This window comes from Crocodylus siamensis, chromosome 13 (genome assembly GCF_052110815.1).
Source record: "Crocodylus siamensis isolate JL-2025a chromosome 13, ASM5211081v1, whole genome shotgun sequence".
Taxonomy (NCBI): domain Eukaryota; kingdom Metazoa; phylum Chordata; order Crocodylia; family Crocodylidae; genus Crocodylus; species Crocodylus siamensis.
In genome coordinates this window covers 9534595-9603191 of record NC_143407.1, presented here as the reverse complement: position 1 = coordinate 9603191, position 68597 = coordinate 9534595, and the positions used below count along the sequence as shown (strand labels likewise).

The 68597-nt window shown below is 52.1% G+C and overlaps 3 protein-coding genes and 1 long non-coding RNA gene across 10 annotated transcripts in view; 3 read left to right on the top strand and 1 right to left on the bottom strand.

The window, feature by feature from the left end:
• Window positions 1-1060: 1060 nt before the first annotated feature.
• On the top strand, window positions 1061-6656 carry PIM1 (Pim-1 proto-oncogene, serine/threonine kinase). Its single transcript, XM_090026151.1, has 6 exons — window positions 1061-1356; window positions 1675-1781; window positions 1870-1920; window positions 2027-2393; window positions 4323-4499; window positions 5129-6656. Exons 1-6 carry the CDS (start codon window positions 1275-1277, stop codon window positions 5284-5286), a joined length of 942 nt encoding a protein of 313 aa, XP_089882277.1. The 5' UTR covers window positions 1061-1274; the 3' UTR covers window positions 5287-6656.
• A 5415-nt stretch (window positions 6657-12071) lies between these two features.
• LOC149853862 (transmembrane protein 217-like) lies at window positions 12072-30167 on the bottom strand. 6 transcript variants are annotated; one of them, XM_090025553.1, is made up of 5 exons: window positions 29352-30167; window positions 27791-28108; window positions 26167-26301; window positions 14321-14502; window positions 12072-12914 (listed from the first exon to the last, which is right to left on the bottom strand). In XM_090025553.1, exon 5 carries the CDS (start codon window positions 12784-12786, stop codon window positions 12214-12216), a length of 573 nt encoding a protein of 190 aa, XP_089881679.1. In that variant the 5' UTR covers window positions 12787-12914; window positions 14321-14502; window positions 26167-26301; window positions 27791-28108; window positions 29352-30167; the 3' UTR covers window positions 12072-12213. The 6 variants fall into 6 exon arrangements, 5 of the variants coding, with proteins under 5 accessions (XP_089881679.1, XP_089881677.1, XP_089881676.1 ...); XM_090025551.1 differs by lacking the exon at window positions 29352-30167 and adding an exon at window positions 28776-28898; XM_090025550.1 differs by lacking the exon at window positions 29352-30167 and adding an exon at window positions 28514-28764.
• On the top strand, window positions 28916-58047 carry TBC1D22B (TBC1 domain family member 22B). The gene is made up of 13 exons (XM_090025547.1): window positions 28916-29140; window positions 33329-33385; window positions 34466-34764; window positions 35937-36116; window positions 36545-36615; window positions 37503-37631; window positions 38103-38168; window positions 40468-40582; window positions 52379-52485; window positions 52961-53036; window positions 53616-53743; window positions 54027-54122; window positions 56004-58047. Exons 1-13 carry the CDS (start codon window positions 29085-29087, stop codon window positions 56130-56132), a joined length of 1509 nt encoding a protein of 502 aa, XP_089881673.1. The 5' UTR covers window positions 28916-29084; the 3' UTR covers window positions 56133-58047.
• A 4451-nt stretch (window positions 58048-62498) lies between these two features.
• The window catches only part of LOC149853860 (uncharacterized), a 13671-nt gene continuing 7572 nt past the window's right edge, over window positions 62499-68597 (top strand). The window contains exons 1-3 of one of the 2 annotated variants that reach the window (XR_016439009.1): window positions 62499-62677; window positions 66613-66748; window positions 67824-68597. The exon at window positions 67824-68597 is cut by the window's right edge and continues 7572 nt beyond it. This is a non-coding gene — a long non-coding RNA (uncharacterized LOC149853860). Of the gene's footprint in view, window positions 62678-66609; window positions 66749-67823 lie in introns of both variants that reach the window. The other variant, XR_016439008.1, reaches the window with a different exon arrangement.

Genomic DNA, 68597 nt, shown 5'->3' with positions numbered 1-68597 from the left:
TCGGGTTTCTGCAGTGTTTGCTTTGCAAGCACTGCTGGGAAGTGTTTGCTTGATTTAAAAACAGTTGTTCCTGTTGGGACTTGTTTAAAGTCAAAATATTGCGGAAACGTTTTGGCTGGCCTTGGCTTTTGCAGCAGCTCGTTCGTGCAAAATGCGTGCGTGGAGGCCCAATCTGAGATGACATTTGCCCATTAAAGGCTGCTTCTCTACCTGGATACGTACCAAAGAGTGCGTATCACAACCCTCGACCCTGAACGTAAACTGGGACAATAAACACCCAATTGCTTTTTAGGAGCGATTTGAAAAAAGACGCGCCTGCGGGGCTGCAAAAACGAGGTGGAGATGTCGGACGCTGCTTTGGAGAAGTCAGCCGAGTGGGCTCCGTGCCGTTTAGCAGATCTTATTTACGCGCACACGCGTATGGTGACAGAGGGTGGCCATCGCAGAGGACGGTCCGGTTTTCTGCTACTGTCCTCTATTGATATGAAACACAATGCCTTTATTTCTCTTCAAGAGACTAAGAGAGGACGTAAAGGTGTCCGGTTTTGTATCAATAGAGGACAACCAGACTGTCCTGTGATGGCCACCCTAGGCACACCTTGCGATCGGGCCACAGAACAGGCAGTGCGGCCTGCACCCGGGATTGTGTCCCGAGGCCCCAAGGGATGCAGGGGAGGAGGCACTGTGCAGAGACAGAGGGGACAACACCCCTGCCCCCAGGACCCTCCCAGGTCCTTGGGATAAAGGGGGTGCAGTGCGGGCTTGGCCCTTAAAACAAAGGGGGCTTGTTCCTTAAAATCGAGGGGGTGCAGTGAGGGCTTGGCCCTTTAAAACGACGGGGGTGCAGCACAGGCCCACGGAGCACGTGCTGAGGCACGGGGCTTCCCCGCCGCCCCTCTCTTGGCGCCTTTTTCTTCCCGCTACGTCTGGAGCCCGCCCTCCCCATTCTGACGGGCGGGGAAAGCCACGCGCCGCCCCTGATTGGCTGCGGCGCCCCCGCCGCCAGGCCCCGCCCCACGGCTGTCCCGGCCCCGCCCCCCGCGCTCCACTTCCCCAGTTACTACAGGCGGCCAGAGCGGGCGCCGGCGCCACACGGGAGCCCGGCACCGCGCGGAGCAGCCGCCGCCGCCGCCGCTCCGCCCCGCCTCGGTCCCGCCCCGCCGCCGCCGCCCCGCCTCGGTCCCGAGCCGAGCCCAACCGACCCGCTGGCGCCCGGCGCGGTTCGGGCGGTGCCGGTGCCGGTGCCGGTGCCGGAGCAGGGCGACAGCGCGGGGATGCTGCTGTCCAAGATCAATTCCCTGGCGCACCTCTGCTCCGCGCCGCCCGGCGACCTGCACCCGGCCAAGCTGCCGCCAGGTGAGCCCGCTCGCCGCCGGGCCTCGTCCGGATCCGCTCCGGTTTGGCCTCGGGGCCGTGCAGCGAGGTGTAGGGGGGAGGGCGTCCGGATCGGATCCGGGGGAATCATGCCAATCAAATCTGGATTGGATCCGGGGGGCGAAGGTAATCCGGATTGGGTCCCAGGGGGTCGGTAGGGTGCATGGGGGGGCGTTAATGCGGATTGGATCCGGGGGGGTAATGCAGATGGGGTCTCGGGGGGTTCAGTCGGGTGTATGGGGTTGATCCGGATGGGCAAGGTCCGGCTGGCGCTGACCCTGCTTGTGCCCTGGCCCGCAGGGAAGGAGAAGGAGCCTCTGGAGAAGCTGTACCAGGTGGGCTCGCTGCTGGGCAGCGGAGGTTTTGGCTCCGTCTACTCGGGCACCCGCCTGTCCGACAGCGCCCCGGTGAGTGCTCCCCGCCTGCGCCCCCCTCCGCGCCTCCCGCTTGCCCCCGGCCGGCTCTGTCTGACGCGTGGCTGTGTTTGGGTTGCAGGTTGCCATCAAGCACGTGGCCCGGGACCGCATCTCGGACTGGGGAGAGCTGGTAAGTGGGGGAGACAAGGGCGCCCAGCACCCCGGTGCGGCCTGGCACGGCGCCGGCCGCCGAGCCCTCCCGCCCGTGCTGACGAGCTCTCTGCTCTCTGTGCTAGCCCGGCGGCACCCGCGTGCCCATGGAAATCCTGCTGCTGAAGAAGGTGGGCTCCGGCTTCCGCGGCGTGATCCGGCTCCTGGACTGGTTCGAGAGGCCGGACAGCTTCGTCTTGGTGCTGGAGCGGCCCGACCCCGTGCAGGATCTGTTCGACTTCATCACGGAGCGGGGGGCCCTGGCCGAGGAGCTGGCCCGCAGCTTCTTCCGCCAGGTCCTGGAGGCCGTCCGGCACTGTCACAGCTGCGGGGTCCTGCACCGGGATATCAAGGACGAGAATATCCTCATTGACCTGAACAGCGGAGAACTGAAGCTGATCGATTTTGGGTCTGGAGCCTTGCTCAAGGACACAGTGTACACTGATTTCGACGGTGAGCCACTCTTTCCATCCCCCTCATGTTTTACCTGCGTAGAGAGGAAGCTGGGGAAATTCCTCTTAGAAATGTGTTGTTCCCTCCCCCTGCCTAGTCAGTAATTTCCCAGCCGGGGAATGAGCTCGCTCTCTCCGTGCTGGCATGGTTATCGGCTAAATCTATTTTGCTGGAAGCGTCGCCTCTCCGAGACCTCTCGGGCTCGTCTCCCTGCCCTGTCCCCACATAACATTTCTCGCTAGGGTGTTATGCCAGACATCGGTGGCAGCTGCCTGTCACAGGGGCTGCGTCTCCTTGGGCAACATGGCAGAGATCAGGCTGAACTCGCTGGCAGGCTGCTGCCTCTGTGAGCCCTGAGGATGGAGAAAGTTGAAGTCTGGGACTCGGTTTGATCCTGATGGACCCGTTTCCCACCCCCCACCCCTGGGTCCATCTCTCCTGTGGCGTAGGTTGGGGAAAGATTGAGTGAAAGCCTGTCTGCCGATTCAGAGCTTAACCTCATCTGGCAGCTAGAAAGCGAGGGAGAGGATATTGTTTTTCCTCTCCCAGGCTTGAGAGAGAGAGAAAGGGCTCTCGTGCTGTTTCCTTCCAGTGATGGATGGCCTTCAATATGGGGAGGGGGGCCACGAGGAGAAGGAAGCTGCCGCCTCCGCCATCTCGCTAAATTATTCATTTTGCTGGAAAGTTGCTTTTTGTCGGGGATGAATGTTGTGAAATTGGAGCTGAGGGAGATCTGCTTACAGCCAGCTCCCTTTCTGCCGCAGAAAGGCACCCAGGCCTTTGCCCTATTCGTATCGGGGGGGGGGGGGGAAGCGTGGCTTATGGGGAAAAGCATTTGACCTTTGAGCTTGGGCTCGGGCTTGCCTGGTGGGTGACGTAGGAAATTATTCCCCCATGTATTCCGGCTTCTTTGCGGAGGGCGGTTGATCTGCAAAACCCCCGCGTGTTGCCTGGGGTTTGTTTTGCTTCTGCCTCTTCAAATGGCTTGGCCTGCGCTGCATTTTTTGTTTTTAATGTAACGGTTAATGACCAGGGCTGGGTTCTTCCTCCCGCGGAATTTCTCGAGCTGGTGATGCCCCCTGGCGGGGCACCGGGGATCTTTTTACAACCGAAAGTTTGTAAACAAGAGTCACATGGCCAGAAACCAGACTAGCAGCTCTGACCTCAGTCTCCTCTTCCTGCCAGAAGGGAAGAGATCAGATGCAACAAAAGGCGAAGGGTGTAAGCCTCTGCAGCAGCAAAGCAGGCTGGAACTCGAGCCCAGCTCTGATTATCACATGCACGACTATGCAAACTGCTCGCCTGCCCAGGCGAAACTGCTCCCTTGATGTTGAACAACAAACGTTACTTCATCACTTAGGAGTGGGCTGGCCTCACGTGTGGCTGACTGTATTCCCTTTTTTGGGATAGGCTGCAATAAAGTCTGGCAGGCCTCCTCCGCTCTGGGATGTAAATGATGTTGCCATGTTTGTCCAGCAGAGCCTTTTATGGAGAACTGATTAAAAGGTTGCCTGGATCCCTTTTTTGATGCAGTAGATGAGGTCTCAGCCCTTGGATGCTGGGTGACTGGACTGAAGCATTGGCAGTCTGGCTTCAGGAGAGGCAGTTAAAGGTCTCAAGTTCATTAAAGCTGGAAACCGTGCTTAGTGCTTGTGTTTTGTTTGGTCCTGCTTCGCTTCAGGGCCATGTTCCTAAGCACAGCCCTGTAGTCACCAGGAGCTTTGCACTGTCAAACTGCCTGTACTGAAGCTTCACACTTGAGTTATTGCAACCTAAAGCCTGGAGTTTCAGCTACCTGACTTGCTCTCTTGAAGCCACATGCATGCCATTGATCAATTCATTTGGCTTTTGATCATTCCTGTTTTGTTCTGATCCCTAGGCTTAAACTGAACACTTTCCTTATGGCGAGTTTTTGCTCTTGTCTTGCAGGCACAAGAGTGTACAGCCCCCCAGAATGGATTCGCTACCACAGGTACCACGGCAGATCAGCTGCAGTTTGGTCACTGGGCATCCTGCTTTATGACATGGTCTGTGGGGACATCCCTTTTGAACACGATGAGGAGATTGTGAGGGGCCAGGTTTACTTCCGGCAAAGGATTTCACCAGGTGAGTTCTCCCCACTGTGCTAGGGGAGGGAAGCCAGCTGCTTACCCTGCATGCAGCAGTCACTCAGGGATAATCTGTGATGCCATAAATGTGCATCCCTTCATGCCTTCAGGGAGCCTGTGCAGAAGTATTGATTCCCCACAGAGTGCTGGGAGCCTTGCTGCTTTCTCAGCTTTGGACAGCTGCTTCAGTGTCATAATTCACTTAAGCCTCTCTAGCACTCAACTTTCTTACCACTTGCTGGCCCAATTAATGTGGCTATGGGCAGTGGACTGCTCAGCAGGCTTTCAGAAAGCATACGTAGCCCAAAGATGCTGAATTGAATCACTCTGTATCTTAATACATTCCCCAGGGGAGGATGTGCTGATTTTTTGTTATATAAGACCAAAGAGTATAAATGTCAGGGGTAGGTGGGTGCTAATAGACTTGCATGTAGCCATGTCTGTTATCTGAGTCTCCACTATGGTAGCAGGTAGGTAAGAGCAGCTTAAACCAGGCCTGGGTATTCTGTCCTATGAAGTAAGAGGGCAGATCCCAAAGCAGAGGTAAACAGGGAGGCTTGGAGAGTTTACAGATGCTAGTGAGTAGTGGCCACCTGCTGACAGCTTGCTTGGATTTTCTTTCCCCAGAGTGCCAGCATCTTATTAAATGGTGTTTGGCCTTGAGACCCTCAGACAGGCCATCTTTCGAAGACATTCTAAACCATTCGTGGATGCAGGGGGTCCATTTGCCACAGAAGACTGCGGAGATCCACCTGCACAGCCTCATTCAGGAGTCAAGCAAATAGCAGCTCCTGTCATCCGGCAAGTGGGAAAAGCAAAACTCTCACCTATGACTGTATCGCTGAGTGGGGATCTTTGCAAGGGAACATCGAGATCTCATTCCGGAGTTACGTTAACTGGAGAATCTTCTGAGGACCTGGGACTACTTGTCCCTCCCTGGGGTACTGGACTCAAATTGTTAGGTCCTATGTCACCTGATTTCTTGCCAGTAAACTTTTTTTTCCTTTTTTTTTTTTTTTTTTTTTTTTTTTTTGATGTCTTATGGGCACATTGTCTGAGTGTGCCTGGCCTGCTGAATCCTGGAATCTGAACTGGGAGAGGACCTGAGAGTTAGCAAAAGAGTTTCAACTGGGGAGACTGACTGACTGGGGAGGGAAGGTACTGATTTGAATAGATGTCTTTTGTCACCGTATTCTGAGTGCCTTCAGTTGCAATCTGGGCTGTGCTGGAGGAAATACTTGAAATCTTCCTACACTGCTGCTCCTGAGTTTAGTTTAGTTCCTTTTTATTTCCTTTTCTTTCTTTTTTTTTTTTTTTTTTTAAGAATGGATCAGAAGAGGCTGGGGGGACAAAACAACTCTTCCCTCCCCCCCAGCTAGTTACTTCCTCAGTGTGCTGTCTAGAGTGGTCTTTCTTCCTTGGCTCTCTGCTTATTGTGTCTCAAAAGCCGAGGCATCCTCACAAATGCACAAACAATGCAACCCAACCAAGTTGTAAATGTGTACAGAATTTTACAGGAGCAAAATGTGGTGTACAGAGGAGTGTAGCGTAGAATGGGGGCGCTTTTACGTTGTGTTTTTCGTTTTGTTTTGTTTTGTTTTTAATTTATTTTCATGTGTAGGGTTTTCTTTTCTTGTTCTTTTGGGGATTTTTTTTTATGGCAGTGTCCTAACCTATAGGATAACTTTATTTATTTATTTATGAATCATGTGGGTCCCCAGCCCACACCTCGCGCTAACAGCTGCTGATCTGGTTTCCAGTTGGATCTCCTTCCTTATTCCTCCCTGGCCGGCGTAGGTGGCCTGCCTGGGGAATGCTCTGTTCAGTGTCTTGCCTCTGTGTGGAGCGGCCCACCGCTTCGCAGCCATCTGTAAATAGTTCCGGCTACAGGTGTTCCTTCCACGTGTGTATTCAATTTTTAAATGAGTTTTCACGGGTATTCGTTTAGGGTCTGGGGTTGTTGTGTGCGCATGTGTATATAGCACTGTTCTAGCTGAGCTGTTGGGGAAAGTACCCTGGACTTCAACACTGTCAAGCCTGTATATGTTATCAGTGTGTAGTCAGCTGGTTTTTGTTAATAGTTAATATTGTACAGGGGAATTCAGAAATCCTATTTTTTTTATACATGCAGTTTTAAATAAAACAAGTTACTTGATCTAACTGGAGGCCTTGCTTCTTTGGAGTGAAATATCGCTGACGGCTTCACAACGCACTAAACAAGAGCACGCTGAGCTTGGGAGGTTCTTGCTACGTGAGATCGACCACAAGAGCACTCGCAAAGTGAATGTCTCGCTCAAAACAGGAGATGAGTAGCTGCAGCCAGAGAGGGCAGCCCAGCCTCCGGGTTTGGATTTGGCTTTTCTCAAGCCTGACTTCTGTAGTTGCTTCGGTTTCAAAGGAGCCAGCTGTATTGCCCACATCCAGAGGGTTTGGTTCTGGCTGTTCCCAGATGCTTGCTTGGATGTGGGTGGGTGGGTGAGGCATGCATTGTTTCACCCTTGCTCCACACCAGAGGCACAATGCCTGCATGTAATTGGGAATGTGCGTGAGAGCAAAGCAGGTAAACAACGCTTAAATGGTGGTGAAATGCATTGCACACAACCCACTGGCTGTTAACACCCTGTTGGGGAACCAAGTAACACCCGCCCTGTGTCTCCACCTGTAATACCTCATCATATGTTCATTTTGGGAAATGCTGATTAGTGTTGGCTCATAAATCTGACTAATCCAAAAGGCTACACCGTCTTCAGACACTAATTGGAGCACAGGTACAGGGGCATTTGCGCTCTAGTGTTGGAAGAGCTCCACTGTCTTCCATCCTTCACGCTATAGTTTGACCATACTACGGGGTTTTCTTTTATTCTTCCATTGTTAAATGGAAGCTTCCCTCAGCACCAGCGGTAGGCGAGTTCCTCGACATGAATCGTAGCTTTGTTCAGCACTGACATACCAGCAACTTTGTGCATGCCCCAACCAGAGATCCTGTCCCTCCAAATGGGTTCTTTGCCAGCCAGTGCATGGTTCTTTAGCATCTTTGACTCATTTTAAAACCCTTCTTCCCTTATTTATCGTGGAGCTGGGGTCTCTTCTGCCCATCTCATGCTGCCATTTGCAGTGAAACACTAGTAGGTCCTTAGGCTGCGTGCATTTCATGCCCCATCACCTCTTCCTTTTGGTAATCAGTGTCCAAGATCTGCTAGAAGTACTGTGTCTGGGCTGAGAGGTTTCAGGGAAGGCAGAAACCTGAGAGCATCTGAACCATCACTACTTCCATGCACCTGCCTGTGTGCTAGTGCTGTCTTCAGGGGGGTGTTACTGGAATTGGTCCATTATTTGCAAAGCTCTTTCTCGCTTGGAAGACACTTCAAAGGCAGAGTTATGGGGAGTGAGCTCCAACAAGGGAAAATGATGAGTCATCAGACAGATACTCAGCTGAGGTGGTTGAGTCAGGGATGCTCCTGCCTTGAGCATGGGGCTGGACGAGATAACTTTGTGAGGTCCCTTTCCTTTTCCTATGATGCCATGAACCATGCATCTTGCAAGGGTTCTTTTTAGCTTCCTGATGAACAGTGCAACCCATCCACCCCATCTTTCAGTTCTAGAAATCTTAGATGCTTGCTCTCGAGGGAGTGTGGGGAGGTGTAGAGCACTAAGAAATGGCTTGCTCTGCTGTGTGGGTTGTGTGTGTATTGGGGGGGGTGGAGGGGTTCCCCTTTCTCTTCCTCTTCCCTTTCCCTTTCCCCTTGCTTCTTATCCTCCTGGCAAGAGGCTTTTATGACTTTACTGTTTCTTTTCCTACCTGAGTTTCACCCTGTACATCTTGCTGTTGAGATTTGGTCTTGAGCAAAGGATCAGAGCCATGAGCTCTTTGCACAGCACATCTCTAAAAACCTGCCAACTAGTGCTCTGCCAAAGCATTTTACTTTCTCACTTCACTGCCAGCCCAAACTTTAATTCAGGAGTTCATCGCCAGCAAGGTACCTATCACCCCATAAGAACTGGCACTGCCCTGAGACTTGGACAGTAGGGCAGGTGAGTGTTATTCCTGCTCTGTTGGCTATATGCTGTGTGACCTGAGCTAGCTAGCTTCATCCATGTCTCGCTTTCTTCATCTATGAAACGCCCTCTTTAAAGGGTGTCTAAAGCTCTCTGAGGTTATTAACCCAGGTTACTTTCCAGGTACATCTCTGCCTTCTTGCTCGGCGGCAGCACTGAATGAAGAAATTTGGATCCAAATGTTTTCAAGGCTTGGGGTTATTTTGATATGTGGTTAGTTTTTTTCTCTCTCTTGGCTGTGTCTTCTCACCGGATGGTCTGTAAACCTCTTTGTGCTAAACCGAAACCCCCTTTGTAGCTTTGAGAAGAAAGGCTATGACCCCTTGCATTGACATATTCTTTCACAGCTGCTGAAAGGGAGCTGTGTTCGGTTGCAATATCACAGCACGCTGCCCCGTACTTTCAGGCTGATGGGCCCACCCTTCCAGTAAACGCTCAACTGCTGCTCCACTTCTTAGAAACCTCACCACAAAAGGACAAGTCAGACCAGAGCACAGGGCCTGATGGGCTGATAGTCACTTTTAGCTTCCTGCAGTAGCTTATTGGCCTAGAAGCCTGCTGGGCTAGATCACTATGGGGAAAAGGGGTGGTTGAGTCATGCTATAGTTGCATTTCACAGAATACCAAGGAGAGCATGGAGTCCAGTTGTGTCCTTGCTCGGATCAACATAACTCCTGCTGACTGCAGGAGTGAGATCAAGACATGGCTTAGCTTCAGACAAGTGTCCACATGTATATGCAGACACCGTGCATGTGCACTTACGCGTCAGAGCAGACTGGGGGACAGTAGCATCCTTGGGCTAGTGTTAATCCATCCAGTTTGGGCACCCATAGCTGCAAAGAGACAGGAACACAGCCTAGCAACCAGGAGATGTACCCCGGCCCCATGAAGGCCTTGTAGTCCGATTCGCTGTCTTCACTGCTGTTGATGCCTGAGCTAGCTGGAATACAACTAACAAGTGGCCAGATCATGCTATACCCACATCTTTGTTTTGCTCGGCAGACCTACTCAATGGGGCTTTAACAGGTGTTTTCCTGAACTAAAGGATGGGAATATGCCCCAGGATCAGCTTGAGGCAGACATGCCCCTGATCAGCACAGAGTCCTTTCAGCCAAGGCACAGACACGTTCAGCAGGTCCATAGGCTGAGCTCTGCTCAGCATGTCAGCCTTGCATGGAGAGCCAGGCAAACTTCCCGAAGTCCTATCCCAGCATATCCTGGGACAGGGTCTCTGGAATTGGGGCTCTATATAGAGTCATAGAAGATGAGGATTGGAAGGGACCTCAGGAGGTCACATCTAGTCTAACCCCTTGCTCCAAGCAGGATCATCCCGAACTAGAGCATCCCAGCCAAGGCTTTGTCTAGTTGAGTCTTAAAAGTCCCCAAGAATGGAGATCCTACCACTTCTCTGGGTAGCCTGTTCCAGTGTTTTACTACCCTCCTATTGAGTTTTTTTCCTAATATTAACCTAAACTTCCCCTGATGCAACTTGAGCCCATTGCTGCTTGTTCTGTCATCTGCCACCGCTGAGAATAGTCCAGCTCCATCCTCTTTCGACCCTCCTTCAGGTACTTAAAGGCTCCTATCAAATCCCGTCTCAGTCTTCCCGTCTCCAAACTAAATAAACCCAGTTCCTTCAGCCTTTTCTCAGATGTCGTGTGCCCCAGACCCCCAACCACTTTCATTGTCCTCTGCTGGACTCTCCCCAACTTGTCCACATCCTTTTGGGGGCCTAAAACAGCTTTTCCTCCTCTGCTCCAAAGTACTTGCTTAGGTGCCCAGTGGGGCTGCCCACAGCGCAGTACATGTACTGCTGATAAGCACCAGAGGATGCCATGTTCCCTCAGGAAGGGCGTTAATCAAGGTACGGTAGGCTGGGCTCACTCTTATGTTCTACAGAGCTCCAGCTCCCAGCTCTTCCCCACTGTGAATATATGTACGGTTTTCTAGGTAGCCATGAAAACCCCTTTGCAGGGGCCTGTGCCCTGTATATAGGCAATGCTGCAGTCAAGTCAGTTCTCTGGGACTGTATTTGTTGATTTTTGCATGGCAACTGCTGCCAAGATTTAGCCCACCTGGATGCTGGGGCGTGTGGTGGACAACATACATCAGAAAGTCTACGGGGCTGCCGTTCTAGTTGGAGAAAACGGTCCCAATGTCTCTTCAGTCGGAGGGTGGGCACAGGTGATTAGCACTGCCCTGACTGTGCTGGCGGAGGGGTCATCTGCTCGGGTACATCCCCTCATCCATCATACAGCTGCCCCCACCTATCCCTTAGTGGAAATCTTAAAAGGCAAAGGTAATGTTGTCAATCCCCTCTTGAGAGGGAATCCCAGGTATGGGGTGGGCCAAACCAGTGCCCACAGCTGTAATTTATATCTGCCAGCAGCAGCTTGCTAGGCTCAGTCCATCTGCCATCATCATGGGCACTGCCAAGCCACTGGCCACAGGTTTTGTGTCTCTGGAGTACAGCTTGCCTTTCCCAGAGGCCTTTCAGGGTTTCATGCCAACACTGCACATCACCTCCTTTGCAGGAAACGCAACCTTATTTTACCTCTACCATTTCCTGGCTCCCCCAGCCACACACGAAAAAAAAGAGCAGCAAGTATTTTTATTTTTTGAGCTTCTAGCTGCTAGAAATGTGCACTGTGGTTAGTTGTTTCCTTGACTATTTACCTGCTTTTTATTCTGTCTTTCTGCTTCCTGGTTTTCTCATTCTTCTTTCTTTTCTCTTCTAATAAGCCATGGAGCCCTTCATTTCTCCCTGGGAAAAAGGTTAACCCATCTACACAAAGTTGAGCCAGCAAAATGCTCCTCAGCAAGTGGTTCATTGGGTTCCTTGCATCTCATGGTGAGCAGCTGGGAGAACCAGCTCTCTCAGGAGGCTGGTTTGTGATCCTACGTCAGGAAGGATGGAATAACTGAACTGGACTCAGTGCCCAGATGGCTGGTGATGATGCATCAAAGTGCTCTCACACCCTCCCCAGACCAGGTGGTAAATCCTAAGGATTAGTGTTTGGGTTTCTACGGTTTTTTTCAGTACCATCAAGGTGTCATATATGAAGTGGAAATAACACAAAAGCTAGTTTCATTGGTGTATTTGGTTCCCCAGGTGGGTACAAGTGCTGTGAAGGGATCTGTTTTCATACTACTTTAGCCTCCAAGTCAGAAAACCTAACAATGTCAGTACTTTGCATTTATACCAGGCCTTTCATCTATCAGTCTCATTGTACTTACAGATGTATTATTATGATGGTGCCATGATATTTTGCAGCAAACTAACTATTGAAACCAGGCTTTTCATCAGTCAGTCCCCAAGACCCACATAAATATTGTGTAGGTCAATATTATCACCCCCATTTTAGAGATGGGAAAACCAAGGTACAGAGCAATGACATAGCTTGCTTGGGGGGAGTCTGTGGGAGATCTGAGAACAGGACAAAAGGACTCTTGGTTTCCAATGGGATGGGTGCCCAATGCAAAATGAAAGCCTAGAAAACACCATTTACACCAACGAAAAGATTTTCTATTTATTTTGGGACTCGAATTGGGAGCCAGAACAAGAGAAACATCACATTGAACAACGGGGAAAAAACCTCCAAAATGGCCTAATGTCTCCAGGCTCTTGCCAATGGAACCCAATCTCAGATTCTGGTTTACGGATGCTTCCGGATCTCGTTGCTCAACCTAAACCTGGGTGGTTCTGTCACACTTCTAGAGATGCGTCGGCCTCTAAACGATATGCGGTGCTGCATCTTGCTGTCCTTAATGATCAGGGCATACGTGACAACAAAGGAGAGCCAGAAGCAATCCATGATGAGTCTCATTGCCAGCCCAAACCACTCCAAAAAGCTTACAGAGAACAGAAGCTCCTTCGTGATCTTGTGTGTGAGAGGCACAAGAATGCAGTTGACCAGGTCATAAAAGATGATCCAGCCCACGTAGACAAACATCCCTCTGTGAAGCCGCTTGGTAACTGAGTAGATAAGGAGGATGCACACTGGATAAGTTATGATGGCCAGGGCAATAGCTGTGTAGTAGAAATATGGAATCATCAGTGCCCAGCCTACTATGACCACACTTTTTTTCATTTCACTTCTAGCTCGCTCTAGATGGCCAGTCTCAAAGATCAGGTACATGTTTGTCATTAGGATCATGTAGATGGCAGCTAGAGAGGTGCCTGTTCTGGGGGTCATGCCACAGAACCCACCATGGCACAAGAGGTTCATGGTGTCTGTCTTCTCCGTACGCACCTTCACAAGCAAAGCAAACTGACTGAACAGCTCGGAGTGAGAAGGCAGGCTGGGAGAGAAGGCGTTGGGGCTTGTATTAGGAATGAACTCCAGTGAGTGGAAACCTGCACTGGACAAGAGAAAGATTAGGCACAAGCATACTCGGGGTGGGCGTGAGAAATGTTAACAGGAGGCTACCAAAGGAATGTGACAACAATTAACTGCACCCTTAGTTTTAGATTATCATCAAAGTTCTTTACAGGGGAACAAAGCGGGAGAAGTAAGAGAGAGGGTGTGTAAATGTGTACAAGAAAGAGGTTTTTCTCATTTCACTGTAACTTGGCTATGTCCTTCATTAGCCTTTCCAATGAAGCCCGCATTCCCTAACTTCAGAGTGCAGTGAAAAGGTCCCTGGACAGGGAACGGCTGGCTGGCTCATGGGATACGTAGCTGAATTCCTTGGGCACTGGGTTGGGCCTGAAGGGAATTGTATCACTGCATAATCACTGTCTGAGAACCTGGAGAGGAGCCTTTACTGTGTGACTCTACATAAATAATGAATGCTACAAAGAAGCCGTGTCCATAGCAGAGCTGGTGGTGCTCTCAGTGTGCACTAAAGGGATGAGGCATTGGCTTCCACTCTCAGCTCTGCCACTGGTCTCCTGGCTGGCCTTGAAAACATTATTTGACTGCCCAGGCCATACAAAATAAGGTCCTGATTGTGACTCCCTTTATAAAACTCTTTGTGGACATCTATGGAGGAAAAGTGCTGGGATCATTTGCACGAACAGTCACCATAAGTGTCTGTTGCATCAGTTTTCTGCTCTGATAGAGACTGGATCTTTTATTTGCTGTGATGTAATCACTTGGCTTGAGACTCGGGCTTCAGGCTGATGGTCAGGCATCTTGGGAGAACCATACACTCACATACCATGTTTTAAAGTATTACAGACATAGGCAGGGCAAACCCTAGGGGGCTTGAGCACTGCACCTCTCATGGTACTCTGTGATCCAAAACTTCACCAAGGACCTGACATCCAGGAGCCCGGCCACCAGCATCAGCACTGGAGTTTCAAATTAGCTCAGTGTCCTGGTGACAGGGTAGGCAGAGCTCAGCCCTCAACCTTCCAAAATAAGAGCGGAGCTTTGAAAATCCAGCCCTGATTGCAGGTCCTTTCTGGAAAACTTGAACTTAAAATGCAACCAGCTCCTGCTGAAATCAGCTGGCCAAATCCTGACCCTTTACTTGCCATCAGCTTCAGTTCTGCTTGGATGGAGTTTGCAACCCTATGCTTCAAGCATTCCAACCCTGGGGAGAAACTTTTGAGATGGAGACAAAGGAGCTGGGCCCTGAGGGTGGATGAGGATGACAGGGATGGCCAGGGAGCCATCAGCCCCTTTGCTGGGGCTATAGAAGAGAACATCAGTTACAGCCCTTTGTATTTTGTCTCCATCCTTCATTCCCAAAAAGTGGTAGTATTTCCCTCCCTCCCTCACAGGTTTGCCAGAGATCACATCAATGCTAACTTACCTCCTTTTCCAGCAGGAAATGGCGTGACCTCCTGATGAGGGGGTCCCTCTGCAGTGTCCTAGCACCGGCTGGATAGGGCGCTGTATACGCAGCTGCTGAAGTGCTAAGGGAGATAGCACAGGGGATCCTCTCACTGTCTGGATGAACAAGTTAGTCCTCCAATGCTCTGCTTAGCCAGCACCCTAAGAAACAAAAACAGAACTGAGGAACTTCCCGCCTGGGTCAGATCCATGGTCCGTTTAGCCCAATCTCCTTCTCTGACAGCGCTCACACATGGGACAATCCAACACAGTTACAATCATCTGTGGTCAAACAGGGGCGTCTCACCCTGACTAGGCCAGAAACCAACTGGCGAACCAGAAAAAGGGGTTGCTTTGCCTTGCTAAAGGCTAGCACCTCAGACAAGGACCAGAGACAAGCTTTTCCTCTAGAGACAGGATACCACTGGCATCTCCCAGCCCTGTTCTAGTAAGTGAAATCCCCGTGAAGTGCTCCCATTTCTGATCCCATCTGAAAGGGAACTTATGGGCAACCTCAGACTCCGGGCTTGCAATGGGGTTGGATTCTATTTCACCTTTTCACTTACCAGTCTCTGTTCCCTAAAGATTTCAAGCGGCTGTCCGCAAACTCTTAAACAGGTTCAATGCTACCAAACCTGAGGCTTTCACTGAAAATCCCTCAGTGGTAGGGACATCGCTATTGTCAACTTTCATTATTTTATTGCTATCCTGACATAGGGTGCTTTTCTGAAAGCCTCAGCACCTGGAGACATGTGATTTGGTGAGACTCTCAGCTGTGTAAGCCATGTGCGGCTTCTAGTCCTCATTTTTGTCAAGAAAAGCTTGAAAAGGCTCTGGAATAAGAAAGCAAAGGAAAAGAGCCCCCATTTATTATTTAAATAAAAATCTTCTGACTGTTGACGTTTTGTGTATTGGAGACTGATGCATGATTTTTTAATTCTTGAGGTTGATGGTGCTATAACTTCCCTTGGACAGTGACTAGCACAGAAGAAATCATAGACTCATAGAAAATGAGGGTTGGAATGGACCGCAGGAAGTCACATCCAGTCCAACCCCCTGCTCAAAGCAGGACCAGCCCCAACTAGATCATCCCACCCAGGGCTTTGTCCAGCCGGCTCTTAAAAACCTCCAAGGATGGAGCTGCCACCATCTCTCTAGGTAACCTATTCCAGTGCTTTACTGCCCTCCTCGTGAGAAAATTCTTCCTAATACCTAACCTAAACTTCCCTTGCTGCAACTTGAGCCCGTCGCTCCTTGTACCATCGTCTGCCACTGCTGAGAACAGTCCAGCTCCATCCTCTTTCAAACTAGTGTTGTCGACTGTTTAAATCTATCCCAGGAGGTTTCTGGAACACCAACGTGCCCGTGACACACAACACAAATGTGCCCACATGCTAGCGCATATCAGTTATAGATTATGGTGCGTAGACTTGACATGAGGAAGGCCAACGCACATTACTATTACATTTTTTAAAACTACTGGCCTACTGTGCAAGTCAGATTCAACATTTAATATTTATTTGTAATGAATGCCTTCTCATTTATCTTTTGGGGACCTCTAAGCAATCTCCTGGAGATTTCTTTCTAATTCCTGCAGACTCCAGGGCAATCCTGGAGGGTTGGCAACCCTATTTTGAACCCCCCCTTCAGGTAGTTGAAGGTTGCTGTTAAATCCCTTCTCAGTCTCCTCTTCATTAGATTAAATAAGCCCAGTTCCCCAGCCCTTCCTCACAAATGTAACCATTAGCAGAGCCCAAGATCACTTAAAATCAAGAACACTTTAAACATCCCATTTGCTTTACACCACTGTTGTGTTTGCATCTCCTGCAGCTTGGACACTTCCACTTATCTTGCCATTTTCACTTCCTGTTTCTTAGCCGGCAGCTGCAATGTTTAGGTTGCAGATTCAAAGGGGAATAGGTGACGCCCACAAGATCACAGCTTTCATTGTAGCTTTGAAAAAAACAAGTGCTTGCTATTGAAAACTTGACACGATCAATTATTGGTTCCTCTCACAAACAATTTTATTTTATCAACAAACAAAATGTAGGGACTAGCCTAGGTTGCCTACGGGGATTACCTCCTCAAAGGGACTCAAATGAATGGCAATCTATTAGCAAATTAATTAATGCATGAATTAATTCATTGCCTGATAAAACCAAGTAGCCCCAGTCTGGACCAAATGCTTGCATGTGTGTGTATGTTTTTTTCTGTTGGGTAGATACTATTTTTATTACTTTTATTTATTCCTGTTTGCATTTACAGGAATGCCACCAAATGGGACTCCATTGTGTCAGGTGCTCTACATATATAAAAATAACAGCAGATAATCCCTACCCCAAAGAGCTCACAAACAAATGAGATAGAAAAAGCATGGGAGAAAGCAAGGCTACCATTATGCCATTTTATAGCTGAGGAACCAAAGACTTGCCCAGAGTCGTTGCTTTACAAAGATGCTCTCGACCTCAGGGAGGTTTGTGGGGCTGATATCATAAGAAAGATGGCCACTTTGTGGCATTGCCAACCTATAAAGCATAGTATATCATAAAGAGTACTGATTGGATCTGTATACCAGCATAGGAGATGGCTTCTTCAGGCTTTGAAAAGAGGATGTGGGAAACACTGCAGTAATGAGTAACGTTACAGTAGATTGCTTCCAACAAGAGGCTCTATAATAACATATTGGTGTGTGTCAAATGACATCTAGGAATTTAGATAACTTTACTTTCTGTAAGTACCTTGTGAGGGAGGAAGGTGCATCTGGAGGAAGGACCAGAGCCTGGCTCTCACTTTATGCTGAACAGTAACCAGGGAGTACTGGTTTGAGCCAAGGAGCACTCTTTTGCTCTGTTTGTACAGACCCTAGCACCATGTACCTAGCACCTGATCTAGCTCAATGGGGCTCTGAGCATGGTGCTACCTTAAATCGGATGATAAATAATAGCAAGAACAGAGTCCACATAAACAGGCCCCTGCGCACTCACACACATGGTCACAGTTCCCAGATGGTATCTTGTCAACACAGTGTCTTTCTAAATGCAAACCCTGCCCAGATGTGGCTTTCAGCCACGCTGGCCTGAGTCCAACATGACTGTACACACTTCACTGGAATCTCCATGTGCCGGCTGCTTCTTCCCCTCACACCCATTTTAGACCAGAGAGTTATACCCTCAGTCACTTGTGGTTTATACATTTGCATCACTGAGAACAGAATCTGACCTAACACCTATATGAGACGCACTGAGAAAAAGCCAGAAATTCCCCTAAATTTTAGAGGTGGGCGGGTTTTGTTTTGTTTTGCTTTTTTATATTTTTTTAAGCTAATCGTTCAGTCACTGCGGGGGGGGGGGACAGTTTGAGGGAATCAAAATGATCTGGGAATTGGGAACAAAATCAGCCAGGAGTTTGGACTGCAAAAAAAGACAAATGAAAAGAAAAAAAAAAAAGAAACCAAAAGAGACCAAACTTTTAATTTCAACATGCTCAAAGCAAAACACACGGATGTTGTGTTTTGAAGGCACGGTTTCATTTCAAAGGTCCGGGAGACTCTTCTTTTTAACCAGGGTTCAAGTACCCCCCAAACTGAAACAAACCTCATTTTGAGTGGAACAAAAGATTGCAGTTGACCTGAAGTGAAACTGTTCTGCCTTGCTTTCTCACCGTGATGAGAAACCTAACAAGTTCTCATTCTGATCAACACAGACCCACATGTTATACTTACTTTTCAGTTAAACCAGCAAACTGAAAAACACCTCTCTGTAGAGTGGTGCCAAACAGTTGTGCCTTCAGCCCTTGTGAGCATCCCCAGGGCAGAGTGCCCTAGTGCCAGCTTCTACTGGCCCTTTTATTCTGTTATGGCACGCAGAACCAAAGGCACTGGACCTACCAAAAACTCCATAGTGTTCACTCCCCGGCTCTTTGCTGACTGAAGGAAGGCCTGGGACAGATGCAAACAGCCTTGTGACCCTGGGAGGGTTTGGATCTAAGGCCTGGGTTACCTTTTAGTTGTTTTAGAGGGATTCTCCTCCCTTCTGTTCGGCTCTGCCCCAGCCAGCAGCCAGGTGCCGTGCCAATGAGCCCAATGAGCCTGGGCCCAAGAGGGATGTTCAGTCTCAATAACCCCTTTCGGTCTTTGGCTGAAGCACCCAACAGAATGGCCTGAGTTAATCAGTTGTGCTGCTTTGAGTGATTGGCTGCTGCAAACTGGGATCACGTTAGGAACAGGACCTGCCCTCTGACCATAGATCCTGGCTTGCTCTGCTGATTTGTGATTGTTAAGGGATATCCTACATGCAGCAAGAAAGATGGCACCCCCTTCCTCTGGATTGTTTCCCTCCTTGTTTCCTGCCCTCCATTATAGGTGTCACTAGGGCAAAGACTCCCATTTTGAGTGCTGAACCCCAAGTGGTTGAATATTAGCCCTGTGTGAGCTGGCTCAGGGCTGTGAATTTACCTGTTTGTGGTAAAACCAGGAGTTGGGCTAAATAAATTCTTAAAATGCTCAGTGTTTCTTTGCCTCCCACCTGATCTGGCAGGCTAGGTTTTAAAAACCAAGCACTATCTTCCTTGGGGGGAGGTGGCTGAGCTCTTCTGTTATCACATAATTTTTTTATAGTATTAAAATATATCTATATATGTTTAGGTATATATATACATCCTCTATCATAGACTTCCATTGCACCTTTTCTTATCCAACTACCTAATAAACCCACGAACCCATTACAATAACAGCACCCATTTCCCTGGGAGGGAAGGAATGGCTTGTAGACATTCCCATTCCCATGGGACGTTCCCATACACATTTCCACTTGGACTCAAGGAGGAAAGCCTCAGGGGCCTGTGAGCTGAAATGTAGGAAGCTGACATAAAATTCCCAAAGACAGGGATTGCTGCCTGTCTTCCTGTGCATGCAGCTCTGATGGGACAGAAAGGCCAGGCCACCTGTCCCTAGATAGTGGAGACTGTTCAGATGAACAGTTTTTCCACTGAACAGACTCTAAGTATGTAGAGCTGGTTTTCGAAGGTGTCCCTTGAGTGGAGGTGACTCAGTTCCTATCTGCATGTTAAGTAGACCTATATTGCGGAAGTGCGGAGCAACCGCTCCCTTGACATCAGAGGAACTTTCACATGCTCAGCACATCGGAAAACCCAGCTCCAAGCGTCATAGATCTGAAAGTGGCCCTAGGTAGGAGCTGCTTTAGCCAAGGTTGGGTTTAAACTCTACGCCTGCACTTTTCAGTCTTTGAGCTGGGAAGAGTGACACTGGCCTGGCTTCCCAGGGATCATGAACTTGGGAGGTTTCATTCATTCAGGTGTGTCGAGGGATAGAAAGTGCTATTGATATAGCCTGGCAGTGTCCCTCGCGTGGGGTGTCATGCCCAGTGAGTTTGTTAAACATGTGGGAGAGAGAGATGAGATCGAGGTGCAGATGCAGATTTTGACTCTGATAGGGTTTCAGCAGGCGGTGTTTGAAACGTGAGTCCTTCTCAGCCCATTATTAAGTGCAGGGCCATTTACAAATTCCAGCTGCAGAATTTCAGCCCTTCCAGCCATAGGGGTGCCAGTGTGTGACTCAGGCCCTTTTTGTGTAAGCCCTTGTATGATAATGATGGTAACCAGAGGACAAATATCCTCCATTGCACGGGGTTGCCAAAGGTGACGATGGTAGCTCCTAGGAACCCCAGGGCCCCACTTTGTACAGAAAAGAGTTGGCCTCAGCCCCAAGGAGCAAACAGTGACTCTGACTCAGCAAAACACTTAAGCATACGCCCAAGAACCGTGATGACTCAGGGGTTATAGATGCCTCATCAGCATGACTCATCATGTTTACAGAGAAAAACTTCAACAAGTAAAAATAAATGGAATTTTTAGCCCACCATAAAGAAGACCAAGGAGTGACTCAGGCACAGTGTATAAATGCTTTCATGGGGAGAAAATACTAGATAATGATGACCCCATTAATTCAGCAGGGAAAGGCATGACAAGAGCCTATAGCTGGAAGCAAAATGCAGGCACACTCAAGTTACAACTTAAGCATGTGTTTTTAACAGTGAGAGCGATGAATCCTAGAAAACACTACTGTGGGAAGTGAGGGATTCCTCATCACTTTGTATCCAGACTGGATGTCTTTGTGCATGATGTGCAAATATACTTTCTCCCTGCCTGTTAGCTCCTACACTAACTTTCGATTTTTTGCTTGGCTTTAAGTTTCCTTTCCTCTCCTTAGCCTTGACAGGAAGAGGGAAGTGATTCTTGCCTCTTCACTTTCATTCTTGATCAGAATTGAAAGCTGGCCTTTGTCTTCAGGCCACTTCTGCCCTGGGAAATATTCTCTGATGCCCATTGCCCACAGAGTGATTCATTCAGCTACAATGGAGGTGCTTGCTGCACAGGGCTTGGGACTGCCAAGCATCTATCAACAGCAGAATTGTACTGCCCTCTAGTGTCAGCCAAGCTGGCTGCCTCCATTACCCTTTACTAGTAAAGGTGAGATGTTCAAAAGACATCAGAAAGTTGAGTGCTTGGTCTTTGGAAATTTGGCCAGACCTGGGGGTCCTGGGCCCTAGACACAAAGGTTTGTAGAAACCTATAAAAAAGTCTCCTCCTTAAGCATTTCACTTGAATGTTAAACTGAAAGGCAGAGTCCCATTCTCCTTGGCCTGGCCCTCATTTTGCTGGGTGATTAGCAACCATGCATGGTGCAGACTCTAAGAGACTCAGACCTGTTCTAGGACAGGAGGAAGGAAGAAAGTAGTTGCAAACAATCATATGTTGCCCTTCTCAAGCATCTGACTTCTGACGGGCTCAAAGTGCAGCAGGCATTCTGGGAGAAAACTTCATGGTTATTCTGGGATATGGGGCCATAAAATTCTGCCTTCAAGCTTACTTTGGACATTCTACATGACTGGTTCAGGATACAAATGCCTGATCTACTCTGGCATATTTGTGTAGCCTGGAACAAATGTCTAGAAAGTGTCTAAATAGGCCTCTACAAAGGCCTTAAGTATCTTGATTACCTCGAAGTAAAAAACATGCATGTGGGCCAGCCCACTGAGAAAGGCTGTCAGAAAGAAACAGAGTGTTCAAATCTCTAGCACTTTGCTTCAGGATGCACCATCCCTCTCCACGTATTTGTGAAATAGCATACGAGAAATAAACCAAGCTCAAAAGAGACAGAGATGTTGGCCCTGAATTTGAGAGGTTCTGAGCCAGCGAAATGGGACCATAGCATTACGTCTTCAATCCCTGGGCTGGTTTTCAAAAGAACTCAGCCCCCACCCAGACACTTGGATGACCAAGGTTTTCAGGGAGGGGGGCTAAGGGTTCAGTATTTCCAAAGCTCCATCCACTTCATTTAAGTGGCTAAAGGGAGCAGGAAGATCTGTCCCTGGTTGTGAGTGATGAGTTCTTGAAAACAGGACACTCAGCATTTTTTCAAATCTGACTAGTAATGAGGCAAAGGACTAATTCAGCTGGCTTGTGCAACTGTGAATGTTGGTATTTTGTGTCTTCAAGAGCTTTGCTTTGTACTTTTGATGTCCTCTTGAGTGGCAAAGTATTTGCTAATGTGCTTTTAAGGTGTTGCTATTTATTTCAAGGAAGAAAATCCATACCCGAAACTAGTTATGTCCAAGAATAATGTGTCTTGACTAGCAACACTGGCCTGATCCAAAGCCCTGAGGTCCCACTGGAGAAGACCAGTGATCTGGTGGACTTAGCCTAGGACTTGGGAGTTGTAGAGTCAAGTCTCGACTCTGACACAGACTTCCTAGATGACCCCAGACAAATCACTTTCTGAGCTCCAAAATGACCACACTGCTCTACCTCACCAGGGGGGTGTGAGGTGCTCAGAGCTCAGAAATTACATTAATAGGAGCTTTCTAAATAATTGAATGAGTTGGTTGGGGGATACAGTGCAAGCACATGAAGAGAGTACATGCAAAGTGCTTCAGACCCCACCCTGATTTGAGACACTTCAGTTCCACGTGAACATACTGACTTTTCCCAGCTGAAGTGGCTCATAAGTGCCAGAGCCAATGCTGCTGAGACACTATGGCCACAGGGCCTGGTGAGCAAGCGTATTAACATGGGTCTCCTGAGGGTAGGCCCAGCACACTATTTCCAGCCAGCCGGACCAGGCTGTGGGGCAGGAGCAGGGCTCCATCCAGTAAAGCCCAGCCGGGATAAAGGACAACGTGTTAATTTGTTTTTAAGCTACAAAAGCTTTGTATTAAAACTTCAAAGGCTGGGTTCTGCACCTCTGGAACACAGTACACCAAGGAAGCTCAGTGAAAGAGACTACGTGCTGTGAGGGCATGCTACATGAGACCTGGCCCTGCCAGCAAGGGGTCACTTTGTCCCTTAGGAAGGAATGAGAATATCTGAGCCCCCTCTAGGCTTTACACTGTCCCTTTTCCAGCCCTCCTCTTGAAGCTGTCTCTCTGCACCTTGCGCTGAATAGTCTGGGAAGGTGTCTGCCCCTCTGGGAGCAAAGATCCAGGCCAGCATCCATCTCACTGAGGCAGAGCCTCTAGCTTGCTCCTTTCCTCCTGGCCCTATATACCTCCCACTCTCAACTGTCCAGGGGCCAGCTTCAAAGGGAGCACTGGAGAAAGACCTAGTTAATGCCTGATGTGTGGCGTGATGATTGGAGCCCTGTGCTAGAAACTTGGCGAGAGGCAGCTCCAAGCCCCTCCAGAGTGAGGTGGGGTCTCTTACTCCCTGGGCAAGTGGCCTAACCACTCATCTCAGAGGAAGGTGGGGAGGGTAACTAGCACAGCGCAAATGCTTGACTTTAGGAAAGCCAACTTTGATGTGCTCAGGGCAGTAGTCAGGGAGGCACTCAGAGCCCAGGGGGTAGCTAGAATGGGGGTCCAGGAAAGGTGGTCCTTCCTCAAGGAGGCTATCCTTGGGGTGCAGCAGGACGCAATTCCTCTGCGCAGGAAGGCGGGAAAAGGGTCCAAGAAAACTTCATGGCTGAGCGCGGATATCCAGGCTGGCCTGAGGGCAAAGAAAAAAGTGTACTGGCAGCGGAAGCAGGGAACAGAGACAAAGGAGGAGTACACCTCCCTGACCCAAGCTTGTAGGAATTTGGTAAGGAAGGCTAAAGCAGCACTGGAGCTTAGATTAGCTTCTGGGATTAAGGATAACAAAAGTCCTTCTTCAAGATATAGGTAGCAAGAAGTCTTGGGGTAACATTGGACCCCTATGGGGCAGGCCAGGGCAGCTGGTGACAGATGCGCGAGAGAAGGCAGAACTCTTTAACAAGTTCTTTCCCTCTGTGATACTGTTTGCTGACAATGGGGTGCTCTTGGGTAATAGCGTAGAGAGGCCCAGGAAGGATGCGAGTCCCCCCACTGTTAGTTCAGACCTAGTTAAGAATTACCTGGAGGGCTTAGATGTATCCAAGTTGGTGGGCCCAGATGACCTTCATCCATGGGTGCCGAGGGAATTGGCTGGTGTCATTGCGGAGCCATTGGCACAGCTGTTTGAGGGCTCCTAGTGCTTGGGCCAAGCCCCTGAGGACTGGAAAAGGGCCAATGTGGTCCCTATTTTCAAGAAGGGGAAGAAGGAAAAGCCTGGCAACTACAGGCCAGTCAGCCTCACTTCTATCCTGGGGAAGGTCTTTGAAAAAATTATCAAGGGCCACATTTGTGAGAGCCCTGCAGGGGAAGTGATGTTGAGGGGTAACCAACACGGGTTCGTGCCAGGCCAATCCTGCCTAACTAACCTGGTCTCTTTCTATGACCAAGTAACAAAAAGCTTAGATGTGAAGGAGGAAGTCGATGTCATCTTCTTGGACTTCCAGAAAGCTTTCGACACAGTGTCCTGCCCAATTCTGGTGGGCAAGCTGAGGGACTGCAGCACTGACGAATGCACAGTCATGTGGGTGGCAAACTGGCTCCAGGGGCACACCCAGAGGGTGGTGGTGGATGGGTCTATGTCGACCTGGGAGGGTGTGGGCAGCGGAGTCCCCCAGGGCTCGGTCCTTGGGCCGGTGCTGTTCAACATCTTCATTAGTGACCTGGACGATGGTGTGGCGAGCACCCTGTTCAAGTTCGCTGATGACACCAAGCTGTGGGGTAAAGTGAATACACCGGCAGGCAGGGACCGCATCCAGGCAGACCTGGATAGGTTGGAGAAGTGGGCGGATCTGAACAGGATGCGGTTCAACAAGAACAAGTGCAGGGTGCTGCACCTGGGGAGAGGGAACCAGCATTATGGTTATAGGTTAGGGGCTGAGCCTCTCGGCAGCACAGAGGCAGAGAGGGATCTTGGAGTCATGATTGACTCCAGGATGAATATGAGTCGCCAATGTGACAAAGCAATAGGCAAAGCCAGCTGCACCCTGTCATGCGTCAACAGGGGCATCGCTAACAGGTCCAGAGAGGTCTTGCTCCCCCTCTATGCGGCACTGGTCAGGCCACAGCTGGAGTACTGTGTCCAGTTCTGGGTGCCACACTTCAAGAGGGATGTGGAGAACCTGGAGAGGGTCCAGAGGAGGCCACTCGTATGGTTGGGGGCCTCCGTGGCCAGCCCTATGAGAAGAGGCTGAGGGACCTGAATCTCTTCAGTCTCTGCAAGAGGAGACTGAGTGTGGATCTTGTGGCTGCTTACAACCTTATCAGGAGCCAGTAGCAGGGACTCGGGGAAAGTCTGTTCACCAGGGCCCCCCTTGGAGTCACTAGGACCAATGGCCACAAGCTGAGGGAGGAGAGGTTTAGGTTAGATATTAGGAAGAACTACTTCACTGTAAGGGTGGCCAGAGCCTGGAATAGGCTCCCTAGAGAGGTGGTGCTCTCACCTTCCCTGGAAATCTTCAAGAGGGGTCTGGATAGGCTTATGACCCCTCCCACCCCCAGTGCTCATTCCTGTCCATGGCAGGGGGTCGGACTCAATGATCTGTCTAGGTCCCTTCCCACTCACTGATTCTATGATCTCCTGGGGCCCTCCTGCACCCAGTAGTCAGGGCTTTTGCCAGGTAGAATGTCATGATTTCTGCTTACCCAGCATATATGTGTATGTACTGATATAACTGTGTACCTGCCTAGACAATCAGTGTGTAGCCTACTGTGTACGGTCAGTAGCATGTGGGTGCTTGTGTGTCCCCAGTGTCTGGAAAGCAGGATCACAAATTATGCATCAGTGCCAAAAATGGCAGCTATGTGGCTAGAAAACTGTAAGGTGAAACAGGATTCTGCCCTAAACCCACAGATTTTCAAATACAAGTGCTTCAGACCTGGAATCCAAACCCACCCTTAAGCCCTGATCTTTTATATTCTGCAAGAGGGTTCTGTGTGCGATTTCAGAAAAGCAGATTACTCGCAGCTCTCGCCAAAACCATAGGAGCTGCAGCTTTTAGTGTCTCGCAGAACTCAGCTTGACCACTTAGGTGCTTATATATCATTTGGATGCTTAATGCTCAACACACAAGACTCCAGAAACATATGTGCTTAACTTTATGCACTGTAAATTGACTCTGTGACTTTGGTGGGAGCACTCAGACTGAATGGAGTCATTTTGTAGGGTGAGCACCTTAGTTTGAAAATAATAGCCCTGTTCACTACCAAATTTAATCAGGTTTAATATTAATATTAAATTAATCACATCCCATTCTCTCTGCTATTATTAAGCTCTGATATTCTTCTATTATTGTCATTATGGTAAGACTCACCAGATGGCACTGTTATACACAGTCTCATGTCATGAGTTCTTTTTACTGGTGTGTAAGCAGTGCAGTCTTGGGAAAAACATTCTGTTGTTAGATTTGTAGTGATATTTCTTTTTGGTGGTGCCATTGCTAACAGTAGTAGAATTTGCACTTACTCTTCCTAGAGTCGATGTTTATGCCAGAGTTGTCTTCAGGAAAGTGCGTTTTGATTTTCTTCAGATTCCTGAAGCAGTGGATTAGCTTGCATGGCATTCAGTCATCTTTGTACGGGGACAGTCATACACAGACACCTGTTGGAAAGTATTTGTTGAAAGAAACTTTAGTGGGACATTGCTCTTTTTCAAAAAGAAAAAGGTAGAGATCTCCAAGTGTCAGACACATTTCACTGAAACCATTTTTTAAAATAAGTTTGCTTTTTCTTTTTTCCACAAAAAAGACCAAACTATTCACAGGAAATTTCAGTGAAAAATAAAAAAAAACATAAACATTTTTCAAAACATTCCCAAAAACTGTTGACATGTTAGACTAGCTCCAGTACAGAGCATAAACCAAAAAAATCCCTGAATTTGCATCACTGATTTCTTTTTCACAATGAAACCAAACTGTAAGGCCTTACACTGGTTTATCATTCCACAGAGAGCCAATGGTATTCAGAAACATTTCTATTATGACTTAAAAGCCTCACCTGAGATCAGGACTTTGTGATGCCAGGGGCTGTACAAAGAGCAAGAAACACTCCCTACTGCAGAGAGTTTGTATTAAAACTAAATCAGACAAAGGGTTATAAAGAAAACTGAAGCAGAGATGGGTGAAGCAACATTTTTTACCAGGGAAACTGAGAGAACCAGGAATATCACCCACATGGGTGAATCTAAAATTTTAAAAAGGGGAGTGTAGGTGGTGAGGTGCATCATCACATTTAACCCAACAACACATTTTTTCTCCAGTTAAAGAGAAACTAGAAGCTTTATTAATATGACAGGGGCTAACACTATATTATTTGCTTTAAGACCCAAAAAACAAATACAACTCCTGGAATGTGCATTAATTTGCTAGAGTATATATAAAGTTTAAAACTCCAAGGGCTATCAGATCCCAGTATAAAGATTCACGTCTGTCCCGAATTGGAGGAAAATTCCCAGCAAAGTGTCTTGATGCCCATCCTGCTGGGGTCATCTGACCCCAGTGGCTTTTCCTGCCCAAGTGCAGGGGGTCTGGACCCGATGATCTGTAAGGTCTTTTCCAGCCCCTACCATCTATGACACTAGGCAAAAAAATAGTCACAGGATACTGTACTGTCAGTCCTGTAGTCGTTAGTTAAATGCATCTTTTTTTCAGATGCATTAAAAAAAAAATCTAGCCTTCTTGAGTGCCTTGACAATGCCTCCAATACTTCACTGTGATTCATTTTTCTACCTCCCATGTCAATATTACCTCACCTGAGTTCAGGTTTTTAGCTAGAGCTGAAAACAGGCTGCGGGGCTGTAAAATAGGAGAGACATTACCACAGATCCTGGTTTTCTCCGATTTAAGAAAATCCCCAATTTTCAGTTAAAAAAAGTAACCCACATGCACATTTTTCTTTGATTTTAATGAAACACCATCAATATATATATAGATGTCTGCACATATATATGTGTATGTGTGCATGTGTGCATGTGTGTGTGTAGTGGTGTTTTGTTTTAATCATGGAAAAATGTGGATTTGGGGTTACTGTTTTTTAACCAAAAATCTGGGATTTTTTTGAACTCAGAGAAACCCAGGGTCCCTGGACATTACCGGGAAGTTAGGCAGCTTGCAAAGGGAAGATGTTCTTCCTCAGGTGTGAAGATCGGGAGCGGGGCACAGCTGGCCAGCTTGCTGAGGAACCACGTCTGCCGTTCGGAAGCTCCTGCAGCTTTACCCCAGCAACATAGCTGGTGCAGTAACAGAGAAGGCCCTAAGAACCTGGTGTCATTTTGGGCCCAGCAGGGCTACAATGTCACTATTTCACTCCCATTCCCCGGGCGGGATAACAGACAGCAAAAGCGCAGAGGAAAGGATAGCTGCGTTGGTGGGACGTCAGGACCACTGAAAGGGACCAAGGGTTGTTCACACCTGCAGAGTGGAGAGAGATTAACAGGAATCTGGGAGAGGACAGAGGTCAAGGGGCTCTCTCAGGCCCCTCTCAACAGAAATACGTTGGTGGCTCCTGCCAGGCAACTGGTTTTAAACATTTGGGTGGAGCAGAAATCAAAGATGGGGGACACACAGCCCCCGATCATGTGCACATGCTGCTCCCCCAGCATTAGAAAGCTTAGGACAAGGCCCCACGTGCAGTGAGGCTCACATGGCAAGTTCATGGGCCAGCGCAGTGGATGTGCAAGGACACCCCACTGTGTCTGCCTGGGCCTCTGCCCCTCCAGGCTGGGGCTGAAGGGGTTAACTACAGGGAGCGCCCCCCGCCCCTTACCCACACAGAAATGACACCCTCTTCCCCTCAGCAGAAATGGTTTAACCCACTCCCTCTCAAACAGCATTTCACCCCTCTTGCTCGGGGCGAGTGGTTTGACCCATCCTCTCTCCAGGCAGGCCGTTTAACCGCAGCTCACTCCTCCCCGGCACAGATGGTTTAACCTACTTTCCCCCTGCACTTGGTTTAAACTCTGCCCACCCCTTCTTCCCAGGGCAGATGGTTCGACCCTTTGCCAGCTTGGTTTAAACTGCTTCTCTAGAAAGTTGGTTTCTTCCAGCCCACTTCAGGGATGGTTCGGCCCCCACACACCCCGTCCCCTCCTCTGTGAGAGTGGCTTCCTCCTTCCCTTCCCGCAGATGGTCTCTCCCGCCTGAAGCGGGAGGCTCCGCCCCCTCTCCCGTGCCCTCGCTTCACGTCCTTGCAGCATCGCGGCTCCGCATTGGCCCGGCGGGAGGTACCCTAGCCGCGCAGCCAATGGCCGCGCTCTGCCTTCCCGCACCCAAGATGGCGGCGCCGGGGTCGGGTCGTGGGGGCCCCGGAGGGAGGCGGTGAAGGGGCCTCGGCCCGCGGCTCCGGGACCTGCCGCCGCGCCGCTCCCGCCCGGGGCCCGGCCCCGCCATGGCCGCCGACAGCAGCAAGCAGTTTTGGAAGCGGAGCGCCAAGCTGCCGGGGAGGTGAGGCCTGAGTTGCCCCCGGGCCGGGCCGGGCTTCAAGGCCCCGAGGCGCTGCCTCCTCCCCGCCCGCGACCTTCCCGGGCCCTCGTGTAGCTGTGTCCCCTTGTGCCTCCCCCGCAGCCTTCAGCACCGCAGGCCTGGGCGCTCCTAGTCAGGCCCCGCAGCCCCTTGGCACCAGCACCGGGCCCGGGCCCGGCCCCTGCGCTCTCACCCCCGCCGCGTCCGGGGGCCGCGATTTCCACGGGGGTGACAAAGAGCGGCCTCGCGCTTGTCGCTCCGTGCCCCCATGACGCTGCCCTGCCGAGCGCTTCTCCTCCCTTTCCGACTTGGTGTCAAGAGATCAGCCGGCCCAGGGCCAGGCAAGCCCAAGCCCTGCACTCCCAACTTCCTGGGGGTTGAGGTTTGGGAGAAGTTGCTTGTCTTGCGCGCCGCCAGCCTGTCATGTCTGTTGTGGAAGATAGGGGTAGCTCTGTCTCTCGAGTCTTCTGCACGCTGATCCTTTCCCGGCCCTGTAGCGTGGTCTGGGTGCGATTGCTTTGGGGCGATCTCTAAAAAGGAGCTAGCACAGAGAAAGGGAAGTTTCTTTTACTCTTTGCTTACTTTTGGGATCTTCCCTTGCATGTTCACTACCTCCACTTTGATTTTCCTGAGAGGGAAGAGACGAGCCTTGAAGCTTTCCGTAGGCACCGGGTGCTTGTGGCGTGGTAGTTCGTTGTGACCGTACCCTTTCGGAGGCATCCTTATTCCCGTCTTAGACATGCGGGAGGGGACGAAGTTGTGGAAGGGAAGCGAGTTGCCTGCTGTCATCTGCTGGATGCAGGTGACAGAATCGAGCCACTCATTGCTTTTTCCTGTTACTAACAACACTTCCAGCTGGCGCTGTGGGAAGTCTGAGCCCAGCCGTGTCTTGCTGGATAGGAGAAACCTGGTTAGTTTCCTGCCCGGTGCTTTCTATCGAGTCCTGCTCTAAAGAGAGATGCTCAGCAGGACACCGCATTGCTTGCCCTCCATGCTTGGGGCCTTAATAATAAAAGTGGGTTATGCCACTCTGTGGGAGTAACGGTGGCTTGCTTTTTGAAATGTCATTGGCAGGCTTCTAGGATTTACTTTCTGCCGCTGCATTGACACTAAACAATTCATCTCTTTATATGCAGTAGAGCGGATGGACTGCAGCGGAGAACTGCTTTATGTTGATGTGAAAGAGACGCTGCCTCAAAGAGTTCTTGTATTTAAATTTCAGTAGGTGAAGGTGGAAGGAGGGAAGAGACAGATGGACAGTGACTGTTTCAGGGTCACCCAGTAGGTCATTGCCAGAGTTGGAGCAAAGCCTAGGTGTCTGCTTCTGGTCCAGTGTTCTCTTCACTGATCCAGTGTCATCCGTCAGTGGAGGACAATGACCAGGTGAAGGTGACTCAGTTCAAAAAGGGGAATTTCGCAGACTAGCTTCATTAGCCAAACTGAGCTCCATTTAAGAAATCAACGGTGTCAGAGGTGCCGAGAGATCAAGATTAGTGTATTCTATAATAAATGTCGGGGATTTTTAATGCTAGTCATCCCCAGAGCCACTCGTCCTCTTTCCGCCTTAGTTTGCCCACTTGCAGGAGTGAGGATTGGCTAGCCCAGCTTTGCATGCTGCTTTGGGATCCTCTGTTGAAAAACTTCTTAATATCAGGCTTTTCCTTCCCCTGATCAGACAGTGAGGATGAAGTTTTACTTTCAGACCCTCCTGTGTAAGCTGCTCAGCTCTCTCACAGTCTTGTTCAAGCTTTTGCTATTCATGGTTTCTGATATCTCTTGCTGGCTGGCTTTGGCAAGTCAGCCACATAAATGACTCATAAAGCTGGTTTTTACAGTTTTTTCTAATCATGTCCCCCCTGGTAGCTCTAACCACTACAAAGTTAGAAACAGTCACCTACACTTCCTTCAAAAAAAAAAAAAAAAAAAAAGTTTGCAGTAGGGCTCTAAGCAGTCAGGTTGTATTGTGAGAAGCCTGCAGACTTTTCAGCCACATCAACTTGTGCTTATTGATATGTTCATGACTTCCCGGGTGGGGGAGAAGCCAGCAAACACTTCATTTCTTTGCACAAGTGGAAGCTTGTGCGATTTCCAGTGTATCCTTAGAAGTTGCCCCACTGTAGCTTCCTTCCTGTGAGCATTGCTGGTTGTCTTTTGCTTTGTTCTCTCCATCAGCCTGTCTTTAGAAGGAAAGCTAGGGCGGGGGGTTATCCAGTGAAGTCAGTGGCAGAATATGCCTACCGCACAAGTTGTACGGGCACCCTCTGAAACTTGCTGTTGCAAGGAGTCTGCATCCAGTTCAGGAGCTGCCCTTTCAGAGAGGCTGAGAAATAGCAGACCAACACTAGAGGCTCTTTGAGTGGAATAAGATGATATGGGCTATATTGCCAGAGGTGCCTTGTGTGGCGGGATGATGCTGCCATAGTAGAGTGCACAGCTTTGGGCTCTTTTAAAGAACAAACTCTAGAAATCTGAGCCTTTTCCAATATCTTGAGTTAGGCCAGTCTGTCTTGGATGTTCAGGCCTGCCTTTCTGAGCATCTCTCACTGTCCAGGGGCACCAGAAAGGGGCTTCTTACTCCAAGGTTTAATCTTAAGAGCACTGGGTACCTAACAGATCTGGAGGTAGGATGCCTGAGTTAGGGACTAATGGTCTGTTCCCCAGAGGACTCTAGCATTTATCCCATTCTAGCAGCCTCCCATTAGGAGCAGAGGGATCCTCTGTCCTGTGAATCCAATTGTTGTATAAAGGAGTGGGATTATAAGACCATACAAACCCCACTTGGGCTTTGAGAGCAGCTCAACTGCCTACCCCGGGCAGCTCTAGCAGAAGTTGCCCTGGACTGTTTGCAATCTGTAGTACTAATTTTGTTTTACTCTTGATAATTGGCTTGTGGTTGGTGCCTACATGGCCACCTCCATTTAATAACTGTCCTAGTGCCTCTGTCTTAATTAGTCTGGAAAAAGTGCCAGCCCAGCCCATTGCCAGCCTTTTCAGAGTTCCAGGCTACAAACCAGGAGCTGCTGTGCAGCAAGCCACCCCTGGTGTGGCTTCCGCACTGCTGCCCTCGTATGAAGGGCCCGTTGTTGCAGCCTCTCCTGTGTTGCAGTTGCCACTTGCCTCTGCCTGTGATAGCTCTGCTGTTTCCTTGCATCTGTGGCATTGCTGCCAGCTGTGTCTGGGCTGCTGCCTCCCCTCAGCCAGATGTTTCCAATACTCACTGTGTCTTCCAGCTGCAGTCAAGCCATCCCCCACCCCTTCCCTCCTGTCTGGGATGGCTTGGTGCTGCTGGCTCTGTGTGGAGCCGAGGGGCTCTGCCCACAGCTGGTGGGAGTAGGGACAGTTGCATCAACCCGCGTGGACGTGTCCCTGTGTCAGCCAGCTCTGGATGGGCCCTGTTGTCCCTACAGTCCCATGCAAAGAGGGACGTGTGCAAAGGGACTGGGTTTGGTTTGGGCAGTCTCAGTCCTCCAGGAAGGCTTGGGCTTTTCAGGCTGTTGATACAGTGCTCATCACATAATGCATTAGCACTTACAGGCATCCTGGAAATACACCTTGTTATGCCACATCCCATCCTGTGAGTCATGGGAATGTCAGCCCCACTTGACAGGAAAAGAAACTGAGGCACCAAGGCAAAGTGACTCATCCTGGGAACACATAGCAAGTTGCTGCCTGAGCTGGGCTGGAGTTCCAGTTGGGTCTTCCAATGTGCCCTTTTGTTCCTGGTCATTGTCAGTTGGAGCTCAACATCGGCCCCTTACAACCAAGAGCTCCCCTGTGTCATGGTATAATAAAGCTTCTCTGAGCATCTTCCTCTAGGTACTTGAAAGCATAACAAAGGATGCTTCTCCTGCCTGACTGCTGTAGGGGAGTGCTTCTCTGGCTTATTCAGAGGGGAAATGGAGATGCAGCGTCACTCACCCAATGCGTCAGTGATGGCCTAGAAGAGAACCCTGGGACCAGGCTGAGCCCCTGCTCCCCTCGCCATAGCCAAGCCATGGAACTGTCAGGAGTTCAGTGCGTCAGGGCAGGGAGGGAAGGAGGTGATGTCTGAATCCCATTGAAGCTGCTTTCAACGTGCGTTTGGATTCCAAGAATGGCTTAGCAGCATGAGCTTGTCTGCATCTGAGGAATCTGTTCACAACACTTCTGTGGCTTTTGTTTTCCCTGCAGCATTCAGCCTGTCTACGGAGCCCAGCACCCGCCACTGGATCCCCGGCTCACTAAAAAGTAAGTGCCGGGCCTCACCACTCCCTCTTGGGCAGGCAGTGAGGTATCTATGCCTCTGGTTGCAAGGGTGTTTTCTACCCTGTCTTGCATGAAGTATCTTGGACCTTCATGTCCTTTGCAGTCTGGCAGCTTTGCCCCTCCGGTTTGCTAGACTGAATCTGCCTGTGTTGTTGATGAGCAAAGAGTGGTGTCGGCTGTTTGCTGGCCAGAGTGAAATGAGCTGGCAGCCACACTATAATTTTAGTGGCTGGACATCCACAGCTGTCAGCCCACTCATGAGCACCAACTTGGGCCAACTCAGCTGAAAATCTGTGAGGGGTACTTTGAATCATGGAGCCTGAACAGTAGGAGCAAGCAGTGTGTGGGGCACCAGCAATGTGGCATATGGAAAACACTTAGTCCCAGTGCTTTCAAGTCAGCACGACTTTTCCCCAGCCCTTAAAGGGAGATGTTATCTCCTTGCCTTGTCTCCTTATCATGTTGCACAGTGGTGCCTGGGCACACTCCGGCACCTGGACTTCAATTCCTGCAGCATGAAGATAAGGCAGACGCTCTGGCTGTGTCTGAAAACATACCCAGGCCCAGCTCTGACAACTAGGATTGCCACAGCCATGGGCAGAAGCACATACACACAAACCTGCTGTGCTCGCCTCTCCCTAGATTAAGTGCGGCTACTGATCTCCCTGGTCTGTGTGTCTGTGAGCCTGGCAGCCACTTTGTGCAGCCAGGAGTTATGGGAGTTTGTTCTCTTTGTATTGCTGGGCAGAAGAGCCAGACTCTCTGGCACCTCTCCTGCTGGTGCTCAGCTTTTACCAGCTCAGGCGAGAACTCTTGGGCAGCCTGCTTGTGGCGGGGGTGGGGTTCATAGGAGGATTAACGCATTCCTTAGCATAGGCTGAGGAAGAGGGCAGGAGGTCATGATACTCTAGGATAAAGAGGCTGGTGTGGTGCTGTATTGGGCAGCCCTTGGAAGAGAAAGAGGATGGAACTCTTGGGAGGAGCCATGTGGGACTGTGAGGGCTGGAAGAGGCCAGGCTTACCTTGTATCCTAGCGCTGATGTACTCTCCCCACGGCCCCAGCTTCATCAAGGACCGTTCCAAGGTCAACGCACTGCCCCTGAAGAGCAAGAAGGCCTCTAGCTTCCACGAGTTTGCCCGCAACACCAGCGATGCCTGGGACATTGGCGATGATGAAGACGAAGACTTCTCCTTCCAGACCCTGAACTCAAAAGTGGCCAAGGCCACAGCAGCCCAGGTCCTGGAGAACCACAGCAAGCTGCGGGTAAAGCCTGAGCGGACCCCATCTGCACTGAACGAGATGCCAACCAACTGTAAAGTCATCAAATCCAGCAGTGAAGCCCAGCTCTCTAGAACATCTGGTGAGTACCTCTTGCAAACATGCTTTCTTGAGTGGTTGTTGTTGAACTGAACCTCTCACTATTGCCCACATAGAGGCTTACAGAAGAATTGCCACTTTATGGACCTTGATTTGTCCCTACATTACTAGTCTCATGCCCCAAATCCAGGCCCAGCAGCTACCTCTCCACCAGCAACATTTAGCCTGGGGTTCTTTGGGGGACCACAGCCTGCTTATAGTCCTTTGCCTGTCAGCCTTGGGTCAGCATCCCCCAGGATTGTGAATCCATCCTTCCAGGCTGCTAAAGAAGCCCAGAAGGTCCTTTACAGCTCCAGGTTGGTTGCTCGGAAAGTAAGTTTATAGATCTCAGCAGCCAGCAGATGGCAACAGAGTCTGTGTAATGCCTGTTGTGTTCTGCAAGCCAAGGTGCCTGCTCCTTGGCACGAAGGAGGCCCAACGATGTAGGCTAAGTAACATTGGTTTTGCTGCAGTCCCCAAGTGCCCTCTTCTGCTGACACACAGTGGTCAGGTTCTGAGCAAATGGCAGCTTAGTGTGTTGAATGCAAAGGAGAGGAAAGAAGGAGAGCAAGAGGAAGGGGTTGAACAGGAGGAAACAATGAAAACAGCAGCAGGAAGCTGGCTGTGCTCCATCTTGGACCGTGGCTTTGAAGTCAGTCTGAGTTCCCATCCTGTGATGTCCCCAGGCTGTACGAGAGTTTCTGGTAGAAGGAAGTAGAAGGAATTAATGCTGCCAGGGTGAAGCGCTGATGTTGGTCATAGCTTCTATTTCTCAAGTGCATTAGGAGAAGGGGGAAGGCAAGCCCGGGAACAACGGAATGATGGGAGACTTCTGAGGGAGGTCTTATTGCTTGCCAGGGTGCACATAGGACCAGGGCTGACTCTGGACTATCCAGCTTCTTGAAGTATTAATGCAATCCCAAGGACTAGAGAAGGCACCCCGCCTTGGGCAAGCCTCTCCTTTGTTAGGGGGTTGGAGGGATCCCAAAACAGTGTGCACACACTAGCAGACAAACCCAGAAGTAGGGTTTTATCCCTCTGTAGGCAACAGGGGAGCCTGAGGCCCAGTTCAGGAACAGAACATAGATTCCCTGAGTCCCTGTCCTGTGCTTGACTTCTGCTGTGATGTTGCTCCCACCCTGCTGGCTCTTTGACTGTCATTTTGCCCTCTGACAGAGGACACCTGTGTGCGGAACCCACTCCACAAGCAGCAGTCTCTCCCACTCAGGCCCATTATCCCGCTTGTTGCCCGCATCTCTGACCAAAATGCCTCAGGGGCTCCTCCAATGACTGTGCGAGAGAAAACCCGTCTGGAGAAGTTCCGGCAGCTCCTGTCCAACCACAATACGGACCTGGGTGAGTGCAGGGGAAAGGGGTAGTTCAGGGAGGTTTGGGGTATATCATTGGGGTCCTGTGGCATCCATCAAATGTGAGCATGGAACAGCACCAGTGGGAGCTGGATGCGGTTGCTGCTGGGGGTACTAGGCTCTTCTGGGGATATTTGGTGCTAACTGAGCAGGGATCAGCTGGATTGGAGCCCCCTGCATCTGCTGCTAGTGATGTTGGGGACACAGGTTCTGGGCTGGCTGGGTCCAAGCCCCTGTGGCCCTACAGCGGATTGTGTGTGTGGCTAATGCCAAACCTTGCTGTGGACATGGTGTCTCTAGAGCCCACAGGAGCAGACTGGGGTTTCCTCTCCTTCTAGGTGTAGTCCTGACTAGCCGTGGACCTCACTCAGGACGTGCCTAGGGATCTAACCCACTGACACCACTGTCCGTTTGCAGATGAGCTGAGGAAGTGCAGCTGGCCCGGTGTGCCCAGGGAGGTCCGGCCTGTGACATGGCGGCTCCTGTCGGTAAGTACTAAGGCAAAGGCCTGCTGCAGCCTCATACAGACAACTGGACTAGCCCCTGGGACTACATGTGTGGGAGCATGTGTGACTGGGCTGGAGGTTCATAGATGTTAGGGTTGGAAGGGACCTCAGTAGTTCATCCAGCCTGACCTGCCCTGGGCAGAAAAGAGCTCTGGGGTCAGATGACCCCAGCTAGGTGCTTGTCCAGTCTTCTGTTGAAGATCCCCAAGGTAGAGGAGAGCACCACCAGAGGTGCTTGGCCCTGCCTTATGGCACGTGGTCAGTACAGAGAGTCTGTTCAGTTCTGTATTCCCCTACACAGTCTAGCCATCCCTGTGCTCCCTGAGAAGTCAAAGTTGCACATCCAGTTAGCAAGGGGGTTGGGGTTAGAACAGAGGTGTCTGAAATGCTATCCAGCAGGGCCTGACTGACTCCAATTGGACATTCAGACTGCTGGCTGCCAACTTGTCCCTTCTCCCCCTGTGCCAGGGATCAGGCATTAATAATCTGAGCTCTGAGACTGCCAGTGAGGTCATCGTCCCCAATGGTGGCAGCCACCACCCTGCACCCTGGCTAGTCAGCCTGCGCAGCTCACCCCTGTAGGTAATTGGTGTCTTGTGGCAGGTTTGAAGACCAGCTGGTGCTGAGCAGCTAGTCAACTCTGCACTGACCCAGGGCTGCAGCTGGCTGCTGGCGGATTGCCCCAGGTCAGGAAGGGGAAGAGACCAGGCAATCCTGTGTTAGCAGTGTTGAAGCCCTTGTGAGCTGCTCCTACCCCAGAGCTTTGTGCAGGCTGAAAGCACTGCCTGGCAAGCTTCACAGGCACTGGCCCAGCTGGGGCAGCAGCAAAGGGAAGGGGCCTTCCTGGACACACTGCCTTTCCCCTCCAGGGCTACCTCCCTGCCAACATGGAACGGCGGAAGCTGACTTTGCAACGTAAACGGGAGGAGTACTTTGGCTTCATTGAGCAGTATTACGATTCCCGGAATGAGGAGCATCATCAGGACACCTACCGGCAGGTATGGGCTCTCCTCCGGTGGCTAACCCCCCCCCGGGGTTCTTCTTTCATCTCCTTCTCATCTGTGTCCTGGCTTGTTGAGGGGGGCTGTTTTACCACCCCCACCACCAAGGGGAGGCCATGGAGTTCCTCACAGATCTCTCTAGCTGCCATGTTGTCTGATTTCCCCTCTACCTGAAGTCCATCCTCCCTTAAACAGCTCACCCCTGCACCAGTCACTAAGTCTAAAGGCATTTCACACTCCATCTGCTCCCACAGAATCAAGCACAGGGGCTGGAGGGTATTGCAGGGAATTTCCCAGCCTGGGTCCCAGTTAAAAATGTTTCCTGCTGAGCTCCTCGGCCTCCTTGCTGTTCCTCTCGGCCTGCAGAGAGAATCAGCTTTCCCCTCCACCAAGCAGCCCCACTGATCTGTGTAACAGCTGCTCCCTCTGACCCATGTGGCTGACATGCATAACCCGCTCTCCTTTCAGATCCACATCGACATTCCAAGGACCAACCCTCTCATTCCACTCTTCCAGCAGCCACTAGTCCAGGAGGTGAGGAGCTGATTCTTTCTAGCCTGCCTGTGGTGGGGCAGGCCAGTTCCTTCGGGTGACCATGGGCTTCCGCAGGAGATGCTCCTCTTCTTAACTAGGGCATCAGGGCCCTCTGGCTTCGGCGTGTCCTCCTTGGACCACCTGCTCCTTGCTGTGAGGATCATTCCAGCAGGTCTAATCCAGTTGCATTGATTTTTGGAACTTACTTCTAAGCAGGGTGGGGCTCCCTGCTGGCCAGTGGGTGGTCAAGGACAATCATCTTGCCTGGCTTTATGGAGACGGTTGTGTGGGTGAAACTCCTCTTCCTTTTCTACTGCATGGTTCTTAAGGTAACTGAACCAAACTCCATGAACATGCTTTGAGCATTGATTCCTTGTGAGGGGAAGGAATCTTGCAGAAGTTTTTGTTTTCTCCTGGGGGGAGCATTCAAGGTGGCAGTGATGTGATGGATGAGGTTTCCAACATTTCACATCACAACGGACCTGGATGGAACCACCTTGGACCTATGGAACCACCTTGTTAGAGATAGGGAGGCCAGCCCCAAAAGATGGGAGGGGGAACTGAGGCACAGAGATGGTAGTGACTTGCCCAAGGTCATGCAGCAAGTTAGCAAAGGGGCTGAGGTTAGAATGGGGGTGTCTAGGGCACTGTCCTGTAGGCCTTGATTTTGACTCCAGTTGCATGTTTGGGCTGCTGGTTGTTCACCAGTCCCTTCTTCCTTGTGGCAGGGAGTGGGTATGGGGCCTAACTCTGAGGAACAAGTCTACAACTGGACTGGGTCAGACTGAAAGAACTGCCAGCTACAAAGGCAGCAAAGCCCCCCTCATTCTGTCCATATGGACACCAGTGCCAGTCTGATGTTGGAGTAGGGTGGCAGAAGGGTGAGAACAGCTCCCTGGATCCCAGGGTATGAGTGTGAACCTTGCTGTAGCCTCATCCCAGAGGCCCCTGGTTAGCCCAACCATAAACACGGGCTGAGTCGTTTCTGGCCAAGGAGTTGAAAGGGGCTGGACATGATGCCAGCCACGTCCTGCCTTGTGTGCCTTAGCTGGAGACTAGCATGCCTGCCAGCCTGCGGGGCCATTTGGGGTCAGGCTGACTTTGAGCTTTGTTTTCTGCTTGTGATTGATTAAGCTGATGTAGTTTGCTTGTGACCTTCCCCATAGAGATAAGTCCTGACACATTCTACGACTTGGTAGCAACTACTTTCCTCAACCTTCCGGGCTTCTTTGTGCTGGGCGAGAGATCTGGCCAAGAGCTCTAGCTATAAAGAACATAGCTAATCATTTGCCAAAAGCAACTGTGGGTTGATTAGGAAGGGGAAGTTCCGTTTGACACCAAGCCAAGGCCCTGAAGCTAGAACAGGAGGCCTTATGATGGCACGTGGGAGCTGTCATGAGACTCATCTTCACTGTATGAATGGGAGGCTTTCTAGAATGGCCTGGATAGCCTAAAAGAAGGTAAAAACAGTCAGGGAAGAGTGTCCTTTCTTGGGCTAGAATACAATGCAGGGTTATGAGTCTCCTGGTTTCCGCAAGGAACAGGATACATTGGAGGAAGAACTCCAAGATGGGCTAAACTCCTTGCTAATACACTCTGTGTCTCTTCACACTGATCTCTTGAATCACATCACATCCTGCACACCTATGGCAGGGGGTGCGCTTCTGGAGCTCAGGGAGAAGGGAATATCTATGGAGGCAAAGAACAGTCGGGCATATAGCACATGCTGCAACCCTCTGGGAAACTTGCCCCACCATGAAAACGATTTCAGGAGGCCATTCAATGACTGCAGCTTGCTGTGGCAGAAAATAGAGGCCAGGGTACTGTGCCTAACATGACAGTTTAGCTGTTGGGTGCTGGCTTGGTTAGTGGCACTGTCACATCACTGCCATTAGCTAAATGTCTCAAGCACATGTGTACAGATAAGTTTCTGGGGTGACTGACTGCTTCCAGTGCAGTTGGCTCTGATAAGACACTGATAACTGCCTTTGACCACAGCCAGGGCTGCATCTAGGTCTTAGAAGATCAGGCTTCACATCGATTTAATTTTGAGCTTTGCCAAAAAAAACAAACCTTGTAATCCAGGGAGGTTTGGGCAGAGCTGATGAGGGATCTGTGGATCACATGCACCAAGGCATCTAGATGTTTCCTCCTGTTCAGCCCTGATCCTATCAGTGCTGCTTCTAGAAATGGCTCTGCTAAACCATAACTCCACCCGCAACTTATCTGATGTGCTGCTCTGCCTTTCATTTGGAGGTGGTTGATGTGAATATGTGGCTTTCCTTCATTCTTTCCCTAGATCTTCGAAAGAATCCTGTTCATCTGGGCCATTCGACACCCAGCCAGCGGCTACGTACAGGGAATAAATGACCTGGTCACTCCATTCTTTGTTGTGTTCCTCTCCGAATATGTTGGTAAGTGACGTCAAGTGCTTGGAACCTGCTACGGCCTTTCAAAGCAGCATGTGGCCATTTATAAGTTGCTGGTATTTTGCTGGAGAGGTTCTCCTCTGTGTGACTATCATATGAAACTAAATTTTGAATCTTCCTTAACCTCCCATCAGTTTTTATCTCCCCTTCTGGATTGGCTGTAGCCACGTAACATATGCAGGGCTCAGCAGAAGCAAAGGTGGATTTACATTTGAATGCACTTAATCTGGTTGTAGTTTTAAACAGAGCAGAGCCCTTCAGTCACTTAGCATTAGCAAAGCCTTGATGTATCAATTTTTTCTTGGTCTTATTGCTGGAAGTCTTGAGCTGGCACCCTTTCAGCTCCTGAGCTTTAAAGAGACCCTGTCCAAGTACAAATGCATTTCAATATGATCCCTGCCCTGTGCTCTCAATTGCAGACTCAGCTGGGTGTAGCTCAGATCTTTTAGAATGTGCATTGGTTTTCCACTCCTGCATTTTTATTTTTTATTTTTTTAAGGAATGTCCAGGGTGCAGTGCAGAGATCTGAGAGCTAGTACTTTACTAGAGTAAATGGCCTGGATGGAGCACTGCACTGACAGGGCTGTACTCACCCCCTGAAGTTCCCAGCCCTTCCCTCCTGACTTCATTGTGCTTTGGCTCACTCCATCTAAGCCTTTCTGGAGTTGAGCACCCATTTCCCAGCACCTTATCCTTTGAGGGATTGAGCTGTCTCCATTTCAACTTGTTGGGAGACAGGGGTGCTCAGGCCCTCAGAGGATTGAGTTCTCAATGTACAGGGCTGCGCAAAGCAGTGGCATGAAGCCCAGTGCACAAAATGTGCCTCCTACATGCCCCTAGTGAAACTCCTTTCCTCTGAGCCTCTGCAGAAGGAAGGAGCTTGTCCTGTGAGTGCCTGAGCAGATTTCATTTGAGCAGTAACAGCCTGCTCTCCTTCTCTCGAGGCATTACTGGTAGGAAAGGCCCTGAAGCCTTTGCTATAGCTCAGTGTCACCTCAGAGGCTGAGCTGGGTGTATTGGGCAAGTGCCTCACAAGTGCAGAAGTAGTCCAGGGTTTTCTGGGAGGCTGCACATGTTACCTGTGCAGATCAATGTGATCTCTGACGAGTGCAGCCCGGGATGCAAGGCCACCTGCATTGCATTTCCATATGTGGCTCTGGTGGTGGCTGTTCTGGACACTCTGATCTGACCTTCCATTTTGCAGTGACAGGCTCGTGGGGCTCAGATAACCAAAGCTCTTTCACTGCAAGCCAGATCTTCCTCCCAGAACTTGTTGGAGGAGAGTGTCCTCTGCCTGGAGAGCCATCCCCTCATGGAGTGTGGTCCATGCACAGAGCAGTTCTTAATGCATCAGCCTGTTGCCTCTTAAGCCTTGGGTTCAAATCTTCTTCAGATCACAAGTAAAATGTGCTTTAGTCTCTGGATAATCATCTGTGCTCAGGGTCTGGAGCAGATCCAGCCATTCTTGTTATGTGACTGTAGAGATGAACTTGCCCAGGGAGCGTGGACTTGGTCTGATGCCCAGCTCTGCTCAGCCTGTTGCTCTATAATGCTCCGTGCTCTCCTCTATAAGGAACATGAAGTTTACCCGCTTCATCGCCATATGATTGTTGGGTGGAGCCCTGGCTGTTTTCCTGCAGCATCTCTTCCTGGCAGGCACCAGAGCAGCTACCACTTGACTCATAAAAATGTTTGCTCTGTCACTGCCTGCCCACCAGCTATCCTGAGGGCCAAGCCCTGTGATTCTGAGATTAGCAGGGGCTGGGGTGGCACTTTGGCTCTCGCAACAAGGAGAGTGCAAAGGGGTTTGAATCTGATCCCTCATCTGTACAGTGTGTTAAAACAAAGACGTTCACACATGTTACACCGAGGCCTCGCCAGGCCAATGGCAGGGTTCAATGGAAGCAGGCCTTTTTGCAGGTAGTTCTTCCTTGTCGTCTTCAGTGTTTCACTGATGCCTGCTAACTAGGTGTTGATCCCTGTTAAGTACATGTTGCTGCCATAGGGAGTTGCCTGAATGCATGATAGGGAAGATGTTGCCTATAAGCAGTTATTACCTTTATCAGGTGTTGCAGCGAATGAACTTCAGCTATATGCACCAGAAGTCTGAGGTGAATGCAGCACATGCTCAAAGAGCCATCTGCCTGGAGATAGGACATCTGTACTTTGATAAAGACCATCAGGGCAGTGGTTCTCGACCTCATTAGATTCGGGGCCTCCTTGGAAAATCTCAACTCTTTGCTTTCATTCCTGTCTTGAGTACAGAAAAATATCAGTTATGTTGCAAAGAACTTGTAAAGCCCCGAGCGGGGCAAAACATTAGTGACGCTCTGGATTCCCACTTGAAATCATTGGGTTTATCTACTGAATCGTGTAGGTATTTGCACACCTTACAGGGCTAATACTGTGTGGCATCCTACAGAACACTGAAAAAGATCTCCCGGCACCCTGGGGTGCTCTGACACCCCAGTTAAGAATTACTGGTTTAAGGAGTCTGGCCACAGTTGGAGCATGCCTGCCCACTCTAGCTGTTAACCAGCTCAGGTGATAGTAGCAGTGCAGCCATTTCAACATGGGCTGCCAGTGGTCCAGGTTGAGCTCTTCCAGCCTGTGCTGAGTTCATGCTAACACAGCTTGCCTGATCCTGGTGCCTAAGCTTGTGCAGGTCAGCCTGCTCTTGCTGTCGTGCAAACCTAGCCCTAAGGCCTGCTGCCCTCCCTCCAGCATCAGGTGCTGCTGAAGGGAACATGCTCCATGGCCCAGCCTGACTCGGTGTTTGACTCACCCCAGAGTGGACACCCGGGGGAGGTGGGTGGTTAAGTTCCAATTGTTGGTTTCAGATAGTGTCCCCTACCCCTCTGGTGAGCACCAGGCCCATCTATGTAGGGGCCTTAAGGAAGGAGTAGCCTACCTGCTTGCCAGCCAGACAAGCGGAAGCTGAGATGGTTGAGCACTAGGGTTGCTGAGGGCCCCTGACCAGGGCATGCCACCCACAGAGGCAGCTGCAGTCGGGAACCTCTGCCCTTATGCAGACACAGACATACACTTGTGCAGGCACTTTGCTAAGCTACCTTTAGCACTGCTCTAATGACTGACCCTGAGGAAGGCCATGCAGCCCTGGTGATGGGAGTGTGATTGCTGTAGTTATTTATTGGAGGTGACTGCAAATTGTCTGGTGCAGGAGTGCATGGCACACAGCCTACCATGACCATCTCAGTGGCCTGCCACAATTCCTCATTCACTTGCATTACTACAGTAGAGTTCTCACTCCCCGGCAGCTCATTAATCTGCCTCCTGGTGTGGTTCAGCTTTCCTCTCAAATACCGAGGGATCATGTTTCATCCATGCAGAATCCATTTGTGGTGGCCCTCCACTGGAAAGCACCCTATCCACTGGGTTTCAGTTGTACCCCCCTGGATCAATGCAGGGTTGTACCTTGATCATACATTGCTTTGCCCAAGTTGATATTCAGTTAGGGGCTCCCATCACCTGTTCCTCAGCCAAACAGATCTCCATGGAGTTTCTTCTTAACTTTGTCCTACTGCTCCTGCCTTCTCTAGGATCTTCCCCTTGCTCAGCTCTTAAGTCTTGCACCCCAGGACAGTCCCCTGGTGTCTGGCTTTTGGAAGCAGTTCTGTCTGTCAAACCTGTCTGCACCTTTTGAGCAATATGCTGTCCAGGATAGTTCATGCCATGCCAGGAATACAGTGACTGTAGCCATATAGAGAGGTCCCATGCTCTGCTGTGGGAACATATGACTGGAAAGGACCTGGATCATTGAGGCCAGACTATCACAGGCAGCCAGGTCATAAATCCCCCTCAAACTTTCCAGGCTCCGTCTGAAGCCTAGGCATGTCCCTTGCTGCTACTCCTATCTGAGCAGCAAGGGCTTTGTCTTCAGGCCTGTTATGCAGCCTTAAAAAGCCATCTTGCTGCCACCTTCCATTGCAAGCCCCATCCCCCTCCGGGTCTGACTCCATGCTGTTCAGCTCCCCCTCCCATTATGGCAGAGCCTGGAAGAGCTGAGTCATCAGGGCCAAAGCCACTTCCAGGCAAAGTGTTTTGTGTGATGCAGGAGAGAGGCTGCCAGCCGGAGGCAGGAGTCGTGGAGCTGTTCACTACAATTAACTGTTCAGCACAAGCTGGAGCTGACACCACAGCCTCTCACTGTTTGATTTCCTGGTTTCTCCCTTGGCGTCACCTCCAATAGTAGATTAGCCTCAGCTGGCAAGGGCAGGATTACTTGTTAATTCATCTCATGCATGGGCGGCAGGTATTGGGAGCCAGGGTGGCAAACCGGCAGCAGCTTCCATACCGATTGATTAAAACCTCTCCCCTCAGCTGATCTGCTGGTTAGCGCATGTCTCTTCCCAATTGGCTTTTCTGTCAAAACTGATCAAGAACACAGCCAGGAGGTAAAGCAAGCAGCAGCCAGCACTGTCTTCCCAAGGGGCCTTGTCTGGCTTCAGGCCAGCTGGTAGGAAGAAGCATGTGCAAGGTTCTGGGTAGAGCTGGGCCTTGAGGCCAGTGGTGTGATATCAGTCACTCTAGGTGTCTCTACTCCCGTGATGGCTTTTGCTGTCAGAAATGTCCCTTCCACCAGCTCAGATCCAGCAATGCCCTTCTACTACTGTTGCTCACAGATGATCTGTGATTCGACTGCCGGAGGAGCTGTGCGAGATGCAGAAGTGAACTTGATCCAGGAGTAGGGTGACCTAGTGGCTCGAGTGAGGAGTCGGAATACCCAAGTTTCACTTCATGTCCCTTCAGTACCATGGAGAACTCCTGGTACCGGTCCTTGGTACAACGCTCCCACCCAGGTCAGTGCAGGAAGGGGATGGGCATCGGTAATGGTGACAGACTTGAAACCCTGTTTCAGATCAGCCAGTGAAACAAACTCTCGTGACACATCCTTGGCCTGTGTCTGCCCTTCTGGTTTATTCCAGGAAACCTAGTAATAACATTTAAGGCCTCCTGGAGATTCTGCCTTTACCTCAGGATTTGTGAGGAGTGAGTAGCCCTTTGGTGTAGGAGTCCCTGGGCCCGGAGCAACCAAGTACAACTATTGTAGCTGCGACTTGAATGCAGAGTCTGTCTGCTCTGGTTTGTCCAGTTCTGGCTGAGCAGGTGCCAGTGCCCAGCCTCTTCTGGCTGTTTGAGCTCCCAACTCTGTCTAGTTCCCAGCAATCTGGGTCTCTGTTGCAACACTTGCCATCCCAGGTAGCTCTGTGCCTTGTTGCCGATCTCAGGTGGCCCATGCTGATGAAACGGCCAGGCCACTGCCTCCAGACATACAGTGCACTGCCTGGCATGTCTTGAGATCCAGTGCCCACTTAAGGACCTTCCCACAGGTGAACAGGATGTGAGTGTCCCTGGGCTGTTGCTTTCATGACCTTTTAGCTTATAAATAGCAGCAACATGTGCACGGTTCTCCCAATACATTGGTACAACCTGGCAGTGTCATGCATGGAGCAGCAGGTAGCATCATCCCTGTGCCCTTGGTGGTAGGGATGGAGATGGTCCCCAGGGGAGGTCTGATGGGGAATGGACTTCCTGTCTCATGATTAGCTTTGATTTGGGAGACTGTATTCTCAGCAGAACAAACCCAAGACTTTTAATGAGAAACCCTTCCCCCATAGCCTGGCAAGTAGGGCACTCCCTAGGAATGTGAGACACCGGGGACATGACAGCTCTTTCTGCTCCTCCTACCCAGGAGCAGGGACTTGCCCTCTTGTCTCAGCCAGGTGCTGTTCTGGGCTAGGAGTGTCTCCATTATGGAGTTGAGGGATGAGATCCCATGTGACCTTCTTTGACCCCAGCCCCTTTCTCCCATTAGTTTGAGTTTTCCAGCCAGCCCCATCTGGTCAGAGTCACCAGGGCCCTATGCAGGGTCATTCCCTGGAGTTCACTCTCTACCTTCAGCTGTGAAGTGTTGTACTGCCCCTTCACCAGTACCTCTCTTTGGGCATAAAGGTCACTTGCATGCTTTACCATGGCCTCTGGGCACCAGAAAATGCCAAGGAGCTATGGGCCCTGCTGCCACTACTGTAGTTTCTAAACTTGCTGCTTGCTATAAGTCTGGGTGCCTACCAAGAGGGGCTGGCTAGGGTCAGGCTTGTTTGGTGCCATCTCCGCTTTGTGGTAGTGGGGGGGGGGGTGGGGAGAGGTTGAGGGAAAAGAATCTGTCTTGGTGCTTGGTGCTATAGCTCTGCATTGTGCTCCTTGCGCATCCCCATCCTGCCAGCTCTAAGCTCCCTGGCAGGTGGGCTGGAGCTGAGCCCTGAGGTCCCAGCCCGCCCCCATGCTGCCAAGCTGGTATGTCCGTTGCCAAGGTGTTCTGTATCAGTCTGCCGCACAAACGCAGCTGCCTTAGCGAGCTGGCAGGGTGCAGGCGCTCCTGGGCCAATGCCAGCCACAGATCCACGTGTGGAGCGGCTGCTGCTCCTGGCTGATCAGTGGCTTCAGCTGAAGAGTGCTGAGCTCTGCTAGTTTCAACTGGCACACGCTGGGTGGGGAGCGGGTGCGAGGCACCGAGGCTGCAGTAGCAGCAGCTGCGCAGGAACCCACAGGTGGAGCCGGGTGGCAGCTGGCAATCACGCTGGCATAGCAGATCCACTGGGCGATCCAGCAGAGGTGGGAATGGCTGCGGAGAATGCAGGCAGGTGTCTCTGCTCAAGGTCAAGAGGGCAGGCAGGGCAGGAGGCACAAGTGCAGCTAACCCATGGAGGATGTCGCTGGGCACAGCTCTTTGCCCTACAGATTTTACACATTGCTTCTTTGGGATGTGGGAGGACAGTGTCTGTTTACCAGTTTGGAGTGAACCAAGATGACTAATGCAAGGAGTAGGGGCTGTAGCACCAGCTGGGCCCTGCTGCTGTTCAACTGCCCCAAGAGCACTGATGAATCTCAGGCATTGGCTGTTGCACCAAACACCAATAGCCCCTTAGTTGCCATGTCCATCTGTGGGAAAGACCCAACATCCTGCAGCCAGCACTGGGATGTTGTATTCCATTTGTGGCAATGGTGGGGTTTGGATCTGTGCCCTTTTCTGCTTGCATAGAGCTAGCTTCAACCCTGCCTGCTCACAGGGTCCACCGATTCCTACTGTAGCATTTCTGCTTGTTTAATACCACCACGTGTGTGGCCCTTGGGTTGCAAAGTGAATCTGCTGGTCAGTATTGACTGTGTCTTTACCATGTCTTGAAAAGGAAGCCCTGCCTCTTGAGGTTGTGCCTTCTCCCTGCTCATCTCAATTAGCGGTATCCGGAGGCCCAGTTAGGGGTAAATTAAGACATTGATTATTTCACTGCTAATCATAGCAGATATCTTGGACTGTTGTGGGCAGAGCTTGGATAAACCCGGAGGAGCTGGGTGTGTCAGGTGGGCTGCTCAGTCAAAAGCCAGCCAATGCCAGGAGCCCTGGGCTAGTAATCCTGCCACTGTGAATGTGCCCACTGTGCTACAGGCCTGTAAACAAGGGGCAGATCTAACCCTCAAGTAAGCAGCTTGCCCCAGGCCACAACAGGTGTGAACAGCTCTTGCCATGGCAGGGGAAGGGGGGATCAGATAGAAGTAGCTTTGAGGGGAGCATGTGAAGGTGCAGATGCTTTGGAATGTCCCTGGCTACCCCGTCATGCCTCGTCCCCTGTGCCCTGGCTGTGCTGGCTTGGTTCCAGCCACCAGTCTTGCCTGGGGGAAAACTGGGATGCCCTACACAGCAGGGAGCCAGGCCTGTTTCCCCGCTGGTGGCTGTGCTCTGGAACAGGCTATGCTGCCGTAACAAGCGCCCCTCGGCCTGGGCTGGCACGGCTGCCGTGGAGTTGCTGGCTGGTATTCAGTTGCTGGCAGAGCCATATGCTGCCTGTCCAGGTTCTTTACACAGGGCCGTTGTCATGATGCTACAGAACAGCTGTTTGCACCAAGCGATGCGCACCAGAGAGAGCCTTTTCAACGCTTCCCTCTGCCAAGCCGCTTTTAGCTTGTGCCTGAGCTCTCAGTCTGGGGGCCGTGCATGCTGGAGGGGCGAGCTGGATGCTTGACAGAGGCTTTTCCCTTCCACAGCCCTTGCCCAGAGCTGGAGAGTGCACAACTGGGAGCTATGTAGGCTTCCTCTCCCCCCCAGCCCTTGCATTCGCCATCCTCACTCCTGTCCCATTCACGGGTTTTCCTGCTGCTGCCTCCTTTCTGCATGTTTTCGCCCTGACACTCACAGTTGCTAGGCTGTCTCCTTCACCTTGTCAGTCTGGTCTCTCCTGTGTCTAAGCTGCGCCATAAGTTCCCTCGGGCAGACCTCTCGGGCAGCTGGACTATAAAGCATCCATATTTTACAGAAACATTAAAAATACCAGCTTCCCTAGGGAGCAGTTGGGAGCTGTTTGAGAGGCAGATGCCCCCGGGATGGAACAGAGCAAGTGCTGGTGCGCAGGAGTGCCATCCAGGCCTAGTTTCAGATAGAAACAGATGGCTGTATCCAGCCACAGCTGCAGGGTGGAGCCAAAGGTGGCAGACTCCAGCTTTACGCATTGCCGTTCCTACAGTTCTCAAGTGGTGAGAAGTGTCCTGAGCTTATCAGTGGCTATCACCTATCAGGACCTGGCCGATAGCCACCATCTGCAAGTGGGTACCTTTCACCAGGCAGCTGCTGCCTCTTGTAGCCTCAGCCCAAGCCAGCTGGCACAATACCCTCCTCTCTGATTCACGAGCATCGTGTCTCTCCTCTGATGCATTGTAACCCTGAGCTGAGTGAGGGAAAGTTGCGTAGGAAAGAGGCTGGGCTTTAAAATATGCATGTCATTGTCTGTGGGTCTCTGAGCCTTTCAGAGCTTTGGATGCCCAAAGGAGTGATCCTGCTGCTTTTGACAATACCAGCCTCCATCCTGCTGTTCCTGGTGACTGGCAAAAACTAGTGGAGCATTAAACGCAGGTTGCTTGAGACCTTGGCTCCAGGGCAGGCTTCTCTTGGGGCAGGGGGAAGTCTGGGTGAGCCTGACCTGACTTCTGAAGGGAGTTTGTGGTGAGGTCCCCCTCCCTGAGGGCAGGGCATCCTCTGCTCTTGTAACCTAGCGGTGCCCAGGGCTCCAGCATTCAGACAACTCCCCAGTGCCAGAAGGGGTGGCCCGCCTGTTGTGCATGTTCTTACCTCCCTCCACCCAGGCTCATGGAGCATGAACCCTAGGGGGAGCTGAGTGCATCAGCCCTACTGGTTTGTACTGCAGGGTCCTCCAGACCCCATCGTGTTAGATGCTGGGCACTCAGACCAGCTGAGGTCACTGGTAGAGCACACAGGTCTCCTGGCAGAGGTTGGTGCCCCAGCTCCTGACTCCTACTGCTGCCACCTCCAGATGTTTCCACTAAAGCCACAAGGCACTGGAGGAGCCACCCTGTGTGTCTGGGCCATGCAGGGCCATGCACATCGGTCGGCATCCTGCTGTCCCGCCACGAACTCCTGTTTGACACACTTCTCCCAGCCTGTTGGAAGGGAGTGCTGCCTTTCACATGCCATGTGCCCTTCAGGGACTGAACTGACAGCAGCAGGCACCTGCTGAGCTCCTAATTAGCTGGATTTGAAAACTGAGTCTGCAAAAGCGTCCTGTCCTCCCGAGTCCCCCAGAAAACCTGCAGCTTCTCCTGTGTGAGGCAGCTCTGTCCCCTGGCACTCCAGTTTTGGGTCAGCCTAGCGAGGGGCAGTGGCTGTCTGAAGCTGAGCAGTTTCCCTGTGCGGAAGCACTGCCATCGGTACCTCAGCACCCTGAGTGAGGCTTTTGAGTTGTTTAAGAGCCGTTAATGCCTTCACAGCTCTGCCCAGACTCTCAAAGCCCTCCTGCTCCACCTGATTGTATGTTTTTGTAGGCTCCAGCTGCCAACTCAGCATAGCTCCCATCTCTTCCTACCAGGTAGCCACATTTGTAACTCCTGTCCCCATTCCCCTCCTGCTGCTCCCAGGAGGCTCGATGCTGCCTGTGTGCCAGGCTCTTGCAGTGGAGTGGCGGTGCCCATGTGGTAGAGCCCACGCAGGGAGCCACTGCACAGAAGCTAGTCCAGTGTGAATTCCCAGCCCCGCTTTCTACACACAATGGTCCCTGCTTTGCCAGGCCCTGGGGGGGAATGAAAAGCCTCATCTTCCTTCAGTTTCACTGGGACTCGGGTGCTTCTTTATTAGTTGTAGTGTGGTAGCATGGAAATCCCATAGCTATGGTTGCTTAGGCTAAGAGCTGTCTGAATTCAGAACAGTCCCAACTCCCACATTTCCTTTGAAAGGCCCAGCCTCTCAACCTGGTTTCCAAAGACACCTGCACTGGAAAGCCCAGAGAGATGCCAGCACCCACACCTCTGAAACTGGGGCCCACATCTGCCATAAGCCTTGGGGACAGGGTGGTGTGAACCTGCTCCCCCCCCAACTACAGTTGGGGATCCTGCAGCAGTGATGGGTGCCGTGACTTCCTCAGAGCTGTGCACAGGCCTTGGCTTTAACCACTAGACAAGTGGTTTTCAATGTGTGGTCCACAGAGCCCTGGGGGTGCACAGACTATGTCTAAAAGGTCTGCAAAAGATGACTATGATCAATGAAAAGTATGCGACTACCCACACTTACAATTCAAAAGGGTGTGGACCCCCATTTGAAATTTCCAAAGGGTTCCACAAATGAATAAAGATTGAAAACCACTGCAGCAGACCATACATCCCTCAATGCCTTTTATTCTAAAGCCTGCCCCAGATACTGCTGTAACGCTGCTGTCTCTGTGGTGAGGCGGAACAGGCAATAGCAGCAGGGAGGGCAGGGAAAAATCCTGGCTCCTGTGGTTGGGCTGCTGCTGAGAGTGGATCTGACATGAGCACAGAGCTGCTGAGTCCTTGGGCACATTCCAGCTAGGGCCATTTCCCTTAGTGTTTCCTCTCCTTCCTGCCCTGCAGTGCTGCTGCTTGCTGCTAAACAGCTGCTGGCCTCCACCTCCAAGCTGGCGCCTTGCTTTGGCCTGCAAGGCCACCTGGTAGGAAAGGCACTGTGAAGCTACCATGGCCCTTGCTCTGAGGAGGCAGAGGCTGCAGTTCTGCATAGCTCCCCCATCCCCTTCCTGATTTGTGCCTGTAAGGTTTGCTGCTTATTCACAACCCACAGCTGCCAAGCTTCTTGGAGCTGGAGCCCTCCACCCATCTCCACTTCATCACCCACTCCCGCAGAATTAGGTCAGCTGCACAGGAGCTGCTGCCTCAGCCTTGTTCTTTAATGGCCTGTTGCCACCTGTGCAGTGACTGTGTGCAGAGAGCCTTGTGCAGCCACCTGCTCTGCGCAGACAGGAAAATCAGCCCTTCAAGCTCTCTGTTGAAGACTGCGTGCCGGCAGGCTAGGATATCTCAGCTGCCTTTAACCGTCCTGGTGCTTTCAGCTTAGCAGCCAGCACAGGAGGAAGCAGTCTGAGGAAAACAGCTACAGGGAGCAGCTGGGGGAGGCCAGGCTCAGTCAGACTTGCAGGAAAGGAGAGTACTCCTGCAGCCTTCGCCTTGGCCTTGGGGCTGGCAGCATTCTCCTCAGATGGACTTTAGATGTGTTCTCAACCCACGGCTGTTGGGACGACTCTCCCAGCTTAATGCAGGAGTCATTAGGTGAGAATCTCTGGCCTCATCGTCTGTAGGACATTGAGCTGGTTCCTGCACGTGGTTCCTTGGTCCATGTCTCCACAAATCTGGACCCTAAGAGCAGTGGTGAACATACTACCTGTTCCTGTCCCTGCCTTCCCTTCTCGGGATGTACCCTAGGGATTCTCTTGGCATTTTGTTTTTCAGAGGAGGACGTGGAGAACTTTGATGTGACGAATCTGTCGCAGGATGTGTTACGCAGCATTGAGGCCGACAGCTTCTGGTGCATGAGCAAGCTGCTGGACGGGATACAGGCAGGTGCCCGGGGGCCGCTCCTAAAAGCAAAGTTTACCCTCCCCCTTCCTTCTCACCTGGTGCCAGCCCCAGCATCCTCTCTCTGCCAGGGAATAGCCATCCATCCCTCACTCGAGCCTTGCCTCCTCCTTGAGTAACGTTCTCAGCAACTGTCCTGTGTTGAGCTTCTGCAGTAACAGTCCCAGCATGCCTCTGATGTTGAGAACCCAGGTGATCAGCTCCAGGGCCTTCCAAGTCCAAATCCTGCTCTGCCACTGATGTACTCTTGTGGCCTTGTATGCATCACTTACTGGAGTCTCTTTCCCTCTCTGGGCCCCACATCTCATCCAGGTCTGGGGCATGGGAACTGCTCTCTTCTATCCCAGCAGCCCCTGGAGGAGGAGGAGGGGCGAGGGCCTCTCAGCTACGTTCCAAGCCACACAAGTGCTTTCTCTGTCCTTTCTGCTGCTACTGACACACAGTGTCATCCCGCAGGACAACTACACCTTTGCACAGCCAGGGATCCAGAAGAAGGTCAAAGCACTGGAGGAGCTGGTGAGCCGGATTGATGGTAGGTGGTGAGGAGATCTGAACAGGGGCAAGGTGGGGGCCACGTGGCTCTCGTCCATGACTCCCACAGCTGATGGTGGTGGTCTTGGGTCGTGGTGTGTGGCAGACCCTTTTGGGCAGGCATGGTTTGATGAAGAACAGGGATTGGCTAGTGGGGATGTGGAAGGGGAGAAGAATGGAGGTGGTATGCCAGGGGTTTTGGTTTCAGGGCTCATTTTGGAAGCATGGAAAGCCCCCCCACCCCCGGTAAGGGTGCCATAGTTGTCTTTGGGCAGAGTGTCCTGTAGTTGTGTGATAGGGCTGATGGTGGAGTTTGGGGAATAAGTCAGAGAAGCTCTTGTCTGGGACGGTTTGGATAGGGCTGATCCTGCCTTGGGTGGTGGGTTGGACTAAATGACCGCCTGAGGGCCCTGCCAGCCCTACTTTTCTATGAATGGGGGGTGGCTGGGGGTGGGGGAGGAGAAGGGGCATAGAAAGCACCTGGGAAGAGCGGGAGTGCGGTTTGAGCCAGGCAGCACCTTAGCCCAAGGGCACGGGCCCCACTGTGACCCCGAGGCGCCAATGGCATGTGCTGTTTCAGAGCAGGTACACAATCACTTTAGGAAGTACGAAGTCGAATACCTGCAGTTTGCCTTTCGCTGGATGAACAATCTGCTAATGAGGGAGCTCCCTCTGCGCTGTACCATCCGCCTCTGGGACACCTACCAGGTACGCCACACCAGTTGCCCACCCTCCCTTTGTTTACCTTAGTGTGGGCATCCAGCACAGCTGTGCCACAGGGACCTGGCATTTGCAGTCCAGTGCTGTTGTAGAAATGAGCGGCAGCAAAGTGATCAGTTCCCTCATGCATCTAAAGTACCTTGTGGTGAAGCATGTCCTGGAGTACCCTATGATGGGCTGGGGACAAAGGCAGGTGAATCAGACCCCATTGGCACTAGCTTCCCCCTGCCTCTGCATTAGGGACTGACCCGGAGCTTTGTGTCCTTTGCAGTCAGAGCCGGAAGGATTCTCCCATTTCCACCTGTACGTCTGCGCCGCCTTCTTGATCAAGTGGCGGAAGGAGATCCTGGATGAGGAGGACTTTCAGGTGAGTCCCTGCGGAGCCACACCACTGAATTTGGGGGGCATTGCCTCCCGAAGGTGAGTGGCATGTAAGGAGTTAACCCTAAGCAGTCAGTGGAGTCCTGTGTGGCTGCACATGTCTGGTGATCGTGCCCGAGCAAAACATCCTGGCATAAAAGCTGCACTCAGCTAAAACCTGCAGCTCCTCCAGGAGCCAGGTAGCAGGAGGCACTGATTGGTGGCAGGGAGCCCTAATGCCACACACTGCATAGACTCCTCGTCTGACCTTGCCAAGTCCCCGGCTCTCCCTCTGCTTCTGTTCCACCAAAAAAGTGAGGTCAGGAGTGTCCAGGTTTAGTAGGGCTTTGAGGATCAGTTGCTTTGTGTCTCAAGTGCTCTGAGACTGCTGATGTAAAGCTGGGGAGGGCAGGGTGCATTCCCAGGGGCGGCACAGATCAGTGCAGAAGTAATGGCTGCTGCAGGGTCTACATATGGCTGCTGAAATGAGAGCACCCAGCATAGCAGGGCATGGGGCACAGAGCTGGGTGGAGTGGGAGCAGGCATGTGATCCAGTCAGGCTCAGTCCCATGAGGGCATGTGTTCTGCATACAACGTGTAAAGAAGCAAGGCATGAGGGTTTGTCCCCAGGGCAGGTTCTTGGATGAAGGAAGATGACTAAATCATGCTCCTCAGCCCTCCTCTGTGCTGGCAGCAAGCGTGCTGCCTGATATAATTGTGTCCCTGTGCAAAGGTTGGCAAAACCTGGGTTGTGCAGATGCCGTCACAACCAGCTTCAGACCTGGTGTAAAGGTGCAAATTCGTTGACTTCAGCCAGGCAGCATGGTAGAGCGAGCAGGCCACTGAGCTGGTTCTAGGGCAGTGGTTCTCAGCATTTTCAGACCCAAGGCCCCCCTTGTTAGACATGAGGCCCCCTTGATGCACCCCTCTGAAATGCCAGGTCTTGCTTTTTACTTGTTTTTTGACTACAGAAAAACACTAGAGTAATTCTTCAGTTGTAAAAAACTCAGAAAGCCCACAGTAGGGCAGAATAGTTTTGACACTATGCATCACAGAATCATAAAAAATGAGGGTTGGAAGGGACCTCAGGAGGTCACATCTAATCTAACCCCCTGCTCAGAGCATGACCATCCCCAGCTAGATCATCCCAGTCAAGGCTTTGTCTAGCCGGGTTTTAAAAGCCTCCAAGGATGGAGCTTCCACCACCTTTCTGGATAACCTGTTCCAGTGTTTTACTACCCTCCTGGTGGGAAAGTTTTTTCCTAATATCTAACTTAAACATCCCCTCCTGTAACTTGTGACTATTGCTCCTTGTTCAGTCACCTGCCACCACTGAGAGCAGTCCAGCTCCATCTTCTTTGGAACCATCCTGCAGGGAGTTGAAGGCTGCTATTAAATCTCCTCTCAGTCTTCTCTTCTCCAGACTAAATAAGCCCAGTTCCCTCAGTCTTTCCTCATAAGTCATGTGCCTGAACCCCCAAACCTTTCTGTTGGGATTCCTGTTTGAAATCTCTGGGTTTATCTTGTGAATCATGACTCTACGCTTGTAGGGCACCCTGTGGCAACCTTGAAAGGATTCCATGGCACAGCCCCTTGGTTGAGGATCACTGCTTTAGGGGGAATGTAGGGATCTGGTCCCTGTTGTGTCCCTGATCTGCTTTGTGACTTTGGGCAAGTGGCTTCTCCTTGCTCTTCCTCAGTTTCCCCATCTGACCCCCCTGGTGAAGCACTGTGGAGGTAGTGGACAGGCGCTGCTCTGTCTGGCAGAGCTGGATTATTCAGTGCTGCTACACCTGGTTGTACAACCCTGAATCCAGACTGCACCTCAGATCCTGCAGCCACTGCCCTTGCAAAGACCAAGCCCCCATTCTTTTCTTCCTTGTTTCAGGGTCTTCTCATGTTATTACAAAACCTACCCACAATACATTGGGGCAACGAAGAGATCGGCCTCCTCCTCGCTGAAGCCTACAGACTCAAGTACATGTTTGCGGACGCCCCCAATCACTACCGCCGATAGGTGCCAGGACTCAGCCCCTCCCCCACACCCGGCCCCTTCTTCTGGCCCGATCTAATCACTGTGGCATTTTGTTGTGGAAGTCCTCAGACACTGGCCAGGAGCCACTGCTCACTGTACAAAGCTCCCATTGACTTGTCTTAACTCTCAGTGTGCCTGCCTGCCACTCCGTGCACGTGGATGTGCCACTCCAGCTACCATCAGTATTTCATACCGTGCCAGTGGCCTGAGTCTGGGGAAGAGCAGAAAAGGAGCCAGGAGGGGGCAGTTCCTGCAGCTTGAAGACTAAACTGAGCCGAGGACTGGAAGGCCCCAGGCCTGGTCCAGCTGTGACCGACTGTCTTAGCCTTGCTGACTTTTGTTAACCCACTCAAGCACAGACACACCCCATCCCTGTACGCAGCACTCCCCCAGCTGGGTCCATTCCCCCTTCAGATGCCGTTCAATCCAGCTCCCAGATGAAAATGCCTTACCAGAGACTCGCCCCGGCTGGAAGCCTTTTCAGGGGATGGCCACGCTGTAGGACGCAAGCAGCTCTCAGGGCCTTGCTTTGCTCCACGTGTCTGAAGAATTGCAGCACTTCAGGGGTTAACAAGAGACACACACTCCCTTCCCATGCAGCACGCCAACACGCGTGTGGCATGAGTACACGTTTGGGGGGAGGGGCGAATGGCTGACCCATCCGCGCGCAGTCCTGAATGACACGCGTCAATTCCTGTGAATAACCAGTCGAATCTGCTGTTGGCACAGCCCCTCCAGAGCAGGGGAGGGTGGAGGGGCTGTGCCACTGGAAACCCCCTTCCCATGACAACACTCCTCCTCCAAGGCGTTCTGTGTATATGGTGTTCTTGTGTATATGGGTATCAGATGTACAATATACGTCCTCTGTTTGTAGCAGATATGATTTTATATTTATAATGTGCGTCCCATGCGTGTAAAGCCAGCCTAGGTACGAGTACAGTAGGGCTCCGGGCTCCTCGGCATGACGGGTTTTGGAGCTGTAGGCACTTCTGCACTAGCACATTTGAAGAAATGAGGGTTTATTTCCTATCAGGAAAACTTGACTTAAAAATCTGTCTCGAGGCCCCCCAAGGTGCAAGAGGGGTTTCGAGGAGAGAGGGAGGAGCTTGCCGTGGCTGGAAGAACTCAGTACTCAGCCATGCTCTTTTCAGCCCGGCCTCCAGTGATCTCCGCCCAAGCGCTCCAGTGTGGCTCTGGCCACCTCTGCTGCCTTGGGTCATTACTGTACCATGCTGGAGGCCTCTTGTTTGGAGAGCAGCAAGCATCAGTCTGCTTCCCCCAGCTTTTCTCCCTCCCCTGCCCCACGGTGTTGTCCCATCAGGTCTTTAGGGACGTGAAGAGAAAGAGCCGTTCCCTCTTGCACGTTTCTGCACACTCCCGGGGAGAAGTGGGAACAGCGGTGGCCTCTCCCCAGACTCCCCACCCCTTTTCCTGACCCTAACCCCCCTCCTTGCCTCCATGTGCTTTTAAGGAAACCAGTTTTGAATGTTTTAAGGTAACACTTTAGTCCTGCCCGGAAACGGGATCCCCTCAGTGCCAAGCAATGTGGGGCACATTCCTCCCCACGGGTTGCTTCCTGCTGGCATGACCTTGGCTCGTCTCCTCAGGAGCCTCTGATAACTCTGTTTCTCAGAAAGAGGCAGTCCCAGGGGCTTCAAGTCAGATAAGCAGCCCCGGAGAGGCCGGAAGGTGTGGGCATGTGTGAGAGAGCCTTGTTGCCAATAAAACTCCAACCAGTGTCTCAAGAGTTGCTTTCCTAACCTGGAGTTGTTTTCTCAGGCATTTGGACTTGATTTTGTGTGCGTGTGTGTGTGTGTGCGTGCCTTTTGTTGTTTTCTGGGAGAGAGCGACCTGGTGGTCTTTAGTTTAACATGACTAATTAAAAAACCAACAATGAGCCTGCGTTCTGGGAGCTCTTTTGTTTGTCACGGTTGGTGGGGACCAAAGCAGGGCTGGTAAAGACCTGCCTTGAGCCAGCTGAGTGACCTTCGAGACTTACTGTGCTGCACCCCCCCATCCTCCCTGAAATGGAGGTGGTGACCTTGACCTCCCTGTCAAGCACTTTGCAGTCTCCCAAGCAGAAATGTTCACAAGGGCTCATGATTGCTTGTTACAACATTTTAACTAGAGGCAGTGCTGCTGTTTCTCTCTGAATTGGCATTCAGGCCCTCAGTTACCAGCCTTCATTTTAAAACCCCAGCTCTCTACCTGAGGTGCATTCTCATTGAATCCCAAATGGTTGGGTTTGATGCTGGAACTGCTGGTGGAGCTGCTACGGCCTGGCTTTCTGTGAAAGGTCAGACCAGGTCAGGTTGACTATCCCATCGGACCTCACAGCCGCAGGTGCAGAGTCCAGAAAACCCAAGTCTCTTGGAAATGAAAGGTTCTACATGTACGTGGTGCTGAGAAGCCAAATGTTCTCCTTGCTCAGACAAGTACATCAGGAGACACAGGAAAAGGCCAAGCTTCCCTCCGGGCCCTGCTAAAGCACTTCAGCTCTGATCTGAGAGCAGGGCAGTTTATCTTGGGATCACAGCAGAGTCCTATCAAACGCCCAGCCTCTGCAGAGAACACAGCGGGGAGGATGGCATGCAGGAGACACAACCCGTAGGACCAATTCACTGGGCTACCTAATGGCCACTGTCTACATTGCAGTAGTCCTAGAGGTTCCCTATGCTCAGCATGGTACACAGCTGTATTGAGAAGAGTTCGCTGTCTAAATACGTGACAGGTTGGGATGGGTGAGTGACATGCCGCAGCTCACATGGAGGGTCGGTGGCAGAGGTGTGAGTGGAGCCCAAAGGGACCTCCCAGGCCAGGCCCCGACTTCTAGCTCCTGCTTTCTCCTGTCAAGATGGTGGAAACTTTGGGCTGCCACTGACCTGCATGGGGACTGAACCACACCTTCAAAGGGGAAAGCTGTTGCCTTATTCCCAGTTCCCCTGGGAGATCCAGCCTGCCACTTCCAGCCTGCATGAAGGGTTCCTCTCTCGCTTGCCGCAGCTTGCTTGCTGTCACTCGGGGCCAGCAATGAATTCTGTGTACATAAGGTCAACCCTGTAGCAGGTTGACCTGTTGGACAGCCAGTGCCAGGCCTGCACCAGGTCAACCCCATGCATCTCTATGGGAGGTTGGCCTCTTGTCCAGACAGTCCCTCCCAGGCCTCATGTCCCACCTTGCATTTCTGTGGGGGGTAATCTATTGTCCGGGGAGCTGCAGGTATGTGACAGATTAATCAAGTGAATTCCTATGGAATGTCGATCTTGTCCAGGCAGTACTGCTGAGGCGCCAGGTCAACCCCATGCATACCTGTGGGAGGTGGCAGGGGTGGCCTGACCCCAGGGATTATTTAGGCAGCAGAATAAGGCTCCCAGGATGATGGGGGCAGCTAGCTGTTGGGCCACTTTGGCCCCAGGCACTGGTGACCATTGGAGTGGCAGGATCAGGCCTCTGGGGTGCTACCATGAGCATCACTTGAGGAAGGGGCAAAACAAGTGGGAAGCTGCAGACAGTTTACTTTTGGGCCACCAGGTCACCCCAATACATTGCTGTGGGAGGCTGACCTGTTGAGCAGTCCTGGCTGGGCACTGGGGTGCTGACAGATGTGCAGGGCCCTGCTCTAACTCATGGCACTTTACTTAAGCACCATCAGTTAGAGCACACCCCCAACCCTACAGACATTTGCCTGTTGGGTCAAGGGTCCAGGCTCAAACCTGCTTGCAGGGGTGGGGAGAGCCACCCTCTCCCCAGCACTGCCTCTGTCCCCCCAGTTCCAGGGCTGTCAGCAGGAAGGATGGGGGAAGGGCGAAGCCAGAAGCAGTGAGCTGCCAGCTGGGGTTTGCCCAGCCTGAACTGGAGGGGAGCAGGGGACTCCAATCCATCTGGGCCCCCCACCCCCCTCCAGCCCCTGGATAAATGAATCCTAGGGAACCCAAGTTCCCTAAGGTGCCCTAAAGATACCTCATTTGATGAGCGTTAATTTTTCATATCACCAGCTACTTTAGAAGTGCTTTGCAGCTGTGCACGTGTGTCACAGCACAACTGTAGGGTGCTTTCAGGAGGCTGATTGTGTGACAAATGTAATCTCTGTCTGTGCCCCCGGTCATCATCACCATGCATTTCTATGGGAGTTTGATCTGTTGTCTGAGTAGCCCCTGCTGGGCACCAGGTCACCCATCTGCCTTCCTATGGGAGGCTGACCTTGTGTCCGCAGTCTCACCCAGGCCTCAGGTCATCCACTTGCATTTCTGTGGCAGTTGTTCCTTTTGTCCAGCCAGTCCCAGGCATGCGCCAGGTCAACCCCATGCATTGCTATGAGAGGTTGACCTGTTGTCCAGGGAGCTGCGGGCAGGATAAGGGTTAATGTACCGCAGCAGTTTTCAACCTTTTTTCATTTGCAGACCCCTTTGGAAACTTCAAATGGAGGTGCAGACCCCTTTGAATTGCCAGTGTAGGTATTCACATACTTTGATTGTAGTCATTTTCATGGACCTCTTTGATATAGTCTGTAGACCCGTAGGGGTACATGGACCACAGGTTGAAAACCATTGATCTACTGTATTTCTACGGTAAGTGGACCTGTTGCCTGGGCAGTACTGCCAAGATTCATGCACTTCTATGGGAGCTGGCAGGAGCAGCTGGCTGTCCGGGTGGCTCGGGGCCTGGTGCCAGGGACCACTGGGGGAGTGGGATGAGGCTGTGGGAGGCTCTGGGGGGTGGCAGAGATAGCTGGATGCTTGGCCAGTTTGGCCCCAAGTGCTGGAGACTGCTGGGGTGGCAGGATCAGCTGCGCCCTGGATGCACACACCCCTTTGGATAAGGGATAAAGAGGGTAAAACCAATACCAGGAACCTCATTAGCAGCCACCTCTGTCACTTGAGAGGTCTCATTAGGCATCTTCAAAAGCTGCTCTCTTTGTCTCCGAGTACATAACCCCGCAGGCCCTGAGAGCCTGCATGGAGGACTGGACTAGCCCCAACTGGACTAGCCTTGTGCCATAGTAGAGCCTTGGGGTTCCTGTCCTGGGAGACCCCTGGGAGGAACCTGATTCAAACACAGGTCTGTCCTGCTCATACTCCTGTACAGGAGTTTGGTAAGAGGGCTCCCAGATGAAGCGAGTACCTTCCCCTTGTCATGCAGCCTGGGCAGGTCACCGCAGGTCATGGAAGCCTTCCCTCCGCACTCCCACCCCCCATTAATTACTGTTAAAATAAAAAGTTCACTGGAGTGGAACAAACATAATTACTTTTTGGGGAGCCTAATTATCTACGTTTATTGCCAGTGCTTTGTTGTAATTGATTGCTAATGGCTTGCTTCGCTCCCGCGTTATCTAATTAATGCCCCTGCAGAAGACCGGATCCCAGGCTTCTCCAGAGTCCCACTGGCCCAGCGCAGCTCAGCCTCTGCTTGTCCCGATGGGCCCTCTGTGAGCTCCAAGCTGCCTCGTCTTCCAGCTCCTGGCTCTGCTGTGCAGATCCCTCTGTGGCTGCTTGATGTGCTTCCCTGGGACCGCTGGCTCAGAGCCCACCTCCCACATCTGGTTGCATCCTCTCTGTAGCCCCCGCTAACTGCTCTGACTTCTGGTGTGCTCTGGCCTGCTACTTCCAGTGGCAAAGCAACCTGGAGGAGAGCTGCTACCTCACAGTGCACAGCCGTGTCAAATGAAGGGTGGACCTGGTTGGAAAAGGGACCGAACGCCCCCTGTTCCCAAGTAGATGCATCCCCCGGGGATTCTCCTGGTCGTGGTGACAGATGTCTCTTCTGCTTTTTGCTTTGTGAGCCCTGCACTCATGAGAGCACGCATGCGAGCATGTCCTGTGGGTGCAACAGTGATGGCATCGCCTGCCAGATCCCAGCGCACTCTGCCGGGGACAGTAGCAGAGGGTACGGGTGTCGCTGGAGTATGCGCAGAAGAGTGAGGCTTCCAGGGGGCTGGCGGTAGAATCTGTCCCAGAGACTTTTACTGGCACTGGCTCAGGATGGTCCTGCAGCCTCATACCAGGGGAATGTGACCTGGTTCCAGCCCCTGGTGCAGTTGCCTCAGTCCTGCCTTCCAGTGCACAGACTGGGGAAGCTTGCCCTGGTTCCAGGCACCAGCGCGTATCTGGGAGCTGCGAGGGTTCAGTTCCCCTGAGCTTTGTAAAAGCTCTTGCTGGGGGCAGGATGGTTGTGTGGGAAGTTGAAGCCACCTTGTTACACGAGGAGGAGGCAATCAGGGGGTTAAATTGCTAAAAGAGCAGCCAAGGAAATCTCTAAGTGTGGCTTAAAGCAGACAGACTCTAGGCCTCAGGGAAGTGGGGTGGCCCACCAACTAAGCTAATCTTTTGGCTTATTTCTCCCATGCAGCAGGTGCAGAGGCGGAAGAAGACAGGCTGGCAGGAGTCCCTGTAGGGAGCAGGAGTCTGCTGGCTGTTTTGACACCTCAAGCATGCAGGAGCCCCCGTGTCATTGTTCAAGGGCTGAGGAGTTGTGCTGTGTACCAGAGGAAGACGGATCCACCTTGCAGGGACAGCAGGAGCCCCCCGTGAGTAAGTACTGCCCAGGGCTCTCGTTACTCTTCCCCCTGCCTCCCCGGGGGATTGACAGGGGTGTGCCGGAGATGGACATCCCTGGAATTTCCATTTCCAGCATGCAAGGGCCTTCAATCCTTCAATGAATTGTAGTCCCCAGCAAAGCACGGGGCCAGTGCAGCCAAGCTCAGCAGAGACAGCCGAAAGGGTCTGAAGAGCAATGCCGGCAGCTGTCTGGAAACGCTGTTGCAGCAGTACAGCAGAATCCGAGTCTGTCAAACCACCAGCAGTACATGCTGGGCATGTCCTCAGCCTTGTTCTCCAGAGCTTGTTTCACAGCAACCACTGGGGGAGTTCTCACTCCCGGACGTTCAGTAGCGCTGAGACACACCGACCCGGCTGTGCTGGTCCGTACTTGAAAGTGTCTGTGCTGAAGGGCTCACAACAGACCTAGGCAGAGCTGAAGTAGAAATGGTGGCAGAGGCCACATCTCTTGAGGCACCCTGGCTTCAGGGATGGGGCTGCCCAGAGACAGGGCACCTTGAGGCAAAGCTGCAAGGTAACTGCCTCTGGGAACTACCCTGCATTGGCACAGGGTGATATTTCCCAGGCAGCAGCAGATTTGCCTGGAGTCAAGGGGCTGCATCCACTAGGCCCAACTTGTTTGTTTCTCTGGGGTTTCCCAAGATACCCCATTCCCACGTGTACAGCTTTAGGCACCTAAATACCTTTGGGGACCTGGCTGGAGCTGCGTGGAGCCTATAGCACAGCTCAAGGTGTGCTGACTCCTCCTGCAATTCCCTAATCACTGGGCTGCTCCTTTCCATCTGGAGGCTGAATCCCTGCTGTGGCAGGAGGGAGCTAGAGGTGAGGCTGCATCTCACTACACAGCCATCAGAGCTGCCCCTTGCTCAGAAATCAGCCAGTGTCTCAACCACCATCTCTTCACTCACCGACAACCACCAGAAGGCAAAGGTGTGCGAGGGGCTGCTGCTTCCCCAGCCGCGCTTCTCTGAGGCCGCGGGATGGGGCAAGCAGGACCTGAGAATTTAATTATCAGCTCTTCAGCCCCCTGACACTCCTCTGCAGGCCTCAGCTTCCTTTGAAGCTGTGAACGCTCCAGATTTCTTTCCGCAGCCCTCGGAGGCGTGGGGAATCCAGGGCAGCTGCTCTGGGAGGCAGCTCCATATGCAGAGAGCCACCACCTGGTGCACGGAAGCTGCTCTGCATTGCACCGCTGGGATCTAGGCTGTGAGGATGCTGCTGGGGGGGTGGGGGGAGGAATGCACCCTGTGCATCATTAGTAGATGACCTTTGACTCCCCAAAGGATCAGTGAAACCTCCCAACCTGTGCAAAGGGTGGTTGTTACACTGAGCAGCTTTACTGGAGCTCAGCCTGACCTTGGATGCCAGGGGGGTGGCCAGGCAGTGGAGCATCTCTTCCGCAGGGCCCTCTGAGATGGAATCACTGGTGGGGTCTCTGGCTCTGACTCAGCTCCCGTAAGTCCCAGGTCACCCAGCTCCAAGAGATGCAAGGCCCCATCAGTGGCACCATGCCAGCCTGGCGCACAGCCTTGCAGAGCTGGGTCTAGGGGAGGAAGCCTGCCGATGTCAGGGGAGCAGCCCCCATCCACTACTCCTCACACCTGCCTTGCCACGCACTGGCATGTCAAGATGCTCCAGCTCCTTCCCTCCCACACTCAGTCAAGCAGCCTTGATTTTTTCTGACATCCTGGAAATGTCAGTGTTTCTCTGGATTAAAGGTCAGATCCCGACAGGTGGGTTTCCAAATGTCATCCCCTCCATCCGTGCCGTGCACCATGCTGCCTGCCTCCATGCAGGAAGAGCACAAGGCCCAGGGGCACTGCCAGGGGGAGCCAGCTGTGCCCAGGTGGGGCACTGCTATGGCACCCCCCACCTCACCCAGGCTGGGCCATCCCACTTGCTCTTGCTGGTGCTACTTGGCTTGAGATCTCCATGAGGCCGGAAGGTCTCAGGATAGAAGAAGGGGCAGGCTCAAGGCTTAGGCTGACACCCCTGACAGCCATTAGCCGCAGCGAACAGGCCTTCTGGATCTTACAGCAGCAGGCTCCGCTGCCTAAGCTCTGAGATCTGAGTCTGCAAGCCAGAGGCTCGCTGACCTCCGTACAAACCCCAGCCACTGTTGGAGAGATCAGAGTGCCCGGGTGACGGGGCTGGGTTGCACGCCCCTGCTGAACAGGGTCTTCTGCAGCTGTCCCACTGTTGGCCGGGGTCCCACCAGGTATCGTCTGTGGAGCAGTTTGGTTTCCCCCTGCAGAGCACGGGCAGTGGAACCAGGCCGTAGGGCGACCCGTGACCTCCAGGGATAGCCAGACAGCCCCTGCTCCCTCTGCGCTGCAACGTGCAGCCGAGTCCTGGCACCGGAGGGGCAAGGGGCTTTGCTGCTTGGGTGCAGCGAGACTCTGCTGGGCTCAGCTGCTCAGGCTGGGGAACCTCCAGTAAGCCTCTAGTGCAGTGGATGTGCCCAGCAGCCCCAGCCCAGCTGAAACCCCCCATGCAGCACCATGGGGCACAGGCCCTGCCATTCTCCAATCAGCCATCCAACCAGGGCAGGAGCACTTGGGGCCACTGCTGACACCCTGACTGGCCGTGCCTCAGCCTGGGCATTGCACCCAGCCTGCCTGAAGTCTCTTGCTTCCCACTGGGGCTGGCTGTGGTGTCCTCACTGCAGCGCTGTTGCCTGCTTCCCCCCAGAGGTGACAGCAGTTCGGTGACATGGGACATTCAAGCTTTCCTCCCTCCACCACTGTCCCTCTGGCTGTAGCGGAGCAGGCTTCCCTCCCTGCCCTGGCGTGGGTTGCAGATGGGTGTTGACCGGGCAGAGTCTGGAGGAGGGGAGCTGATGAGAGCATACGAGCTGCCATTCCCTGGCCATGGCTCTGTCTTGCCCAGTCTCCTGTGTCACACAGGGGCAGAGGGTGACTACCAAAAGGGAGAGCAAACAGGGAACAGCCGGGTTTTCTCCCCTGCTGTGCTCCCGCTTGCAGCCTCCGGCTGCCAGGATCTGTGGGAAGTAGTTCAGAGGCGCCGGTCTCTTCTCCCCTTCTGCTCCTGTGGTGTGGCTCTCCGTGGCCCTACCTCCTTGCCTGCTGGGAAGCCTTGAAATCCATGGCAGTGGAAGTGCAAAGCCTTCCCATAGCACAGCAACCCTGGCACGTGGCTCGCTGCAGGGTGCAGTTGCCGTGGGGGGGATTCCACAGGCTTGCACACGCACACGCACATGTACGCTTGCTCTTCCCTTCCCACCTCCCACTCTCCTTTGGTTGCAATTGTCTCCTGCACGGCTGTCATTTGAAGTGATCCCCGGGCCCGGCTGTCATGGTAACCGGCTTGTTTGTTGGGCTGCACGGCAAGGCCGCTCATAGCAAGCCCTGGCCCTGCCAGGAAGAGGGCAAGGGGCTGGGAGGCCTGCAAAGGGAGGTGCTTCTGAGCTGGGTGGACCAGGGGATGTCAAGGCCAGGGAAGACGGGGCTCCCTGGCCGTCACGGCACAAGGGCAGCACCGAGAACTGCACTCACCCATGCTCAGGGTCAAGCCAGCCCCTCTGCAGCATCTCCCCCAGCCTGTGCCTGCCTCCTGGGCGAAGCCAGGGAGCAGAGAGAGGGCAGGGTCCTCTGCCTATCCAGGCAGGATGCTGAAAGGCTGCAGGGTCACCAAGAGACATCTGGGACCTCCCGCCTCGGGCTGGCTCTGGGGCTCGCTAATGGCCACGTGGCATGCAGCTGTGTTCTCCCAGCACCGGGGTTGGGGAGGAAGGAAGTCTCCACTGCTGGGGAAACTGAGGCACAACAAGCTAAGTGACTTGCCCGAGGGCAATGGGTGGCTGAGCTGGGTGGGGGCATGGACACGCTGCCAGGCTCGCTCATCTCTGCCCCATGTCACAGTGTCTTTTCCTGCCCCTTCCCAAGCAGCAGCAAGGGACCCTGCCTGTGCCTGCATGGAGCCTCCCTCTTACAGCTGAGTCCTACCCAGAGTGGCCCAGGTGGGGTGAGACGTGTCAACTGAGGCATCGCTCCCAACTGCGTGTCTGCAGGCCGGCTAGCAAAGGTCAGTCCCCTTCCAGCCCTCAGCTCCCCAAGCCAGCACCTGGGAGAGCGTGTGGGACGGAGGTGGGGGGGATGTTCTTCAGTGCAGGAAAGTGTCAGCATGGGGAGACCTGGCAGAGACGCAGGGAAGGCGAGCGAGACAGCTTGCCAGAGAGGCGGCAGCTGGTCGCGAGGCACTGCGGGGACCCGGGGCAGCCATGGCATCAGATGGCGGCTTCACACCCGAGCTACTCAGGGAACCGGGTTTTCCTTTGCACAGCAGCCGTGCGGGAGCTGCCAGCCACCCGGCCTCTCTCCCGGCACTTCACCAGCCTCACCCCCTTGTCAGCCCCCTCCCCTCCTCTGCCAGCGCCGCTAGGCAAACAAGGCTGGGCTGCCATGCGATTGCAAGCAGGGTCACTGGACGTATGAAGCATTCATACCACTGCAAGCAGCAGTGCAGTAGGGTAAGACAGGAGTGGACAGACCATGTGAACCTCTAATGCGGGGCAGCTTTGCCTCATCTGGTAGAGAATCACCCTGAAACTACGTGGGTGTATGACACACTGCTCTGTCTCAGCTCACCCTAGGGCACCCCTGGCTAAGGGCAGCCAGGCTCCTACCTGCTCTGCTGTCTCCTAGGGGCAAGGTGCAGCAATGGACCCCCTAATTTGTGTGCTATCCTGGGAGAGCAGCGAGTCTGTCCCTTCCAGGGTAAACGATACACTTACCCTGGAACACAAAGGCCACATATGCTGCCATAGGGACTAGGTGCTTATCTGCCAGTGCGGTACATAAATGCAATCAGCATACAGTCCACCCATCCTTGTCCCACATGGAGGCCGGCTCTATGCACCACCACAGCACCAGCAGGATGCACCTTGTTTCTGGTGACTCTGCACTCACCTGCCAAAATAACCCAGCCAATGCAGCAGCTGCGCAAGCCCTTCCCTGGGAGTGGGGGGAGGGAGGGGATAGTGCTGTAGTGCCATGGCAGAGGCTCCCAGCACTCAGCCATCCCAGCACAAACTGCCCTCCCACACTGTGCTTTGGCAGGGATCTGCCTACTGATGGCTTTCAATTCTGCTGCCCGACAGTCAAGAGTCCCCCTGGCTTTGAAAAGGCTGGCACATGCACCGCTCCATCTGCAGTAGCACAAGAGGCTGACCACCCACCCACCAGTCCCTGCCTGCTGAACTGGAGCTGTTCCCAAGGGCCACGGCAGCAAGCAGGCCAGATGAATCTACTGCAGACGACCCTGGTGCACGGCTCCATGGCAGGTGAGGGGTTTCCAAGGACTAATGCCCTCGCCACTGAGCCCAGCGCTTTTGGAAGAGAGCAGAAGTAAGTGTAATACCTACCTGGGGACACCAGAGAGCGCGCAGGAGGAGAGAGAGAGGCCAGGGGCTGAGAAAGGAGCAGGTTTAAAAGTGCAGCCACATGATAGAAAGGTAGGGAGAGGGGAACAGAGCAGGGACAAATACCTGAGCCCCAACCCCAGCAGATGCACGGACTCAGCAGAGCCCAAGGTGAGCCCAGGAGGAGAGAGAGGGGACAGCAGGATGCCAGGATGGTTCCAGTGGGCTGTGAGAGGAGCCACGGTGCGCACAGTCTACCACGGGCCCGGCCAGCCCAACAACCAGCCTGGCCCTGGGCCATCCTTGGGTCATATCAGACTGGTTGGCAGGAGAGATGGATCCAGACTGAGCCACCCCCCGCAGTGTCCGACATCCGTGCTTAGGCCTATGTTTTGCCAGAGGCCCCGGGCTGGAGTTTCACAGGCAGGCAGGGGTACAGCCACGCATTTCTTGTTCATTGCCTGGCACTACTGGCCCTGGTGCTCCCTCAGGCCATGGGATGAAGGATGTTCC

Excerpts from the sequence above, each read along its gene's own strand:
- PIM1 (XM_090026151.1), top strand. The coding sequence starts at position 1,275 with ATGCTGCTGTCCAAGATCAATTCCCTGGCGCACCTCTGCTCCGCGCCG. Across the intron at positions 1,357-1,674 it reads CCCGGCCAAGCTGCCGCCAG|GGAAGGAGAAGGAGCCTCTG; the intron begins GTGAGCCCGCTC and ends CCTGGCCCGCAG. Across the intron at positions 1,782-1,869 it reads GCCTGTCCGACAGCGCCCCG|GTTGCCATCAAGCACGTGGC; the intron begins GTGAGTGCTCCC and ends TTTGGGTTGCAG.
- LOC149853862 (XM_090025553.1), bottom strand. The coding sequence starts at position 12,786 with ATGAACCTCTTGTGCCATGGTGGGTTCTGTGGCATGACCCCCAGAACA.
- TBC1D22B (XM_090025547.1), top strand. The coding sequence starts at position 29,085 with ATGGCCGCCGACAGCAGCAAGCAGTTTTGGAAGCGGAGCGCCAAGCTG. Across the intron at positions 29,141-33,328 it reads AGCGCCAAGCTGCCGGGGAG|CATTCAGCCTGTCTACGGAG; the intron begins GTGAGGCCTGAG and ends TTTTCCCTGCAG. Across the intron at positions 33,386-34,465 it reads GATCCCCGGCTCACTAAAAA|CTTCATCAAGGACCGTTCCA; the intron begins GTAAGTGCCGGG and ends CCACGGCCCCAG.